At 47.2% G+C, this 71815-nt stretch overlaps 3 pseudogenes; all 3 read left to right on the forward strand.

Annotated features, from left to right (window-relative positions):
- Positions 1 to 22999: 22999 nt before the first annotated feature.
- LOC126008737 (crooked neck-like protein 1) lies at positions 23000 to 25167 on the forward strand (annotated as a pseudogene).
- A 3164-nt stretch (positions 25168 to 28331) lies between these two features.
- Positions 28332 to 28754, forward strand: LOC126009484 (M-phase phosphoprotein 6-like; annotated as a pseudogene).
- A 29457-nt stretch (positions 28755 to 58211) lies between these two features.
- On the forward strand, positions 58212 to 58891 carry LOC126009483 (S-phase kinase-associated protein 1-like; annotated as a pseudogene).
- The last annotated feature ends 12924 nt before the right edge of the window (positions 58892 to 71815 follow it).

The raw sequence follows: 71815 nt of genomic DNA on the forward strand, positions 1-71815 counted from the left end.
TCAGGGCTTACTCCTGGCTCTCTGCTCAGAAATTGCTCCTGGCAGGCTCGGGGGACCCTATGGGATGCCGGGATTTGAACCACCGTCCTTCTGTATGCAAGGTAAATGTCCTACCTCCACATTATCTCTCTGGCCCCATCATCATTCTATTTTTTGATCTCGACAGACACCACCTCCACCTGCTTCCAGATGGTTCCACAGAATCTCTGGTTAGTCATCAAATGAACAAACCATCTGCTCTCAAGGTCAATAGTGAGACCTGGTGATTAATTAGCTGGATCCAGGTCCCAGGCCTACAGAGTGACTGCATAGGGAGGAAGACATGTGGGAGGAGAGATGAGAAGCCTCAGGGCTGGTAAGAAAGCAGTAGGGGACCCCAGTGTGACCAGCAGAAGGACTCATTCAAATGCCAGTCACATGGAATTGCAGGAACTCCGCTTTTCCTGGACTGTCCTTAATGGGCGCTATGGTATCTGTTTTCAGGCCAGGGATGTTGAGATCAGATTCAGTGAAGGACCAGAGATGGCGAAGGAATGTTCAGAAGTCAGAGTGGAGTTGGGGGTAGCTAGAAATAGTCTCTTGGCTGGAGAGATAGTACAGTGAGTTCGATCTCTGACACCTCAGATGGGGTCCTGAGCACTACCAGGTTTGGCTCAAGAAGTAAAAAAGAACTTGTGGAATGGGGCAATAGCACCAAAGGGAGACATTTACCTTGCACGCAGCTGACTTGGGTCCCATGCTGGTGTTAGAAGAGAATGTAAGCTTGCATATTAGCAAGTACATTTAGAATTAATTGCTGCTATTGGGGCTGGAGAGATAGCACAGCAATAGGGCGTTTGCCTTGCAAGTGGCTGACCCGGGACCAAAGGTGGTTCGAATCCCATTATCCATATGGTCCCCGGGCCTGTCAGGAGCGATTTCTGAGCAGAGAGTCAGGAGTAACCACTGAACGCTGTCGGGTATGGCCCCAAAACAAAACAAAACAAAAAATTGCTGCTGTTTTTCTTCTGTAACCTTGCTTTGCATCAGGCAGCCATGACAGGCTTAAGTTGCAGAAGATAGGGACTAGGCCCAGAGAGACACCCAGTTTCAGAAACTTCTGAAAGGTAAAAGAAATAAAATAATTTTTCTCTGCAGCTTCCCCAGGACTCGCCCTGATGCCCTGGACCCCACCCCTTCCTAAATCCCAAGAACTTGCCCTTGACCAAAAGATACACTTTAAGTGTTGCAAACCTGTGACTTGTGGTTATCTAAACCTTGCAAAAATGGAACTGAGCAAATGTCAAGTGTCGTGTCCTTCCTGAAATGGACCACCCTACTGTAATTTTCCTCTATCTGAAAAGCTATATAAAGGCTTGTTAAATCTGTTTCCGGGCTCTCAGCCTCTAGCTTACAGCTATGCTGATTGTCCCTACATATGCTTGAACAATAAAGCCCTTGCTTTTGCATGAGTCTCAAGTCTTGGTGCCTTTCACTTCAAGGGCACGCACCAGGACAGTTGGATAAACTATGGAATATAATTGTACCTGGGGACCTTCCTGTACCCAAATGAAATGCAGGTGATAAATCTTACCCAAAGGTCAGCAGGCTCCCGAATTCCACGTCCACTACTCCAGCGGCTCTCAGGGGTTACTCCTGGCTCTGTGCTCAGAAATCACTCCTGGCAGATATGGAGGACCATATGGGATGCTGGGATTCGGCTTTGTGCAAGGCAAACGCCCTCCCGATCAGCCAACTAGTTTAAACCTGGCTGACACAACATGTCCCAAAAACCTATGGTTTTACCCCTAGCTTGAAGCCCCAGCAACCCTATAATAGGACTCGAAAATCCCTTCGTTGTCTCCACTTGCGATAGTTGTGGCCCCAGCATGCTGGGATAAGCTCCCTTGCTTTTGCATTACTGCCATCTCCCCTGGTCTTAGTGGGACGAATTTCAAACCTGGAGCTAATACTAGCATCCCATAGCTTCTCCTGAGCACTGCCAGGAGTGGATCCTATGTGCAGAGCCAGGAGGAAGCCCGGACCTTCTGCCAGTGTGGCCTCAGGCCAAAAGAACAAAACCAAATCCTTGTCACATTTATGCGAGAAGCCCATGGCTCCCTGTAAGAGCACGGTCACTCACAAACCACCAGGATGGGTATCACCCAGACAGAGAGGAGTGAGCACTGGTACGCCCTGTTTTGCCTCACACCCCCAGAGTCCCCCTGCCTGTGGCCTAGACTCTAGGGCTGGTCCTGCCGCCTGCTACATTTCTCTTTCCAAAGAGTGAAGGAAGCTCTGCCCGATCATGTCCAGCCCTCCCACATCAAGAGGCTCTTGCCTGCCTAAGAGACTGAACCAAAGCCTCTGGATCCACCCTGCCCTTCCTGATTGGTTCTCAGCCCCTCAGCAGGTATTTAGGTGAGCCACAGCCACAGCCCTGAACAGCCCCCCCCCCCCCACTCCCGATCTCAGGACCAGTCCATGATCTGTCTCTCTACAACAAGGCTCCCATCTCGACTGGGCAAAGTCTTGCCCCATCTAATGCCTCCTCATGCCTGGAGGCAGGAGAGCAAGAAATAAGGACAAATGTGGCAAAGGCATCTGGGGGCAAAGTCCTAAGAGACTGTGAGCTGAAAGGGCCAAGAGTGGGTTCAAGAGTATAAATCAGTGTTTATAAGAACTTGGTTATTCTATATCAGGGGTCTTCAAACTTTTTAAAGTGGGGGCCGGATTACGGTCCCTTAGAGAGCTGGAGGGCCGGACTATATGAGCTACTAATTCCTACTCGCACTGCACATATCTTATATAAATAAAATGAAAACCACTTATAAATAAACAGATCACGCACCAGTATTGCAATGGGAACTGTGGGCCTGCTTTTGGCTAAAGAGATGGTCAATGTCCGGTTCCATATTTGTCACTGCCAGCCGTAACAAGTGATGCAAGTGGGCATCAGTTAATCTTGATCTGGTTGGAGATTTCAGATGTTTCATTCTTGAAAAAGTCTGTTCACAGGCATAAGTGCTACCAAAGATGGTTACCATTTTGAGTGCATGGTTCCTGATATTTGGATATACACTGAGTATATATGCTGGCAGGTATCTTGGTAACCAAACAGCGTTCACTGCTGGCTGGCCGGATCAGACTCTCTGCAGGCTGCATGTGGCCCACGGGCCATAGTTTGAAGACCCCTGTTCTATATGGTCAAAGAGATTTTCGGTGTTGGAGGGCTGGACATCCCCGCAGTCCTATCAGGAAGCCTGCAAGGTCTGAAGGCCATCCAGAGGAGCAAGGCACGCACCGACAGGTCTTGTTGCCTTCTGTGGAAAATTCTAACCCTTGTAATTATCTCTTCGATGAGAAGAGAGGAAATCATTCAATATCAGAGGAAGATTTCTGAGTGTAATAAAGCATCGTGTGAGATGAGAGGTGATTCTGAGAGTGAAGAGGAAGATGAGGCTGCTGGGATGGAGAACCCTCTCCCTGATGGACTGAGAGAGGAGTCTAGTCCCAAACCCCAACACGGGGCAGTCCTTAGAAGGGAACCAGCTGCCTCCATGTGCTTAGCCTTGGCCTGACATTAGACATGTTTGGTACTGATGATGCTGTCATGGTGATGGAGACAGTAAAGGTGGTGGTGGGAGTGACAGTGGAGTTGTTGTGATGGGAATGGAGTTGGTGATATTGGTAGTGCCAGCGGTGAGTGACGGAGACACTCATGGTAGTGTTGTGTTGGTGGTATTGCTGATGGAGGTAATGGTGCTGGTGGAGGTGGTCACGTTAGTAACAGCTGCATTCTCTGAACCCATTACTGACCATTGGGCATCCAGAAGTGCTGGCCAGGTCAGTTTTGCCACGAGAAAGTTGTTTTTTGCTAACAATCAGCCTCTTTCTGTCACTTTGCTGTTCCTCTTTTAAAATTTTTACCTAACACAGGCCGGAGCAGTAGCACAGCAGTAGGGCGTTTGCCTTGCATGCGGCTGACCCAGGACAGACCTCCAGCATCCCATATGGTCCCCCAAGCCAGGAGCAATTTCTAAGCGCATAGCCAGGAGTAACCCCTGAGCGTTCCTGTGTGTTGGCCCAAAACAAAGCAAACAAAAATTTCTACCCAGCACAGTATCCGGACAAGTGTTTGCAATTTATCACAAGGCGGGTTTCCCGTCCACCCTGAGTAGCAGGGTGCTGAGTGGGGGCTTATTTTTCCAAGGCTACTGGCTGCCATGGAGAAACAACCAAGAACTGCGGCTCTTCCTGCCAGGGCCAGCGGACACAGTCGTAGGAGGGGCTGTAGCAGATAAAAAATCCCTTGTGCAGGAGCCTCTAATATGGGCCGTATGGTCTTTTGTTTCATTCTCATTCTCCATGCCCACACATGTCAAACATGATTATTTTCCACTGCTTAGAGGAGAAACCAGGTACTCTGGGGGAAACGTCAGGTGTCCTGATATAAACCCTGTTGTGTGCCAGAAGATGAAACCACCAGTGGCCCATGAGCCCAGTGATGCACTTACCATCTGGTAGGGCAAGAGAGAGGAAAAGAAAGGCTGGAAACAGAAAAGTAAAACAAATCCAACCCAGGCTGCTGCCAACCAGGACCGTCCATTTTTTCTTCTTGAATATCCTCGATGTCATGATGGACCTTGGCATTTCCAGGATCGTGGCCAGAGGTGAAGGAACGTGTGTTTGGATCATGGTAGAGCGCAGGCACCACTGTGTGATGGGGAGTCACATACATGTACACACATGCATCGCAGGTTCACTCACATACAAGCAAAGACAGGGAAGGGTTTGCAGGCAGCCACAGTGACTCGTGATCTACCCCAACATTTACTGTCTGTGAAGATGAGGCTGAAATCCGGCTTCTTCTTTTCACAACTGACTAAAGTGTTCACATCCCCCAAATTCTGTGGAATTAAGTGGGACACAGGAGTGTAGACAATGGTGCAGAGCCCCTGCACTCCAGCAATCCCCGCCCTCACTCTCCTGCCTTCCCTCGGTATCACTCAACAGTTGTGGTAGGCGTCTGTCTGTTGTACTGAGGGTGCAGAGACCCTTGGGCACACTGGGACACCTGAGATTCACTGCACCTGGAGGCAAAAAGGAAGCTGAACTTGCCAAATCCCCTTCGCTTCTCACCCAGGTGCCAGAAGAGGCCCTAGGAAAAGCTCCAAGGAAGAGAGAGACGGTGGCCTGAGCACAGGAGGAGCAGTGACAGGGCAGAGGGATACCCAGCAGGTCACCTCGTTTCCCGGTCATTCTGCCTGTCACTATCTGTCTTTCAGTCTGTGCTCCAAATTTAACAGGAAGCACTGAAGCCCTGCTCCAAAATGCTCATACCAGTCTGAGAACCACAAAGGCCAAAAGTTACCTCCTTCTTTTTTGGTGTTTTACTTATTTATTTTTGTCATACTCAGCGATGCTCAGGACTTACTCCTAGCTCAGCTCTTACGAATCACTCCTGGCAATGCTTGGGGAAACATACGATGTCGGAGTCTACACCCAGGTTTGGCATGTGCCAGGCAAGTGCCCTCCCAGCTTTGCTATTTTTTTCATCCCAGTTCTTTATTTGTACTTTTTTTTTTTTTTTTGATCATACGGGGTGAACTCAAGGCCAAATGTGGTGCCAAGTATTGAATTCAGGATGGCCTTGTGCCAGGTAAGTGCTGTACCCACTGTCTTATCTCTCCAGCCCCTCATTAATGAGAAACGTAAGTCCTGGGACATTGGAAGGGAGGTGATGACATGCTGGCAAAGTCCACCCTTTCCCTTCTATTTTGTCTCATTCTTTCCTCCATGGCTCCCTATTTCCAATAAGGTCTGGCTGGACTCAGCAGCCCCATATCTGTGCTCACAGCCCCACAGGGAATACACACAGGTCTGTGTTCAGGACCCGCGGCAGACCCCAGATTCATCTCTAAGCCCAGGACTCAGCTCAAGACCAGATGCTTAGCTAAGCAACTCTTGGATCTCATTCAAACAATCAGAGCCCTTCCTCTAGCAATTTCCTCTCCAGTCAAGCTCACGGGCTGTCCATCGCTTCCTCAGTGTGGCCTTTTCTGGGGCAATGAGGTGACGGATACTCCAAGAAATAGTAGTGGCCTGATTTGGAGACTGAGGTCAGGGACTGGTGTGTCCCTGCCCTCTGGATACACCAGGCTCCGGGGCATAGAGTCATGCTTTGTCAAAAGACAGGTCATTTATTTGAAATTTTACGTAAAATTTTACTTAAAATCTCCATGAGATACAGTTCCAAAGTTGTTCATAATTGAGTTTCAGTCCTACAAAGTCCAACACCCTTCACCAGTATACATTTCCTGTCACCAAAGTTTGCAATTTTCCTCCCACCTGGAACCCTGCCCCCAACTTTCTGTTGCCCTTACCTCTTCTTTTGAGATGTTGATCCCACCTAAATGAGGAAACTTGCTTATACTTGGGATTGGGGGTGGGGGCTGTTTTCTTTTCTTTCTTTCTTTCTTTCTTTTTTCCTTCGGTTGTACCCGGTGACGCTCAGGGGTTACTCCTGGTTATATGCTCAGAAATTGCTTCTGGCTTGGGGGACCATATGGGATGCAGAGGATCGAACCACAGTCTGTCGTAGGCTAGCGCGCAAGGCAGACTTCTTACAGCCTGTGCCATTGCTCTGGCAGGCTGTTTTGAATAAAGAATAAGAGAGTCTGCCTGTGGGGAGGCAAGGGAGAAGAAGCAAAAGGCAGAAAGCCAGAAGAGAAGCAGCGAGGAGCTGCTTGCAAAAGAACGCAGATAGCAGCAAGACTCATGGAATAAAGCAAGCTGACTCTGAAGAAACTTTAACTGATTGCTTGTGAATGATTTCTTCACCGCTCCTACCCTTCTCACCAGACCTGTCCACCTGAGGGGTTAGAAACACAGTGCCTAGGGTAGCCTCACCCAGCATGTGGACTTTATATTTTATATTTTATATGTAATCTTCACCACTGTCCACATGCCCTCTACCCTTCTTGTCTCTGGGGCTACATTTTTTTCTCTGTGTCTCTTTCTGTCTCTCTCTTCCTTTTCCCCTAAAACTCTGTGGTTGGCAATATTGTTCTAGAAGGGGTATCAAGCACATCACTTTCCCTTCCTCCAGCACCCAGGGTGCTCATTTCCAACTCTCATTTTCATAGTGCTCCTGCTCTGCTCTAACTGCATTCCACGCTCTCTGTAGCGAGTTGCTTCCCATGGGCCTCTTAGGCCACCCTTGCTCCCTGCTCCTGTGGAGGGGAAAGCTCTGTCCTATCCACCAGGATGTTTTCCTGACAGAAATTCCTGTTCTGTATCACCATTTCTTTTCTTTTCTTTTCCTTTCCTTTCCCTTTCCCTTTCCTTTCCGTTCCTTTCTTTTTCCTCTCCCTCTCCCTCTCCTTCTCCCCTCTCCCTCTCCCTTCCCTTAGAAATTGCTCCTGGCTCGGAGGACCATATGGGACACCTGGGATCGAACCAAAGTCTGTCCTGGGTCAGCCGTGTGCAAATGCCCTACCGCTTTCGCTCCAGCCCCGGGTTATTAGTATTTTAAGTGGAACAGGATACTGAGTGTGTTTTCAGTTGAGTTCGATTACTAATATGTGTGTGTGTGTGTGTGTATGTGTGTGTGTGTGTGTGTATGTGTGTGTGTGTGTGTGTGTGTGTGTGTGTGTGTGTGTGTGTATGGGGGGTGGTTTAGGACACACCCGGTGACTCACAGGGTATGCGCTCAGAAATAGCTTCTAGCTTGGGGGACCATATGGGATGCCAGGGGATCAAACCGAGGCCCATCCTAGGCTAGCACGGGCAAGGCAGAAGCCTTACCACTTGTGCCAACACTCCTCCCTCTCCCTCTCCCTCTCCTATTCTCTCTTTTCTTCTTCTTCTTCTTCTTCTTCTTCTTCTTCTTCTTCTTCTTCTTCTTCTTCTTCTTCTTCTTCTTCTTCTTCTTCTTCTTCTTCTTCCTTCTTCCTTCTTCTTTCTTCTTTCTTCTTTTGGTTTATGAGTGATACCTGGTGGTGCTCAGGGGTACTCCTGGCTCTAAGCTCAGAAATTACTCCTTGGGACCGGAGAGATTGCACACTGGTAGGGCATTTGCCTTTCATGCAGCTAACCCAGGAGAGACGGTTGTTCAATTCCTGGCATATTCCCATATGGTCCCCTGTGTCTGCCAGAAGATATTTCTGAGTGCAGAACCAGGAGTAACCCCTCAGTGCAGCCAGGTGTGACCCAAAAACCAAAAGAAAACAAAACAAAAACCCAAACAACAAAAATAGAAATTACTCCTGGCAGTTTCAGGGAACCATATGGGATTTGGGGGATCAAAACCTGGTTGACTGCGTGCAAAACAATCACCCTCCCCACTGTGTTATTGCTCAGGCCCCATTTCCTCTTTTTCAGTAAATCCACTCACAGCTTGAGAGCCAGCTCAGTAGGGCCAAGCATATGCTGAGGTTTGATCCTCGATGCTTCGGGGCCCCCAACATCCCTGAGCTACCCAGGAAGTGACTGAGCCTACTCAGAGTTTGGGCCTTTGCTTCTGATCACCCCAGACAGATGGGGCCTTGAGGAGTGTGTGAGGGAACCCGAGGGTTTATGTGGCCCTTTCCTGCCAGGGCCGCACTGTTGGGTTTGAGGCAATCAGCCCTCAAAGTTCAGGCAGCACTGATCTTTCAGGCAGCCTCAGGAGGCTCTTTGCCTTGCACATAGCCAAAAAACCAGCATCTTTCTGGCTTTGCCATCCTGCTCACCTGGATGTGGATAAAAAATTCAGAGTTGCTTTACTTGGGAGGAGGAGGAGAGTTTGCAGCCTCCTCTTGGCTCATGTATCTGGATGCAAAACGCTGTGTGCTGTTGCAGTCCAGAGTGCAGAATCCAGCTCACTCTCTTTTGCTTTTTCTCCCCTCTCTCTCTGAGATTGCTACATGCATACTCAAAATTTTCCATTCTCCGCACAATTCACAAGAGCTGGCGTCTCCTTTGGATGCCATTGGATGCATATTTTGGGAGTTGGCAGAAGCCTGGGCTAGGTCCTGCCAGGGACTCAGAGACAGAGCAATGGGCATGAGAGAGAGAGAGCACAGGGGTTCAGTGGCTTGTCTTGCACAGCACACCCCGGGTCAATACCCAGAATGGGGTCTCTCCTGAAAACTGCTAGGAGTGACCCGAGTGGAGAACTATCATCAAACCATGCAGATTGCCACGTGCAAGGCAAGAGCCTCATCGCTGTCTCTCTGGCCCCTGGAGTCTTTGTTTTTATGCAATCACTGTGACAGACTGTCAGAAAGTTGCTGACAATTGAGTTTTGGTCACACAATGTCCCAGAGTCCATTCCTTCCCCAGTGCATTTCTTGCACCAGGCCCCTAGAGTCTGGATTTCTGGTTTTGGTTTTGGCCAGACCTGGAGGTGCTGAGGGGCTACTCCAGACTCAGTACTCTGGGGTCTCTCCTCGTTGTGTGTGGGGAAGTGATGATGGAAACTGAGCCCAGATTGGCTGTATGCAAGGCCGGTGCCTACCCCTTCTCTCTTTTTTTTTGTTTCTCTTCTTTCTCTTTCACTCTTTCTTCTCTTCACTCTCTCCTTCAGTCTCTCCCTCTGGTTCCAGAAGTCTTGGTTACCTTTGTGCAGGCAGGCATAGCCTGATCCCAATTGGGACTTTGCACAAACATTTTCTACTAGAGAACAGCTCTGAATCCCCTTCCCATAGCACCTGCATCCAGACTGCCTAAAGACACCAGAGGCAGTGATTGGGCAGCCCTTTGCGGCAATGCATGACTCAGGCTATGATCTGTTTTTACTGCTAATTGTTTATTCTTTGATTTTGGGTCACACCCAGTGGTGCTTCTGACTCTGTACTCAGTGTTCACTCCTGGGGCTGCTCAGGGGACTTAATGGAATGCCAGAGACTGAACCTAGGTGGGCCGAGTGCCAGGCGTACATCCTCCCCCTATGCTGTGGCTCGGGCCCCTAAAGCATTTCTAAAGTTAATCAGTTCGCGTATAGGGTTGTACCACACAGGTTTAAGCTGTGAGGTTCTTTGCTGGAGAGCTGTCTACTAGAGGGTTAAGGTGCTCACTTTGCACGTAGCTGAACCAGGTTTGGTCTTCAGTACTGAATAAGAACCCCTCATCCCAGGGGCAGGAGCACTGCAGAGAGGGCTTTTGCCTTGCACGCGGCCAACTGGGTTCACTCCCCAGCATCCCACATGGTCCCCCGAGCCTGCCAAGAGGGATCCCTGAGTGCAGAGCCAGGGGTAGCCAAACAGTCAACAAACAAAAACCCCACCCCAAACTGCCATGAATGATTCCTGAGCAGAGGCAGGAATAAGCCCTGAGCATGGCCAGGTGTGAACTCTCCAAACCAAACACATAAGAATGAGGCGACTCAGGACAGTGACCTAGAAGCCCCGTCAAAGCGCAGATCCCTCAGGAAGAGTTGCCTCCGACTTGAGTATGAGAACTCGGTGTGTCTCTGCTGGCAGCCACGAATGGGTGGCTCCATTCTGACTACGACTAGTTCTGGCAGCCTCCGTCTTCTGTCCCTCAGTCTCTGGCTCATGGGCCTGGAGAGATAGCACAGTCGCATTTGCCTTGCAAGCAGCCGATCCAGGACCAAAGGTGGTTGGTTCGAATCCCGGTGTCCCATATGGTCCTCCGTGCCTGCCAGGAGCTATTTCTGAGCAGACAGCCAGGAGTGACCCCTGAGCACCGCCGGGTGTGGCCCCCCCCTCCAAAAAAGAAAACAAAACTGTCTCTGGCTTATGCCTACTGAGACCTCCAGAAAAGTTCTCAGAGCAAGGCGGCCTCTGCTTTTGGGGTCACAGGCAGCATTCTAGAGGGGCATCGGACAGGGTGGTTGGCAGTGCCCGTTGGCTGGGCAGCTGGACTGGCTGCCTCAAGAGCAGATGGAAAGTTCCTTATTGCTGACGGAAGAGACGCAGCAGTTTCTGTGCAATTAGCCACTGCTTGGTATCCCTTGGCCAGAGAGAAGGTGGGAGCCTGTGCTGGTATCAGGAATTTAGGTCACTATTTGGGCAGCTGGGAAAGTGGGGGTGCAGGTGGCATGAATGCCAGGCAGTGAAAACTGAGAAAACATCATCTGGGCTGAGGGTTTGGAGTTGTCCTGATCTCCTTTTCTCTTGCTGCTCTTTTTGTGGGTTGCAAATGGCCCCCAACTCTTTTTTTTTGGTTTTTGGGTCACACTCGGCAGCACTCAGGGGTTACTCCTGGCTGTATGCTCAGAAATTGCCCCCAACAGGCTCAGGGGGCTATATGGGATGCCGGGATTCGAACCAATGTCCTTTTGCATGCAAGGCAAACACCTTACCGCTGTGTTATCTCTCCAACCCCCAACTTTCTAATCATTAAAAGTAAATTGGGTCAGCAGGCCCTGAGTGATACCACAGCAGGGAGTGCATTTGCCTTGCACATGGCCAAGCGGGTTTGGTCCTCGGCATCCCATAGGGTCCTCTGAGCAGGGCCAGGAGTGAGTCCTGAGCATTGTGGGATATGGCCCCTTCCCCCAATAAAGTTAACACTTTATTATTATTATTATTATTATTATTATTATTATTATTATTATTATTATTATTATTATTATTATTTTGGTTTTTGGGCCACACCCGGCGGTGCTCAGGGGTGACTCCTGGCTGTCTGCTCAGAAATAGCTCCTGGCAGGCACGGGGGACCCTATGGGACACCGGGATTCAAACCAACCACCTTTGGTCCTGGATCGGCTGCTTGCAAGTCAAGCGCCGCTGTGCTATCTCTCCGGGCCAAGTTAACACTCTTAATGTCAAGAGTTTACAGATGAGGAAGGCTGGAGTTCCAGGCATTGGAGAAGTGCCCCAACATTGCCTGGAGCCGAGTGGCACCTTATTTGTTGAGCTTCTTGGTGAATCTCCTTTGCTCTATCCTGCAGGAGGCTATTGGAACCCCAATATGCCGACCTTCCATAAGGACATGAGTAGAGATTTTTTTTGGGGGGGGGCACACCTGGCTTACTCCTGGCTCTGAGTTCAGGAATCACTCCTGGCAGTGCTCAGGGAATCATCTGGGATGCTGTGGATTGAACCTGGGTTGACCATGTGCAAGGCAAACACCCTCACCCCTGTGCTATTGCTCTGGTCCTGAGTGGAGATTTTGAGAGCACAGCATCCTGGAGAGCTGTACCAGTTCCTATCCCCTCACATCCCTCTCTGACTAGAGTTTAAACGAGGGGATCTCTGCTTGGGCTTTCAGGGCAGCCAAGATGGAAGGAAACCAAAAGCTGATGATTGTTGGCTCACAGTCTGTCCTGGGCTCCGCCAATAAGCTGGTCACTTCAGCCACGCTCTTTACATTTTTTACATCATTTTCCCCAAACGAAAATTGAGGTTGGTTTTATTTGCTTTTAGGCGGATGGATATTCTTTCTTCTTCCTCTGGGCAGTGTGTTCCTCATAGTGCTCTGTGTCTACATGGGATCTGTGACCAGGAAGGAGCCTGACAGTGCTAGGAACCGAACCAGGGCCAGTCCTATGCAAGGCAGTGCCTGCCTCCTGCACTGTCTTGCCGCCTTTGCCACACGGATTTCTGCAAATATGCTTAAGAAAGGACCTGGGGTCTCCCCACCAGGTGCACATGCATGAGCTAAGCATGTTTTTTAATTTTGTTTGTTTGCTTGAGAACATATTCGGTGACACTCAGAAGTTTACTCCTGTCTCTGCACTCAGAAATTACTTCTGGGATCGGAGAGATAGCATGGAGGTAGGGTGTTTGCCTTACATGCAGAAGGACGGAGGTTCAAATCCCATATGGTATCTCATAGGGTCCCTTGGGCCTGCCAGGAGCGATTTCTGAGCACAGAGCCAGGAGGAACCCCAGAGCACTAACGGGTGTGACCCCAAAACAAAACAAAACAAAACAAAAAAAGGCAGTATAATGACAGTTTTGTTAATCACTGATGAAAATGAAAATAGAGGCCAGGGCCGGCGCAGTGGCGCTAGAGGTAAGGTGTCTGCCTTGCCAGCGCTAGCCTAGGACAGATCCCCCGGTGTCCCATATGGTCCCCCAAGCCAGGAGTGACTTCTGAGCGCATAGCCAGCAGTAACCCCTGAACGTCACCAGGTGTGGCCCACCCCCCCCCCCCAAATAAAAAGAAAAAAAAAAGAAAAATAGAGGCCGGAGAGTTAGCATGGAGGTAGAGTGTTTGCCTTGCCTGCAGGATGGTGGTTCGAATCCCGGCACCCCATGTGGTCCCCTGAGCCTGCCAGGAGCGATTTCTGAGCATAGAGCTAGGAGGAACCCCTGAGTGCTGCCGGGTGTGACCCAAAAACAAAACAAAACAACAACAAAAAGAAATTAGTCCTGGCAGTGCTCTGGGGGCTCTATGGGATGCTGGAGATCAAACCCTGGTTGGCCATGTGTATGGTCAATACCCTCCCTGCTGTGCTACCATTATGGCCCCACAAGCATGGCTCTTGGGGGTGTCATTGGGCCCCCGTTGTGTGCCCCGTAGATCTGAGAACACTGTGTATTAGGTATCCAGAGGAGGAGGGGCAGAAAATGCTCGCTCTGCTCTCCATCATATGCACTCCAGAAACTGAGCGTGCCCGTAACTGGCCCTGCTCCACCTCTAGACCGTGTTCTGTGTCTGTTCCTCTCAACCTACTCCTAGTCTTGACCCACTGTTATTCGCAGAGAAAACCAAGGTCCCCAGTAGGAACTGTTTGTGTCACACATTTGATCTGGCTCTGATCCGCCTGGTTGCCACTGGGCAAAGCCACCTCAAAGGATGCATTTCCTGGCTGGGTGTCTTGTTGTTGCCTTTCCTGGCTGTGTACTCAGGAATCAATCCTGGTGGCAGGCTCGGAGGACCCCATGAGATGTTTGGGATTGAAATTGGTCGGTTGTGTGCAAGGCAAGGACCCTCCCTGCTGTTCTATCGCTCTGGCCTCAGCATGTTTTTATAATTTTGTTTTGTTTTTAATTATTGTTTTTTTTTTTTTTTTTTATCGGCTTTGGCTTTGGACCCATTCAGCTCTGCTCAGGGTTTACTCCTGGCTCTATGCTCAGGGATCTCTCACAGCAGAGCTAAGGGGATTATGTATGGTGCTGGGAACTGAAACTGGGTTGGCCACAGGCAAGGTGAGAACCTTACCTGCTCTCCTCTCTCTGATCTCCTGTGCCTGCTTTAAAGTCAGTGTACCCCGCCCCCCACGTTGCTCTATGATGAACCTGTTTACCCTCCACCTTTCACATGAGGGCGTTATTATCAGGGTACAGAAAAAACAGGCTCAGGTTGCCAGTGCCTTCTCCAAGGTCTTACGTCTGGGCCAGATTCGTGCCAGGTTCCCAAAGCCTGACCTTCAACCAGGGTCACGTCCCACCATCCACCCATCCTGCCCAGGATGCAGCCAGGCCCTCCTGTCCTGTACTGGAGAGCAAAAGCCTCTTGTTATTGGATTTCACACATCAACAAGTCCAGAAACATGCTGTTTAGGAGGATTTTTGTTCTGTCATGATCTGGTCTTTGGTTAACTATCTACCGCAGGCTTCTCTCGGCAGGACACTAATGTTGTAGCAGCAGAAAGAGCAATGAACAAGATGCATGGAGGGGAATCCGCCCCCCTTCTCTGGGGGGATGCAGGGTGGCTGCTGTGTCCAGCACAGACACAGCCCTGCTGGGAGCACGTCTTGGTCTGTTCCCCACTGTGGGCCATCAATCTCCCCTAGCTCCACCTATGCCCCCCCATCCTGCTGATGGATAGTCCCTTCTCACTGGGTTGTTCCCTTGTTTGCTGTGCTTGGAGCCATCTGATTGTGGGTAAAGGGTGCCCAAGCCCATGACCAGGCTTTCCTCTGTGTCCCTTTTTGTTTGTTTGTTTTTGGACATACCTGGCCATGCTCAGGGGTTACTCCTGGCTCTGTGCTCAGGAATTATTCCTGGCCTTGCTCAGGGGACCATTGTACCTAGCAGGTCTCCTAGGTACAAAGCAGTGCTCTCCCCACTGTGCTATCAGTGTGGTCCTACCATCGTGGCCTTCTGATGGACTCTTGGAGCTGACACCCTTAGTATTCGAAGTTCTGTTTCCTCACCATCTCAGGGTGTCCAACATGGGGTGCTTAGAAAGCACTATGGTGCTCTGATGAGGGCACTCACGTGTCCACCCCAGCTTCCCAACAGCCCGGCTAGAGAAGGAGCAGCCTACTCAGCCCCCCAGCTTCCCTACAGTTTGGAAAGTGGTGAGCTAGTGTGCTTTCACTTCAACCCCCAAAGACTCTTTAGTCATTTTACTCTGTAGTCTTTCATCATCTCACTCTGAGTGAGATGACAGCTCACAGAGCTGTAGTAAAGCACACGCATGAAGACATATGTACACACATGCATTGAGTGTATGTGTTGAATCTTCTCTCATGTATTGACCTGTGGACTCTCCTTTGTATTCAGACTCTTGCATGAATGCCCCCGTGTCCTCCTCACATACACACACTGCTGCCTTCCCCACATGCATACCTTGTGCTTGACCACATGTATACAAAAGCATAACATGTGTAACTCCACCCTGGATTTAGGTGTATCTACCTGAGACCCGCCCATTTCTGGGAGGGGTCTTGGGAACCGGATATTACGTGTATCCTTACCTGCAAGACCCCTCCCATTCCGGGGAATGATCTTGAAAAGTTATATAAGGCCTTTGGCCTTTTGATCTTTGACCAGCATGAAGGTCAAAAGAAAGATGGCTGACAAGAGTTAAGATGCAGGGCTAGCTAAGAATCGCTGAATGCTTGAAAGGTTATTATATAGGCCACACATGTGGTGGACAGGGTATGAATAAAACTGATACTTCCTGATGCCTGTCTCTGGATGAGTCTGATTCCGCCGTTCACCTAAACCTGGGACCTGCCAGCTGAATGGGGATTGCGGAGCCAAGTGGTCTGGGATGGCAGAGAAAGATCCCTCCATCCATCCTTCACCATCCACCACCATCGTTAATTATTTAACACTACAACATGCACACACATGTAGGCATGGAAGTATACACAATCAGCACATGCGCACAGATACGCACACACATACACACATACTTGGCCTTTACCTCATGGGTGAAAGAAAGGGTAAGATGGACTGGAATGGTCCCCATGCCAGAGGCTTTTTCCCTAGCCTGGGGAGTGCTGGGAGGCTTGGCAAGCCCCACAGCCATCCGCCTTTTTCTCCCCTGGACTCCAGGCCCTCCATGGTGCCCGCTCAGATGGTTAGAAGTGGGTTCATATAAATTCTTAGGGGTCCTCAGGCTTCCACTCTCCTTCCATACTCCAGGGGGGGTGCATGGGGAGGAGGGCAAGCAGATATCTGGCTTCTGGTTTCCTCTTTGATTCTGGAGGCCAGCTCTTGCCAGGTATGGGGTTTGGGGAGGCCCCATGTCAGAGGCCTTCTCCCTAGCCTGGGGAGTGCTGGGAGGCTTGGCAGGCCCCCAGCCATACTCCTCTTTCTCCCCTGACTCCAGGCCTTCCCTTGGTGCCAGCTCAGATGGCCAGAAGTGGGTTCAGGTGGACTCTTAGGGGTCCTCAAGCTTCCCCCCTCCCTCCGTACTCCACGGGGGAGGTGCATGGGGAGGAGGGCGGGTAGATATCTGGCTTTCTTTTTGGCGCTTATAGTTTCATGTCTGATATCAAGGTCTTTAATCCATTTTGATTTGACCTTCATGCATGGTGTTAAAGAGAGATCTGAGTTCTTTTATTTATTTATTTATTTATTTATTTATTTTTTGCATATAGTTTACCAGTTTTTCCAATACCGCTTTTTGAAGAGGCTTTCCTTGCTCCAGTTTGTATTTCCCCTTTATCAAACATTCGTTGACAATATTCAAGTCTCTGCCACTGATCTGAGGGTCTGTCTTTATTTCAATATCTGTTCTCATGCATTTGGGTTGTTTCCAGATTTTGACTATTGTAAATAGTGATGTGATGAACATAGGAATGCAGAGGGCTTTTCTGCATAGTGTTTTTGGGTTCCTAGGTTATATTCCTAGGAGTAGTATTGCTAGATAGTATGGTAGCTCAATTTCTTTCTTTCTTTCTTTTTTTTTTTTTGGTAGCTCAATTTCTAGGGTTTTTTTTGTTTGTTTGTTTTTTCTGGTTTGGGGGCCATACCTGAGGGTGTTCAGGGGTTATTCTTGGTTCTGCACTCAGAAATTACTCCTGGTTGTGCTTGGGTGACCATATGGGATCCTGGTTAGAGCAGCCCTTTTCCGGAGAGGTGCTCGGACAGTGTGCTCCCAGATGCTCAGAATGGTCCGCTTGGACCCCAATTAGGCCAATCCAGGTGCTGAGGGGAGAGAGTAAGGAACAAATAGGGGCTCTGGGGTCAGACTAAATCCAGGATGGCAGCTGGAGTGATAGCACAGAGGTAGGGCATTTGCCTTGCATTTAGCCGACTCAGGATGGACCTGGGTTCAATTCCCAGCATCCCATATGGTCCCCTGAGTCTGCCAGGAGCAATCTCTGAGTGCAGAGCCAGGAGTAACCTGGAGCACCACTGGGTGTGGCCCAAAAACCAAAAAAAAAAAAAATTCAGGATGGGGTGAGGGGAAGCACCTGGCACTGGCTTCATCCCTGCAGCAGCTGAGTCCTCTCACTGCTCCAGTCTGTGCCCCAGACTTCAGAAGCACTGCAGAATGAGCCCTGTCCAGCACTGACGGAGCACTGTGCACAGCACTGCATACAGAGTGAGCACTTGTCTTCACTGAAGAGAGAGCAACAGTACCCAGCACTAGTTGGAAGCTGAGTGCCTTCCTGAATCGGCACATGGAAGCCTCACGAAGTCACCCTGTTTCTGAGGGCCTCAGCAATGTTCTGCTCTGCTGGGGCGAGAGAGAGGCTCACTGTGGGGTCAGCTTCCATCACCTGAAGGAATGAGAAGTTCCCCCATAGGCGGGAAGCATACGCACCACACCTGCTGTGGGTTCCAGGTGGGGGTGGGCTACTGGTTTTATTTATTTATTTATTTTTTGGTTTTTGGGCCACACCCAGCGGTGCTCAGGGGATAGCTCCTGGCAGGCACGGGGACCCTATGGGACACCGGGATTCGAACCAACCACCTCTGGTCCTGGATCGGCTGCTTGCAAGGCAAACGCCGCTGTGCTATCTCTCTGGGCCCAGGGCTCCTGGTTTTAGATACTGCCATTGTTGGGGGTTTCTTGGAGTCTGGGACCCCAGTTTCCTCCACGCCAGAATGAAGGGCTTTATATACCACTGTTGCTGCGAGGAGTGGGGAGCCACCCTCTCCTCTCTTAGTGGGGAGACCTTTTTGTTCTTCCCTCTTGGCCAGCTCAACCGGAGACAATTTCTTGCTCTTTGTGCATCTGTTTGGTCCTTGAGATTCTTATCTAAGAGCAACCCCACTTCTGCATATTTCATTCCCCCTGTACGTCCCTTCCAAAGGGTGTTTGTCATGGTTAATGCCAAGATCCAGGCAAGGGAAAACAGTTTATAGATTTCTCCGTGATTCATTCCATTAAAAATGTGCCAAGGGATGGGGGGAGGCGGAGCAGTACCGCAGCAGGGAGTGTTTGCCTTGCAAGAAGCTGACTCGGGTTTGATCTCTGGCATCCCATAGGGTCTCCTGAGCCCACCAAAGAGTAATTTCTGAGTGCAGAGGCAGGAACCCTGAGTGTCCCTGGGTGTGGCCCCAAAACAAAATTAAACTTTAAAAAATGTGCCAATGACTCAGGTTCTGAGTGCCTGAACCTGCTCTCTGGGGATCGGCCACAACCTGGGAGACAGGAAAGACACAGGCCAGGGCTGGGTAGGCAGAGATGGGTGCTTAGAGGGATGCCTGGGGCCAGAGGAACAGGCTGGGAGATGGATAATTCGCAAGGTAGGTTTGAGGGTCCAGCAGTGGGTGAGTGACCATCAGGTAGAGCCAAGGGTCTGCAGGGGAAGGAATACCCCAGGGTGTAGCAGTGGAGGATGGCTTGTCACAGGTAAGTGGAAGCTAAGAAGGTAAGATGAGATGCTCCCCTCCACAGGTGGCCCCAAAACACACCTCAGAAATAAAATTATTGGAGGCCAGAACAATAGCACAAAACAATAGCACAGCCTTGCATGTAGCTGAACCAGGTTCAATCCTCAGCATCCCCTAAGATCCCCTAAGGGGACCCTTATGGTCCCCTAAGCAGCATCAGGAATGATTCCTGAGCACAGAGCCAGGAGAAAGCCCTGAGCATCACAGACCGTGGCCCCCAAACAAACAAACAAAAACTACAATAGGAAACAAAGAAATAAGGTAGAAATTTGGACAATGAAGGGGCCACGTGTGAAATGCTTCATCTGGGCTCCACCTGTGGTCCTGAGGTCTCCAGCAAGGACCACCTGGGCCCCTAAAACAGAACAAGAGGCCCCTCCTTCAGCGAGCACGTTCTACTGCTGTGGGCCAGGGCAAGTCTTTAAGGAGTTCATACCCCTTCTGCTACCCTTTACTGCTCATTGTAGGCTTAACTTGATGCAACATGAGCCTCCCCACAAAAATCACATTAGAATTGTTTGCACTTGCTGCCAATCACAGAGTGCCAACTCTCTCACCACCCCCTCCGCCATGCAAAGGTAGTGATTAGCACTCTTGCAGTGCTGTTAATCGTGGGTTAGGAGAATTACTTTATTATAATAGCATAAACCCCTTATTATTGGAAAACTTAGCATGGCAGGCGGCTGGAGTCCTGGTGAAATTGTGTGTTGGGACTGTACATGTAACTGACAGCGTCTGACACCTACTTGTTTGCTGAGTTTTCTTTCTGAGCTATGGGCGTAGTTGAGTGAGGAGAAATGATCACGACAGAGCTGAGAATAACAGCTCCTCCAGTTTGTGCGAATGAACGATATCATTAGATGCTACTCTATCAAAACCAGAGGAAAATCCGGTTTCAGTGGCAGCTCAGCAGAGGAGCTGGCTCTGGGGATCTTGACTCTTGGTTCTTTTGGGTCAGCTGTTGTCATAGGCCAATTTCCTGGAGGAATCAGCAGGGCTGGAACTTGGGGCTGCCTCCTTTCTAATAACCGGGGGCTAGTTCATTAGTCCCTGTACACAAAATCGGGAAATTGGGAAAGAGGAGACCGATGTGGCCAGGATGTGGTGAAAGCCAGAGATGCGTGCAAACGCCAGGTACATTCTCCAGATTCAAGACATCACATCCTGCACCAATACTGAAGGTGTGCTGGGCCATGGCCTACAACCACGTGGCCTTGGGAGCTTCATGATTTCAAATATTCTTGAAAATCAATGAGTCCCTTCCTCGCAGCAGACTTTGCCTGAGCTCCTGCTGCACCTCTCCCCAGTGCAGACTCTGGAGGGCTGCTGCTAGGCACTGGAGGGGGAAAAACACTAAAATTAGAAACTCAGTCCTTGAAGTTCGTAGCAACAGTGCTGCATATTCCGCAGTACTGTTTGCTGGGACTAGCTGACCACGACAGCAGAAGTGGAGGCAGAAGTGAAAATCAAAGAGTCGGGCCCGGAGAGATAGCACAGCGGCGTTTGCCTTGCAAGCAGCCGATCCAGGACCTAAGGTGGTTGGTTCGAATCCCGGTGTCCCATAGGGTCCCCCGTGCCTGCCAGGAGCTATTTCTGAGCAGAGAGCCAGGAGTAACCCCTGAGCACCGCCGGGTGTGGCTCAAAAACAAACAAACAAAAAAAATCAAAGAGTCTTGCTTTTCAGTGCTGAAAGGCTGATTGGAGAGAATGCCTTCTGGAGAGAGCAGTGCCAGCTCTGGTTCCAGGCAGCCTGGTTTATCAGGGACACCCTCCTTTCGGGGGGCACTGCCTGGACAGGGCATTCCTAGGCAACCTGAGCACGTGCATAAGCGGTTTGGGATGTGATGATCGTACCTACCTGTCCACTACAACCCTGCACAGGTAAGGAGCTGATCCCTACTGACCCCAGCTACCTCCTCTATTCAAAGGTCGTTTACCTGTGTCAAATTGCCTTCTACTCAAACAGACCTTCTGAGTTGACCCATCAGGTCAAGGGACAGACTCCCATGTTCACAGGCATCAAGCTAACCCAGGGGTTTCGCATCAAGGTTCACCTAACTAACACTTTGCAAAGTCTTTCTTTTGTTGGAGCACACCTGACATCCCTCAGAAATCACTCCTGGCAGGCTTAGGGGACACAGTGGGCTGCTGGGGATCAAACCCGGGTTGGCCGCATGCAAGGCAAGCACCCTGCCCCCTGAGCTATCTCACCAGCCCCACTTTGTATGTGTGTATGTGTGTATGTGTGTGCGTGCATGCGTGGGATGTCTTTGTAAAGTTGTGGAGCTGGGGGTGGTGGTGGGCGCTACAGCACTGGGTTGGGAGGCTGTTGTTGCATAGAAGATACGCTGTGAGTACAGAAAACCACTAACCTGCCCACAACTACTGAATCAAAATATTAGCATAATTCAGGAAGGCGTGAAGGAGTGTCCAGCAGAATTACATGCACCTACCCCTTCAGACCATGCAAATATAGGACCCTAGGAATAGGCCAATGATGTGTCTAAAACCCCACCAAGAATCACTAGCAAATACGCTCCCACCTGCTGTCCCTGACTTCTGGAAGACGCTTGATGAGTGGCAGAGCACAGTCCCAGCTTATTTCTTTGGGAATCAGTTCAAATCCCTGTGTGGTTCTCTAAGAAAAACAGAGGCCTGAGTGATAGCACAGTGGGGAGGGTGTTTTGCCTTGCTGCGACCAACTTGGGTTCAATCCTAGGCATCCCACAGGGTCCACCGAGCACCACCAGGAGTGATTCCAGAGTGCAGAGCCAGGAGGAACCCCTGAGTACCCCTGGGTGTGTCTCCCCACAAAAATCAGAAGAGCAAGGTGAGGCAGATTCAGAGGATTGTAGTTTTTCTAGCAACTCTCCTCCTGGGACTCAGGGAGAATCAAACAAATGTACGCCATTTAACTGAATCAGAAACAGCGACAGATGGAAATAAATGAGTGCCAAGGGGCCATGGTCCAGATGACTGGGTTCTGCCAACAAGGGCCCCGTGATGAGGCTGAAGGACCCTCCCACATCTTCTCGGAGACTCATCTCACTTCCTCTTCCTAGAGGCCCTACAGGCAGCTCAGGTCCTTGTGTAGCAGCCCGCTGGAGATGAGACAGCTCCACCCATTCTCCTTCCTCCTGCCAAGTCAGTGGGGGCCACCTTGGCCAGACTAGTTATTCTCAGAAAGAAGAAAATGCGATCTGGACATGGACCACGGTGGAGGGGGCCCTAAGCCAGCAGAAGCCGTCTAAGACAAGAATCAGGAATCACTTGGGTTATCATTTTCCTGGTTCAGACAGGGTGTAGCTGGTCCATTCCAGACTCCCCACACCAGCACAGACCTCATCCAAAACCACACTAGTCCAGACCATGCCATCCGAATGAAAGGACCGGAGAGCTGTTCAACGACACCAAGACTCGAAGTTCATGCAAAGGCAAGGGGTTTATTGTTCAAGCATATATGCATGGGCACCCAGCATGGCCATTGTGGGCTAGAGTCTGGGAGCCCCGATCACAAATCCAGCAATTTTTTTTTTATAACACTCCAGTACAATGGAAAATTTACAGAACACAGCATGATGGTTGATTTAAGGAAGTTTAGTGACTTTTACATTTCAGGGAACATTTGGAACATTTATCACAGGTACAATAACAGGTTGTACAGGTTCAGTGAATTTTCAGATGTGGTCACTTTAACTTTTGGGGCTTTCTGGGCGTATGCAGAGACTTTCTAAACTTTTTAACTCATTCATGTCCCTTTTCATGAGCCACACAACTCCTGATGTATCTGGACAGTCCTGCTGTCCCACCTTATTGGCCAGCAAATGCCCTGCCCGCACCATCATGGCTCTGCCCCAAGACACATCCTAGTACTACAATAATCGGAGTGCATAAAACTCTTCCACTCCTGACATTCCTACTTGGGAGGAAAGTTTGGGTCAGGGAGGGACAGGCCATGAGGAAGGACCTGCTTCTTAGGAAACTTAGCTTTTAAGATCCAGTGGGCCCTTAGCAGGCAGCCACTGTCCCCATGGCCATGTCTGTTCCAATTCGAGGATCTGGTGAGACGAAGGTGTGGGAGCAAGCACTGATGCAGGAAATAATCCACACCACAAAAAGGTACAAGAATGAGTTTAGGAAATACAGCACTCAAGCAAGGAATCCAACCACACAAGCTTTTTGCTCCTAAGAAGGAATGCAGCTTAGTGGAGAAAGACCAAAGAATGAGCGCCTGCCTTCCTTAGACCCCTAATTATTTATTTATTTATTTATTTATTTTTGTTTTGGGGCCACACCTGGTGACGCTCAGGGATTACTCCTGGCTATACACTCAGAAATCGCTCCTGGCTTAGGGGACCATATGGGATGCCAGGATTCAAACCACCGTCCATCCTGGATTGGCTGTGTCAAGGCAAATGCCCTACCACTGTACCCCAGACCCCTGCTTTATTGACAAGAACCAAGCCACACCCGAGGTTGGGAGAGGAATACCAAGTAGGGAATAATCCAACATCCCATCACCAGATCACAGCCTAGGGTGGAGTACGAATATTGATTAGGGTAGGATCAGTCATACAGCACATGTCAACTGCAGCTGGACAGCAGCAGATTTACAAAGTGGCCATGTCAATAACAAAGCCCCAGTGGAGATGCAGATCACTGCTGAACAGCTCTTAAGGGAAGCTAAACAGGGGCCGGTGCAGTGGCTCAAGTGGTAGGGCATTTGCCTTGCACGTGCTAACCTAGGATGGACCTTGGTTTGATCCCCAGCATCCCATATGGTACCCCAAGCTAGGAGCAATTTCTGAGCACATATCCAGGAGTAACCCCTGAGCGTCACCAAGTATGGCCCAAAAAAAAAAAAAAAGCTAAAGAGAGTTGAACTTCTTTCACCTCGAACTCAACAAAAATTACAATAATTATAAATAACTACAAATTACGAAAAAGGAAGACTTTTGAAGATAACATGAAAAAACAGAAGTGTGGGCCCGGAGAGATAGCCCAGCGGTATTTGCCTTGCAAGCAGCCGATCCAGGACCTAAGGTGGTTGGTTCGAATCCCGGTGTCCCATATGGTCCCCCGTGCCAGCCAGGAGCTATTTCTGAGCAGACAGCCAGGAGTAACCCCTGAGCACTGCCGGGTGTGACCCAAAAACCAAACACACACACACAAAAAAAAGACTAAACCATACAATTATGATGCTTGGTTTGATTATTTACACTTGGTGGAAAGTGATGCAGAAGCAGAAAGTGTCCGTAAGGTCTATGAAAGAGCCATTGTGCATGTCCTGCCTATCCAGGAGAAAAGACGTTGGGAGTGCTACATCTATCTTTGGGTCAACTATGCACTTTTTGAGGAATTGGAAGCAAAGGATCCCAAGAAGACAAGACAGGTGTATCAAGCATCTTTGGAACTAATTTCACACAAAAAATTTATATTTGCTGAAATATGGTTATTCTACACACAATTTGAAATTAGACAGAAAAATTTGCCCTTTGCCAGAAGAGCTTTGGCAACATCAATAGGCAATTTCCAAAGAACAAGTTATTTAAAGGTTACGTAGAATTGGAGCTACAGCTTTGAGAATTTTACCAATGCTGAAAGCTTTATGAAAAGTGCCCGGAATTTGGACCGAAAACTGTACCTTATGGTACCTCATTAATGTGCAGAATTAGAGACAATTCTTGGTGATATTGAGAGAGCCCAGGAAAGCTACAAGTTAGCCATCAGTCAGCCATGCTTAGATATGCGTGAGGTGCTTTGGAAATCCTATTATTGATTTTGAAATCGAACAGGAAGATACTGAAAGAACATGAAATCTTTGCCAGTGATTGCTTCAGTGGACACAACATGTCAAGGGATGGATCAGCTCTGCTCAGTTTGAGTTGTCTTCAGCAAAGGGAGGAGGTTTGGCTAAATGTAGACAAATCTATGAAGAAGTTAACACAAGTCTGTGGAAAGGTGAAGAAAAGGAAGAGAGACTGACGCTGCTGGAATCAAGGAGAAGCTTTGAAGATGAGTTTGGAACAGGAGCAGATAAAGAGAGCAGACAAGCTCACCATGCCAGAGAAAATCAAGAAGAGGAGAAAGGTCCTGGCTGATGGGTCTGATGCGATTTGGGAAGAATATTACTTTTACATATCTTGAGAAGATGCTGCCAGCCCAACCTTAAGAAGCTGCCAGGGGCTGGAGAGATAGCATGGAGGTAAGGTCTTTGCTTTGCATGCAGAAGGTCATTGGCTCAAATCCCGGCATACCATATGGTCCTCCGAGCCTGCCAGGAGCAATTTCTGAGCACAGAGCCAGGAGTAACCCCTGAGTGCTACCAGGTGTGACCGAAAAAAAAAAAAAAAAAACAAGAAAAAAAAATAATAAAAGAAGAAGCTACTGGCCATCGCAAAACTTTGGAAGATATAGCAACAGAAAAAATTAGGCAGCTGAGCAAGATCCAGATAAAGAGAACAATGAGAATGAATCCTGATCTTTTTGTTCAGATTGAGAATATATATTTTGGTTTTTGGGTCATACCCGGCAGTGCTCAGGGTTACTCCTGGCTCTGTGCTCAGAAATCCCTCTTGGCAGGCTCGGGGGACCATATGGGATGCTGGGATTCGAACCGCTGTCCATCCTGGATCAGCTGTTTGCAAGGCAAATAATGCCCAACCGCTGTGCTATCTCTCCGATCTGAGAAAAAAAATCTTTTTATTTATATAAGTGGTTTGGAACTCTTAGGATTCCTGTACAGTTTTTGTATATATTGCCAATAAAAATGGATTGAAATCTTTGGCAACTACTTTTCATATTATTTTTTTATTTTTTATTAAATTTTTTATTTTTAATTATGAGAACAAAGATGCAAAGAAAGAGGACAAGGTAAAGTTACAGTGGAAGGACAATCACCCATAAACAGAATTCACAGAAGTCCCCTTGTTGATATCTTAACATTGAACTTTCAGTCAAAGAACATTAAGAAAAATAAAACAGAACCCATGTACAATTACTTTGTCCCTCAAGTCCCCAGATTGTAATACATATTTCTTAGCAGCACATCAAGCAATCTAAAGCCATAAAACTTATGTAACTCCTTAAACATTCAAGGCATAGTACTTTTTTACATTTCCATGCACATGTATATTACTTTAATTAACCTCAAAAGTGGGTTTTTCTTTTTAAGGATAAAAGTCAAAGGAGCACAGTAAAAACTGTGTTAGAGTGGCAATAATTGTTTGCATAGGCCCACCAAAATATGGGGGACATGGAAAAGGAAAAGCCTTGGCCTAAATACAAGGAGACCCTACCCCTGAAGTTTCCTGGCATAAGACCAACTCTAGGCTCCAGGCAAACTAGTTCATTCAATCCAAGTCGTTGTCTGTAGTGCCAATACACTTTTAGTTTTCACGCAGTCTCTGTTGTTGGTATCATGTTTCTGTATTAAAGATCCTGGAATCTGCATATCCTACTTTGAAGTCAGGATGTGGAGCATCCTCTCGTTTCACCTCACAATTAAAGGGCAATGCAGAAAGCCCTGTCCAGTACGCAGGTTGTTGATGTTCTTAAGTCTTCTCAGTGTTAAGGGAAGTCTCTTTTGAATAGATCGATGTCAGAGCAGCGGTAGGGTCTTCCCTGGTAGAGGATTGCTTCCAGATGTTGTTATAAAAAACCTTGGATGTTTCATAGATAGCTTCCCTGGTTCAGGGGTGAATGGAGAATGCCCATTCTTCTGAGGCCTGTGCCTGGTCATTATGTCAATGTTCAGGGTGTAAGGTCCCATTGCACTACAAGATTTGTGTGTTCCAATCTCTATTAGATAAGAATTTATTTGTGGGCCTGGAGAGATAGCACAGCAGTGTTTGCCTTGCAAGCAGCCAATCTAGGACCAAAGGTGGTTGGTTTGAATCCCGGTGTCCCATATGGTCCCCCGTGCCTGCCAGGAGCTATTTCTGAGCAGACAGCCAGGAGTAACCCCTGAGCACCGCTGGGTGTGGCCCAAAAAACAAAAAACAAACAAACAAAAAAAGAATTTATTTGTGTGTATAGTATTTCCCATTTTAATGTGCCTATGCAAACAAGGAACAATGCCACATGGCGTTATAGGCCCATATGGGGGATGCAAGGACAAGTGCAAAACTCCCCATGACATGGTTAAACATAAGCATTAAACTGAGGGACTATTTCAACGACTATTTCTTATTGAAAAGTTCACAGAGAGAAGAAAAGATAAAAAGTGGGGAAAATCTTCACTGTTTAAGAGAATATTTAGTTATTAATATATACTGTGCGCGCAGGGGCTATTGCCCCCATGTGGTTTTGAACATGTAGACCGGTAAGAAATTGCCAGAGACTGCCTTAGTAAAAATGAGCAGCTCTCAGCACCCCCAAATTTGGACCCACCTTTTCTGGCCGCATGGGCTCGGTCCCAGGGAAGGCCTGGAGGCTGGGGGGGGGGGGGCAGAAGAGGGGACGGCTGGGGGCCTACCAAGGCTCCCAGCATGCCCAAGCTAGGGAGAAAGCTTTCGACATTGGGGTCTCCCCAGACCCCATGCCGGGTAGAGCCAGAGTCCAGATCAAGAACGGATTCGGTAGAGCTACTTTTTATATTATTTTTGAAAATCTTTTGGTCTGTTTTAGGCATGGCAAGAAGAGAAAATTTCATTAAAAAGGGGGGGGCAGAGAGATAGCATGGAGGTAGGACATTTGCCTTGCAAGCAGAAGGACGATGGTTCAAATCCCGGCATCTCATATGGTCTCCTGAGCCTGCCAGGAGCGATTTCTGAGCATAGAGTAAGGAGTAACCCCTGAGTGCTGCCGGGTGTGGACCCCCCTCCCCAAAAAAAACCAAGGAAAAAAAAAGCTCTTCCACACCTGGAAGCAAAACTGTCTGTCTAAGGCTGAGAGGTTACTGCATCATTAGAACTCACCTGATCTATGGAAGCATTTTCCCGAACTTGGCAATGATCCACTCTAACCAAGATTTTGCCAAGAGCACCAGTGGCAGAGCAGGGTTGAGCAAAACGGTGAGAGCACTCTTTCTCAAGTCTGTCTCCCTCAGTCCCTACCTGATGCAGCTGCTGGCCACACAAGCTGGACCAGGAAGACCCTGCAGTGAAGAACTTCTCCGGTTAGGAGGGAACCCCTGAAATTTGAAATTTAGTTAGATACTGATCCTCAGCAGGTTTCCTGTGCTCGGGGTCAGTACAGGAGGGAGGCACAGGAAACTTGCTGAGGATCAGTATCTAACTAAATTTCAAATTTCAGGGGTTCCCTCCTAACCGGAGCAGTTCTTCACTGCAGGGTCTTCCTGGTCCAGCTTGTGTGGCCAGCAGCTGCATCAGGTAGGGACTGATGTCCAAGAACCTGCTGACATGAAGATTATGCAAAGAGGATTGGATCTAGAAACCAAAAAAACAACTAGAAGAGAAGAATATAATTAGTGAAGAACTGGATTTGCCAGGGCTGAAAGAGAATGAGAGTTGCATAATTGAGGAGCAGAGTTTCTTGTTTCGTGAGGATCTTCTCTGGAAAAATGCCATTCAGAGGATTTAATCCTGAGGTTGAGAAACTAATGTCATCAATGAACTCTAAGAACAAAGAAAAAGTTGAAGATTCTGAAACTGTGAAACTCATTGTGTCCAGTGAAGAAATGGCTAGAAGATAAGAGGCCTTGATGAGGACTATTGGGAAAAAAATTTGCCAAAAAGAGAGACCACACCAATGATAAGGAAGCTGAAAATGGAGACATAAAACCAATAAAAGCCAAGAAAATGTTCTTAAAACCTCAAGACTAAAGCAGTGCCTTAATATATGGCCCAAAGATGCCTTGTGAAAATGAGCTGCCTTTTGGAGAGAACTTACTGCCATTTTTCTTACAAGTTATGTGTGTGTGTGTGTGTGTGTGTGTGTGTATACATACATACATACACACACACATATATATATATATATATATATATATATATATATATATATATATATATATATATATATACTGGAAACATACTATTTCTGAAATACATGTGAAATGGATGTCATACATCCTTGGTCTAAGAGTGTTCATGGAGAAATGACTTTTCTAGAATCTTCCACTTTCTGAGGTGCGTGATTGCTTCCTCAACACTCTGAGCTCTTTTTTGTTGATACAGCACTCTGACCTGGAATGGACTCATCATAGCAGGATTTAAATTTACCCTATTAAATTCCACTTTATTTGAGTCCAATTTATACCTGCAGTTAGAAATCAGTCATAGAATTTATTCTATCAAAACTCACCCAAGCAGGAGCCTGAAGGATTTGCATGTTCCCAAGTCACAGTCAGTCAATTCATACCACTAGGTTTTAGGTTTTAGATGGTTAAGAAAACAAAAAGCTATTTAATAAAAATCTTTTTTAATAAAAAAAAAGAACTGGAAGGCAAGTTCTGAACAGTCTGGGATCATAGGGATAGCACAGTGGGGAGGACCTTTGCCTTGCACTTGACTGACCGTAGTTTGATCCTCAGAATCCCAGATGGTTTCCTGAGCAGGCCAGATTACTCAGAGCCAAGAGTAACCCGATACCACAATTCTCAGTTGTTGAGAGTCCCGATGGGCCTGGGGACTGGTAGGTGGAGTCAAGTTCTGGTCCCAATACACAGCAGAGAAAAAAATTCTAGAAACGCTCTTCATGTGTTGACCTAGTCTGCGAGCCAGGTTCAGCTTCTTTCCTCCCAGTATTTGAGACTGAGGACATCCCCCTCAACTGATGACCAGGAAAGAAAGGGTCCCAGGCTAATGACTAAGAGACACTCTATTCTTTTTTTTTTTTTTTTTATTCTATTCCAACAAAATGCATATATAGGACAAGAGGAACTGGAATACATGAAGAGTGACAACAGAGATGGACAGCCAAAGATGTGAGGCACCAGGGAGAAGTTAGATATGAATATTGGGGATTAGGAATGTTTTGGGAGTAATACAACGAGTTGTAAACGTAACCTTATCTCTCTCAGCTAGAGCTCTCTGTGAGGGAGGAGGGAGGGCCCATAGTCAGCCAATGAGTGACCTCAGATTATGGGGGGATAGCACCCCTCTTTTTTTAATTCTTAAATATCATTTATTGAGTATGAAAATTCAATGCATGTATATATTTCATTGGTTTCTTATAAAGGTACTCAATGCTAAACCACAGGGTTGTAAGAATGAGAAATAAATATAGGCTCACCATAATTAGGTAAAATACACATGTTGAGTGGTACCATCAGCAGAACTATGCATCCCAGAGTAATAAAAGGCACCTCATAACTAAAGGACTGATATAAGAAGCCACCTATAGGAGGCCCGAGCACTAGTCCCAATCCAGAGAAAATCTCAAGACTTCCATATTTTCCAAATAATAGAGATGCCAGAAAGTCAAACAAAGCATAGCATCCAAAGATCATGCCAATAATTGTATTGCTGACTCCTTTCTTTTCAGCCTCTTTGGGGAAAAAGGGTCCTAGAATTGAATAGCACATCATGGAACCCAAATTAATAGAAGCTGCAGAGATCAGTACAAAAGGCTGTTCTTTCGACTCCCGCCACCTGGGTGTCTCTCCTGCACATCCTGGAGACCCATCACCTCCAGGGCGGCTCCCGGCGCGTCCATGGGCAGCGCGCGGAGCCCCGCGCCGGGGATCGCGGCTCCCGGGGATCGGCCTCGGCCTGCTCCTGGCACCCGGGCCGCGTCCTCGGCCACGGCCACGGCCCCGGCCACGGCGGAGACAGCCCGGCCCTCGCCCGCATCCGTCCCAGCACCCCTCTTTTTGATGTCCTTCCTTGTAATGGCCTCAAGCACTGTATTCCCACTCAGAGAACGAGGGTCTGGAACAAGGGTCACAGCAGGAAATAATCCAAACAAAGATGTGAGTGAAATACACATGGCCGAGTGAGTCGCAATCTGTCGAGAGAGAGAGAGAGAGAGAGAGAGAGAGAGAGAGAGAGAGAGAGGGAGAGAGAGAGAGAGAGAGAGAGAATGAAAGAGAGAGAATGAAAGAGAGAGAATGAGAGAGAATGAAAGAGAGAATGAAAGAGAGAGAATGAAAGAGAGAGAATGAAAGAGAGAATGAGAGAGAATGAAAGACAGAGAATGAAAGAGAGAGAGAATGAGAGAGAATGAAAGAGAGAGAATGAAAGAGAGAATGAAAGAGAGAATGAAAGAGAGAGAATGAAAGAGAGAGAATGAAAGAGAGAGAATGAAAGAGAGAATGAAAGAGAGAATGAAAGAGAGAGAATGAAAGAGAGAGAGAGGAGAGAGAGAAGAGAGAGAATGAGAGAGAGAATGAGAGAGAATGAAAGAGAGAGGAGAGAGAGAATGAAAGAGAGAGAGAATGAAAGAGAGAGAGAATGAGAGAGAATGAAAGAGAGAGAGAGAGAGGAGAATGAAAAATGCCATAGAGGCAGGCAGGGGAGAGGGCAGGAGGGAAACTGGACACTGGTGGTGGAAAATGTGCACTGTTGAAGGGTGTTAGACATTATATGACTGAACCTCAATCAGAAACAACTTTGCAGTTATGAAAAAAACACTGTATGATGGACAATCTTGTAACTGCTGTTTTTAAATACTGTAATTTTTTTTCTTGTTTTTGGTTTTTGGGCCACACCCGTTTGACGCTCAGGGGTTACTCCTGGCTATGCGCTCAGAAATCGCCCCTGGCTTGGGGGGACCATATGGGACACCGGGGGATCGAACCGCGGTCCGTCCTACGCTAGCGCTTGTAAGGCAGACACCTTAACTCTAGCGCCACCTTCCCGGCCCCAATACTGTAATTTTTTTAAACAAAGACAATAAAACACTATTAAAAAGGCTGGAGTAATAGCACAGCTGTAGGGCATTTGCCTTGCACGTGGCCGACTCAGACCCAGGATGGGCCTGGGATGGATCCCTGGCATCCCAGATCATCCCCTGAGCCTGCCAGGAGTGATTTCTGAGCACAGAGGCAGGAGTAACTCCTGAGTGCCACTGGGTGTGGCCCAAAACAAAACAAAAGCAAACAAAAACACTACTAAAAAAGAATACCAGTAAGTTTTTCTGGTTTTGACTAAGTGGAAGAGAAAGTTGGAGTAGTCCTCTGAGCCTGCCAGGAGTGACTCCTGAGAGCAGAGGAGCCAGGAGGATCTCCTGAGCACGGCCAGGTATGAACTCAAAACAAACAGAATAAGAGCAACAACATCCTCACTGCTATGATGGAATAACCCATCTCAACTCTGTCATGCAAAAGATGCACCTACTTGATAACATGCCTACCTGAAAGGTCATTTCAAAATATCTACATGAAAACAGATTCGACAAACAAAATTTTTTTTTTTTTTTTTGGTTTTTGGGCCACACCCGATAATGCTCAGGGGTTACTCCTGGCTATGTGCTCAGAAGTTGCTCCTGGCTTGGGGGACCATATGGGACACCGGGGGATCGAACCGCGGTCCGTCCAAGGTTAGCGCAGGCAAGGCAGGCACCTTACCTTTAGCGCCACCGCCCGGCCCTCGACAAACAAAATTTAACCTGCAAAATTTTGCTTTCTGAACTAAAACATTTTTTGTGAGTGTGTTTGGGTCATACCCAGCAGTGCTTACTCTTGGTGGCTCAGATATCAAGACCAGGTCTACCATGTTAAAGGCAAGTGCCTTCCCTACTGTGCTATCTCTCTGGTCCCAGGATTTTCTAATTTTTAATCAGCAGTATATTATGTTTTCTTGTTTTTTTTTTTTTTTTGCATAGAATTGTCATACACTTTTTTTCTTTTACTTTACTCTAATTTTACATCCTGGGCTTAGATTTCTTCCTAGGTATTATTAAATACTTTACACTATTTCATGAATTTATTCCTGTGTACTTGATATTTTTCTATGAGATCATCAATACATCAATAGTATTTTCATTTGTTTTTCTATTTTTATTTTATTTAGTCCTGCTAGAATATATAATGATTTTTTGGGGGGGTTTTCGGCCACACCTGGCTATGCTCAGGGGTTACTCCTGGATATCTGCTCAGAAATAGCTCCTGGTAGGCACAGGGGACCATGTGGGATACCGGGATTTGAACCAACCACCTTAGGTCCTGGATCAACTGCTTGCAAGGCAAATACTGCTGTGCTATTTCTCTGGCCCCTTTAATGATTTTTTTGGGGGGGGCCACACCGGGCATTGCTCAGGGGTTACTCCTGGCTGTCTGCTCAGAAATAGCTCCTGGCAGGCACGGGGGACCCTATGGGACACCGGGACTTGAACCAACTACCTTTGGTCCTGGATCGGCTGCTTGCAAGGCAAACGCCTCTGTGCTATCTCTCCGGGCCCTTAATGATTACTTTTAATGTAAACTTTATATATTTGGGGCCCGGAGAGATAGCACAGCGGCGTTTGCCTTGCAAGCAGCCGATCCAGGACCAAAGGTGGTTGGTTCGAATCCCGGTGTCCCATATGGTCCCCCGTGCCTGCCAGGAGCTATTTCTGAGCAGACAGCCAGGAGTAACCCCTGAGCACCGCCGGGTGTGGCCCAAAAACCAAAAAAAAAAACAAAAAAAAAACAAAAAAAACTTTATATATTTGCCTTGTATCTAGCATCTTTCTTAAACTTACTTATTAATTCGAGTCTAAGAAATTTATTCATTTATAATAATCACTTACAAAGAAAGAAGATGGCTTCATTTATTATTATTAATTATTTTAATTATTTATATTTTCATTTATTATTATGAATTATTTTGGTTTTTGGGCCACACACTGCAGTGCTCAGGGGTTACTCCTGGTTCTGCACTCAGAAATTGCTCCTGGCAGGCTTGGGGGACCATATAGGATACTGGGAATTGAACCTGGGTTTGTCCCAGGTTTGCTGCATGCAAGGCAAATGCTCTACCACTGTGCTATTTTTCAGGTCCCTATTATTATGAATATTTATTTGCAGCTCTTTTAATACTTTTTGCCTTTTTAGTATTTTTGTTTGTTTTGGGACCACCTCCAGATGTATTCAAGGCTTAATCTTTACTCTGTGCTCAGTGATCACTCCTGGCTCAGCTTGGGGGAACCATATGGAATGCTGGAATTGGTTGCATTAAGTCAAGCATCTTACCTCTCCAGCTCCTACCTCTCCAGCCCCTATCTTTGTAGCTTTTATTTATTTATTTATTTATTTTTTTATTTTTTGGTTTTTCTGGCCACACCCGTTTGATGCTCAGGGGTTACTCCTGGCTACGCTCTCAGAAATTGCCCCTAACTTGGGGGGATCATATGGGATGCCAGGGGATCGAACTGCGGTCCTTCCTTGGCTAGCGCTTGCAAAGCAAATACCTTACCTCTAGCGCTACCTCACCAGCCCCTGTAGCTTTTATTTTTGTATACATTTATTTTTTATCTAGTGTCTAATGCAAAGTTAACAGTTGGTGATGACAATAGGCATATCTATTTCTGTTCCTATCCTTACAGAAAAAGCATTAATTTTCTTTTGGGGGGGGCCACACCTAGTGATGCTCAGGGGTTATTCCTGGTTCTGTGCTCAGAAATTGCCCCTGGCAGACTCAGGGAATTATATGGGGCGTCGCGGATAGAACCTACGTCCATCCTGGGTCAGTCACATGCAAAGCGAACACCCTAAAGCTGTGCTATTGTTCCAGCCCCTGCAATAAATATTTCTACTGAATATGAAGTTAGCAAAAGGTTTGTAGCTGATTTCATGTCTTAGATTAAGGTAATTCACTTTAACTCAGTTTGCTGATTCTTTTCTAATCATTAGAAGAGTAGCAAATTTTACAAAAGGCTTGTAATACAAATGTTGGGAAGATTATGGTTTTTTCTCCTATATTCTGAAAATACAATAAGGGGTTTCTAATTTTAATTTGAAACCAAACTTTCAGAAGTGGAATAAATTCCACCTGGCTGGGCCGGAGAGAGCACAGCGATAGGGAGTTTGCCTTGCAAGCGCTGACCCAGGACCAATGGTGGTTCGAATCCCTGCATCCCATATGGTCCCCCTTGCCTGCCAGGAGAGATTTCTGAGCAGAGAGCCAGGAATAAACCCTGAGCGCTGCCGGGTGTGGCCCAACCCCCTCCCCCCCAAATTTCACTTGGTTATATTTCATTACCCTTTATATATATTGCTGGGACATGGGAGGATTTCAGTAGATATTTGCATTAATGTAGCTCACACCCCTCCTAACAGAATCAAGGAACTCTCTCTTATATAATTCTATACTTTATTAATTATTTTCAAAACATATTGTGTATATATAATCTGCAATATAGACAATTTGAAAGTTAATGGGAATCATATTGCGTGTACATGTACCCATACTCAGAAAACCCTAAAAGGGACCGCCAGTTTGTGTCAAGAATTGCTAAAAGTAGGAGTCCAGAGCGATAATACAGTGGGGAGGGCATTTACCTTGTACGTGGCCAACCTGGATTTGATCCCTGGCATCTCATTGGTCCCCTGAGCCCACCTGAAGTGATTGCTGAGCACAGAGTCAAGAGTACGAGTAACTCTTGAGCACCACCAGGTGTGCCCCCCAAACAAAAAAATAACATTAATAAAAAACATAAAGAATTTATTAAAAAGTCATTTGAAAAATTATTGAATTATGATTTTAAAAAATGACTAGAATTGGGGCTGGAAAGATAGTACAGTGGGGAGGGTGTTTGCCTTGCACTAGGCTTGTCGGGAGAGAGCCAGAGGAGAAGCTGCTTAGAAGAAGCTGCTTGGAGTAAGCTGAGCATAGAAGCCGTGTGAGGAAATGCACATGGCAGATAGGGCCATAAATTAAACCAAGCTGTCTCCGGTGAAACTTTAACTGACTGCTTGTGATTATTTTTCCGCCATTAACCTGCAACCTTCAGACCTGCCAGCCAAGAGCCTACAGGTGTCGTGCTGTGCCAGGCCGGGTCAGGGAGGCCTCACTCCACCACGCGGACTCTTTAGACTTTACATATTGATAAAACAACACAGGCTGACTTGGGTTCGATCTCCAGCGTCTCTTCTGATCCCCTGAGTACTGGGTGTAATTTTTTTGTTTTGTTTTGTTTTTTTGTGCCACACCCGGAGGAGGTGTTCAGGGCTTGGTTACTCCTGGCTCTTCACTCAGAAATCGCTCCTGACAGGCTCGGGGTACCATATGGGATGCTGGGAATTAAACCCAGGTTTGTGCAAGGCAAATGCCCTACCACTGTGCTAAATCTCTGGCTCTGGGTGCAATTTCTAAGTGCAGAACCAGAAGTCAGCCCTGGGCGTCCTGGCTATGGCTCCAAAACAAACAAACAAAATAAATAAATAAAATAAAATAAAAAAAAACTCCAAGCCAAACAAGCACCAAGCTCCCTCGCATCCAACCCCCCTAGGATTTCAGCACACCAGAAAGTATACAAAGCCAAACAGACTTGTTTATTAACGCACTGGAGTCTCTTTCAAGCTCCTGCTAAGGAGGCTGCTCCATGCACTGTTGGATAAATAACTGTAAGAACTAATGGGACCAAACAAGCAGTCAGGCTTCCATTAGGCAACAAGGGAGCTCTCTTGAAAGAACAAAATGACAAAATAGTCCGTCATTTTAAAAATAGGCTGTAATTTGTCAAATGATTTGAAAGAGGCCCCTAAATGTCTGAAATCTTTTAATGCAGTCTCAGAAGTTTCCCAAAGGATTTTGCTTCTCAGTTTGCCAGAAAAAAAAATCCTTGTAGTAGGGCCAGAGCCAAACCAAAGTCGTTTTTCACTTCTTCCATCCATGAGCTCAGTGATGAGAGAAGCAAAGAGTGCGAAAGACCCCGGTGGGTTGGAGAGATGGAGGGTGCTTGCTTTGCACATAGCCAACCTGGGTTCAATCCCACCATCCCAAATAGTCCTCCAAGCCCGCAGCAGTGATCCCTGAGAACAGAGCCTGTATTAACTCTCAAGCATGTCAGGTGAGGATGCACGCCCCGCAAGTGCGAAGGATTCTTTTTTTTTTTTTTTTTTTGGTTTTTGGGTCACACCCTGTGACGCTCAGGGGTTACTCCTGGCTATGTGCTCAGAAGTTGCTCCTGGCTTCTTGGGGGAACCATATGGGACGCCGGGGGATCGAACCGCGGTCCGTCCTAGGCTAGCGCAGGCAAGGCAGGCACCTTACCTCCAGCGCCACCGCCCGGCCCCAAAGTGTTTTTTTTTTTTTTTTTTTTTTGGTAAGTGCGAAGGATTCTAATGGCAACGTTTTTAAATCCCACTTTATAGGGAACTCTTAGAATTCTTTAGTGTAAGAGGACTCCATCCCTTAGGGCCGGAGCAATAGCACAGCATGCAGCTGACCCAGCTTCAATCCCCGGCATTCTATAGTATCCCTCGAGTCTGCGAGGCATAATTTCTGAGCTCACAGCCAGGAGTAACCTCTGAGCACTACTGGGTGTGCCCCCCCCAAAAGAGGGCTCCACCTCATCTCATCAGAATAACCTCGCTCTTATTGGAACTTTATTTTGGAAGACATAGTTGGTATCTAGCATATAATGTTCCATGAATTCTTAAAATTAATAAACACAGGGGCCCGGAGAGATAGCACAGCGGTGTTTGCCTTGCAAGCAGCCGATCCAGGACCAAAGGTGGTTGGTTCGAATCCCGGTGTCCCATAGGGTCCCCCGTGCCTGCCAGGAGCTATTTCTGAGCAGACAGCCAGGAGTAATCCCTGAGCACCGCTGGGTGTGGCCCCCCCCCAAAAAACAAAAACAAACAAACAAACAAAAAACACAGAATAAATGGTTGGCGAGATGGGGAATTGTTTGCCATTTTTAGAATTCCCAAAATTTCATGTCTGCTTGGAGCCAGTAACCCCTGACACGTAACCAACTCTCCTAGGTACTGTCGCTTGAGTTTCCATAATTTGGAACTACTCCCTGGGATCATCCCAGCTATACTCATCGCTGCTGCTGATGTCTTTAGCTTTTTATGTTGGGGAAAGGCACCCATATTCTTGTGGGTCATTGTTCTGGATACTATTGCTATTGGCCTGACAGATGAACACAGAGCAGTGTCATTGTCCTGACAAAATTAGGAGTTTGTTTGTTTGTTTGTTTTTAGTTTTTGGGCCACACCCGGCGGTGCTCAGGGGTTACTCCTGGCTGTCTGCTCAGAAATAGCTCCTGGCAGGCACGGGGGACCACATGGGACACCGGGATTCGAACCAACCACCTTTGGTCCTGGATCGGCTGCTTGCAAGGCAACCGCCGCTCTGCTATCTCTCCGGGCCCTAAAATTAGGAGTTTGGACAGCACTGGGTGTTGGGCTCTCCAAAAGCCCTGGGTATCCAGATCTTACTGGCAGATTCAGTTACTTCTGCCTTGGCTTACCTGGTTATTGATTCTGCTTCCTCACTGAGACTTAGAGGCTCTCTCTGTGGGAGAAAGTTGTCAGAAAGGGACAACTGAGTTTCATGATGAGAGCAAGGCAGCAGGAGCGGCTCCTTTGACTCCCACATTTCCAAGTTGGAAGCCACAGGCATCTCTTTGGCTGCTTTGTATCAGGCCAGGGAAGTATAGAACATTGCCTGGAGCCTTAGAAAGGTGAGAGGAGATATGTCCTTAGTTGGAGCAGAGAATTGGGATGGAGACTTGGAGGGATGAGAGAGTTTGGGTTTTGTAGGATGGTGCCTGCTGGGCAGTCATCAGAGATGAAGAATGGGGGGCTGGAGAGATTGCACAGTTGGCAGAGAGCATTTGTCTTGCATGTGGCTGATTCAGGCTAGATCCCCAGCATTACATAGGGTACTTAAAACCCTCCAAGAGTGACTTTTGAGTGCAGAATGAGGAGTAATCCTTGAGATCTGGCAGGTGTGGCATCCCCCAAAGAAGGACAGAACAAGGGTTGGAATATGAATTCCCAATTTCTGCAAAATAATTATCTATTAAAAATGACATTCAGGTGCCAGAGAGATAGCATGGAGGTAAGGCATTTTCCTTGCATGCAGATGGTCTGTGGTTCGAATCCCAGCATCCCATATGGTCCTCCGAGCCTGCCAGAAGTGATTTCTGAGTGTAGAGCCAGGAGTAACCCCTGAGCGCTGCTGGGTGTGACCCAAAAACAAAAAACAAAAACAAAAACAAAAGGCATTCAATTAATGACAGGCCAGGAAATAATTTTTCCAGATGCTGAAACAGACCCATAATTTATATCAATAATAAAAAATTATGCTCATGAAAATAAAATAAAATAAAATAAGGGCATCCAATGGAGCATAATTCTGAGCTGAGCCTCTAAGTAGTCCAAGGGCAGATGGGAAAGCCTCAATTACTAATATGTTTCTGCAAAGTATTTAAGCTCAGAGATGAAAACAACATGCTTGAGGACAGCATTTGCTTTTGCTTTTCACATGGCTGACCCGGGTTTGATCTCCAGCATTCCGTAGGGTTACCCAAGCCTGCCAGGAATGATCCCTGAGTGCAAAGCCAGGAGTCAGCCCTGAGCACTGCTGGGTGTAGCCCTAAAAAAATGCATGGAGAGAGAGAGAGAGAGAGAGAGAGAGAGAGAGAGAGAGGGGGGGGGGCAATTTCTTGGTGCAGAGAAGATGCCAATGCATTACTGCATTACCATGGGCACACATGGGGCACAGAATAGGGAGTAGAGCATGTTAAGATGTGCGGCTGAGATCATGCGAGAAGGACCATGGCTCAGTGTCTGGCATTCTGCAGGAAGAATGACGTGTCTGAGAGATAGGTCCCAGGGCGATTGGGGCTCAAGGAGTTGTGAATCCCCATCAGTGCTGGGAACTCAGAGGGACGAGTGTAGGGTGGGGGCTGCCCTAGAAACAGAGACAACCCTTCAGCGGGATTGAAGGGATTCTTCTCTGGAAAAGAAAGCTGGCAGCATTTCAGAGCATCAAAGAGTCTGTGAGGAGGGCTGGAGAGATAGCACGGAGGTAAGGCGTTCTGTGGGAATTGGGGACCGATCCCCACTAGAGGGCAGCAGCATGCAGGCAGAAGGTTGGGGGTGACCCTCCTCTGTGGGTTCCCTCACTTTCCAGAACAGAAAAATCCTGCATGAGCCCCACGGGGAGTTAAAAATCTCCTGTGGCCACAGTGAAGGGGAGGCCAATTGGCCGAAGGCGTGAACGGCATGTGAGCAAAGTGTCCTGCGCTTCAACTTGTCATGAATAGATCGATGTTCATCCACAGGCTGGTGATGTTTTTGCTTTATTCCGTTCTGTTTTTGCTTGGGGACACACACCCAACACTCAGGGGTTTCTGCTGGCTCTGTGTTCAGAAAGGATTCCTGGCAGGCTCAGGGAACCCTCAGCTCAGGGAATGCTGGGGATCGAATCCGGGTTGGCCACAAAAGTGCCAACGCACTCCACACAGTGCTATTGCTACATTCCCTGGATGATGTTTTTAACTGGGTCTTTAAAGTCTGGTGTGTGTGTGTGTGTGTGTGTGTGTGTGTGTGTGTGTGTACATATATGTCAGCTACACACTGTGGTTCTCATGGGCCTATTTCTGGTGCTCTATGACCTCGTTCGTGGAGGGAACTTCATGAGGAAGAGGCTCTCTTGACTTCTTGGCTTTGGTCCCCAACCTTCATGCCTGGGGCTCTGAGGAAGCAGTGTTGGGGATAGCCTCAGAGTGCCCAGGAGACAAATCTATCAACTTCTTCCTTCCTTCCTTCCTTCCTTCCTTCCTTCCTTCCTTCCGTCCTTCCTTCCTTCCTTCCTTCCTGACTTCATTCCATCCGTCCCTCCCTCCTTCCTTCCTCCCTTCCTTCCTCCCTCCCTTCCTCCCTCCCTTCCTTCCCTCCCTCCCTTCTCTCCCTTCCTTCCTTCCTTCCTTCCTTCCTTCCTTCCTTCCTTCCTTCCTTCCTTCCTTCCTTCCTTCCTTCCTTCCTTTCCTTCCTTCCTTTCAGTTTTTGGGCCACACCCTGCAGTGCTCAGGGGTTACTACTAGCTCATGAGCTCAGAAATAACTTCTGCCAGGCGTGGGGAAGCCATGGTATGCTGGAGATTGAATCCGGGTCAGCTGTGCGCAAGGCAAGTGCCCTCTCTCCTATATTATCTCTCCAGCCCCCAAGCCTGATTTTTTCTACATTTGAGAACAGTGATTTACAAAGTTGTTGATAGTCAAGTTCCTAAGCATACAGAGTTCCGGCACTCATGGCCATTTCTGGTTAATGTCAGATGTAGGCAGGTGTCCCCCCAGTCCTGGTGGTTCTGAATGAACCTCCCTCAGCAGGGCTCAGTTGGCATCATACTCACTGTGGGTTTGTCACGTCTTGTTTGTGTGCCCCGTTGTTTATTCCTTCCTCCACTGGAGAACAGATCTTGCTTGTGTTGCATGATTTATCACGAGAATGGACTGGAGAGAAAGTACAGTGGGCAGGGCACTTGTCTTGCATATGGCCGCTTGAATTCTGTCCCTGGCACTCCCCCACCCCATCCAGAAGTGATCCCTGAGCGCAAAGCCAGGAGTAAGTCCTGAGCAATGTACGGTGTTACATCTCCCCCAAATTAAAATAAAAATAAGATGTGAGAGACTGGAGTGATAACACAAAGGAAAGGGCATTAACCTTGTACGTGGCCAACCCTGGTTCGATCCCTTGTTTCCCATTATGGTTCCTGAGCCTTCTAGGAGTGACTCCTGAGAGCAGAGTTAAGAGTAACCCCTGAGGGGCCGGAGAGATAGCATGGAGGTAAGGCATTTGCCTTTCATGCAGGAGGTCATCGGTTCGAATCCCGGTGCCCCATATGGTCCCCCCCCCCTCCGTGCCTGCCAGGAGCAATTTCTGAGCATGGAGCCAGGAGTAACCCCTGAGCACTGCCGGGTGTAACCCAAAAACCACAAAAAAAAAAAAAGAGTAACCCCTGAGCAACAGAAGTAACCTACCCAATGTGGCCCCAAAATGAAACAAAACAAAACAAAAGGTTGAAGTGGCAAATTTCCTTCTACATGCTTCAGCATCCCAAATGCTTTTCCTTTCTATGTTTTCCTCAACTCTCCACCTGAGCACCAGGCTAATGTGGAAAGGCTATCTCTCCTCTGAGGCACTGGTGAATTTGGGGTATCAGTTCCCCCTTGGGGCCTCAATCTCCTCATCTACAAATCAGAATGAAGGTTTGGTATCTTTACCTCCCTCCAGTTCCAGTGAAAGAACAATTTTGTTTCTGGCTTGGGAATTTTATGTCACTGTAGACATCCAGGTGAATGAAACTTGGACCTGCTTTTTTTGTATTTTTGCTTGTCTGTTTTGGGGTCACACCTGATCAGGACTTACTCCTGTCTCTGCATTCAGGAATCACTGCTGGTGGGCTCAGGAACCATATGGGATTCTGGGACTCAAACTCAGGTCATCCGTGTGCAAGGTAACTGTTCTCCACTGTGCTATTGCTCTGGCCCCTTAACCTACTTTTAAGGAACAAACTATGGCAGTGTTGAGACTGGTCTGGGGCTATGATGGGGGTGTGATGAAGACAGTTCTGGTGGTTTCAATGCTGGGACTAACAGTGAGGATGTAATGGGATGGTGGCCATGGTGACCATACTGATGATGTAATGAAGATGGCAGGAGATGATATTGAGTGATCATATTGAGCATGTATTGAGGATGACAGGGGTGATAAGGTAGTGAAGGAGGTGAAGATGTAATGAACGTGCATAGTATTGGTAGCGCTGAGGGTGCTAATGATGATGAGAATGTTGTTAATGGAGCTGTTGGCGCTGTTAGCAGGGCAGCTAATATCTTAATGATGAGGATTCTGCTAGTGGATAGAAATTGAGTTTAGCTTATGTGCTGGTACCGAAGAGATTCCCACTCTTGGAGGAACCACTGTGATCATCTCTGTGTTTATGAAGAGGGGACGGAGCCTTTGAGAGCTTCAATGGCTCAAGTTGTAAATTTTTGTGGCTGGAGCCATAGCACAGCAAGTAGGGCATTTGTCTTGCACATAGTTAACACAGGTTTCATCTCAGCATCCATAGGGTCCCTTGAGCCTTCCAGGAGTGATTTCTGAGCACAGACTCAGGAGAACCCCCCCCCCCCAGCACTGCTGGGCATGGACCCAAAACCAAAGGAGGGAAAAAAAAGATCGTGGACTCTGGGTGTTGAAGATAGTACTTTTGCCTCTCTACAGATTCTACTAACCACTTTATTCCATTTACCAGTTTGTCAAGCTCATGAGGTGCTGTTTCAGAATGTGCAAATTGGGGTCTGGGGAAACATCACTTGCCTGAAAAATCCTGATGGAGACAGAGGATGGGATGGTCCTTCTCGGGAGCCAGTAAGAGATTTACAAGGTGGGGCTGTATTCCTAATGGGCAGATGGGAATACAGTGCGCCTGGGATGGGAAATAAAATGAGAAGATGGTTGGCAGTGGGTCCCCTAAAGCAGGATGTGTGTGAAGGGACCTGGGGTTGGCAGTGACTCTGGCTGCAGTTTTGGAGTAGAGTTGTTGATGAACAAGATCAGTGCCCAGATGTATGAATGGAGACTCCGGTTCTGGGGGGTGCCGGTCTGCTTCCTTCTTTGGCCCCATCTTCTAGTCTTGGCATTTTTTGGGGCCCTCTCAGATCTCTCCTTGTGGCTGCCTTTGTGAGATCTATGTGCATTTCTGCGCACACACAGGACTGGAGGTCCACCCCTTCACCTTGTTGCTCTGCTGAAGCAACAAATGATTGTTGAGTCTTTTCTTCTATGTCCAGTGCTGCTCAGAATATTCCTACGTGCATTTTAGAAAACTCAATTCACTCAAAAAAAAAAAAAAAAAAAAAGAAAAAGAAAAAAGAAAAGAAAAGAAAAAGAAAACTCAATTCACAACACTGAACTGAATTAAACCAGCATTTGCCCCCAGACATGAGGATTAAAATGAAAAGATCAAGAATTTCCTACATGAGTACTATCAAGCAATGAGATTTTTAGAATAAAGTTTAGCCAGCCCTAAAAATGGTCCATCTGCCTAGCTCCAAGAGTGCAGAAATGACTGCCAGCTTCCAAAGAACAGTTTCTGGCCATCAGCATTCTCGAATCAGGTGGAAGTTGGGGCATCATGCGCTAGGAATAACCTTGAACCAGGTTGGAAGAGAATGAGGCAGATTCATACACTCCCAATGAGCCCCACCATGTTGGTTTGCTTCAGTAATGAGAATTATGTGGAAAAGCAACTACAGGGGCCGGAGCGGTGGCACAGCGGTAGGGCGTTTGCCTTGTACGCGGCTGACCTAGGATGGATTGCTATTCGATCTCCTGGCGTCCCATATGGTCCCCCAAGCCAGGAGTGATTTCTGAGTGCATAGCCAGAAGTAACCCCTGAGCATCACCGGGTGTGGCCCAAAAACAAAACACAAAAAGCAACTACAAACAGGTGCCATTGTCCGCATACATCTATATTTTGTCTTATTAAATTCTGGCTCTCCCCTGTCCCCCTTGTGATGATGCCTGGAATAGACGCCTGGAATTGAACCCAGGACCCCTTACAGGCAGGGTGAGTGCTCTGCCTCTGGGTTCATGCAGGCCCCTTATTCAAATCTTCTCTAAAACCTTTAGTTTCCTTTTGCTTGGTTTTGGTTTTGGGGCCACACCTAGTGGTGCTCAGGGTTTACTCTGGCTCTATACTCAAGAATCACTCCTGCTCAGAGGACCATATGGGATGCCTGGGGTCCAACCCAGATTGCCTACATGCAAGGCAAATGCCTTATGTCCTGCTATTGCTCCAGTCCCTCTAAAATTTTTTTGAATCCCATACAATGACACTCAGGGATTACTTCCTGGCTCTGTGCTCCTGGATATGCTCAGTAGACCCTCTGGGATGTCAGGGGTTGAACCTGGGCCAGCTGCATGCAAGGTAAGTGCCCTCTCTGCTGTACTATTTCCCTAGACCCTCTAAAATCTTTTGAGGGCTTTATAATGACATCCAACTTACATCTGAGGAGGGCACCATAGTGTGTTTCCAAAAAAGGAACCACTACAATGCCTAGGATAACCATGCATGCTCAAACTAGCATCATCGTTATCATCTGCCACAAAGCTCACCAGTGATCAGACGGTGCCTTTCCCAAATGCTCATTTCCGAGGGGCCAGCAGCAACTGTCCAACTAACTCCAGACAAACTCCAGGGCACACATCAACTCCAAACTTGCCTGAAATTAGGAGGCGGAGTGATAGTACAGCAGGGAGGGTGCTTGCTTTGCACATGGCCAAACGGTCTCCTGAGCCCATCAGGAATAATTCCTGAGCATGTCTTGAGCAATGCGTGGTATAGCCCCCCCCCAACAAAATAATAAACTTGCTTGAATTTTGGATCTGGGGCAGTAGAACAGTAGCATAGAGTGTTTGCCTTGCACATGGTTGACCATAATGACTCCTGAGCCCACTTGGACAACACAGAGCCAGGAGTAAGCCTTAAGCACTGAAAGTGTAGTCCGCCCCTTGAAATAAAATAATTGGGCCCGGAGAGATAGCACAGCGGTGTTTGCCTTGCAAGCAGCCGATCCAGGACCAAAGGTGGTTGGTTCAAATCCCGGTGTCCCATATGGTCCCCCGTGCCTGCCAGGAGCTATTTCTGAGCAGACAGCCAGGAGTAACCCCTGTGCACTGCCGGGTGTGGCCCAAAAACCAAAAAAAAAAAAAAAAAAAAAAAAAAAAAAAAAGAAATAAAATAATAAACTTGCCTGAAAGTTGGGGCTGGAGCAATAGTAGAGTGGGGAGGGCGTTTGCCTTGCACACAGTTAACTGGGGTTTGATCACCAGCATCCCATATGGTCACCCAAGCCCTCCGGGAGTACTTTCTGAACTGAGAGCAAAGAGTAAGCTTTGTGGATGGAACCCCACCCCCAAATCATAAACTTGCCTGAAAGTTGAAGTCAAGGAGGTGTGGTTAAGGTTTGGGATTCTAGGATCTTCCCTTTTGGGGTTTCTAACAGCAGACCCTCTGCCTCTCTTCCCAGCTCCCAAAGGTCACTGTGGCCAGCAGGGGGCAGCAAAGAGCTTTGGCATCTAGGCCCAAACCTTATACATGCAACTGGTCGCCCAAGGGCTTCTGTGGGTGTAGAAGGAGCTTAGCCCTGAGGCCAGGTTGTGCCAGGTATGCAGGGGCCACACCCTAGTCTGCAGAGCATGGAAAGCCCCTCAAAATGTCATGAACAGCAGCAGCCCCCTAGGTGTCTCTTTTTGGGTGCTGCAGGTCATGACCTGGCCATGAACATGGGGGCGCTGCAGGCGAGGCCCAGCCCCCTTAGGCATTTGCTGCAGCTGGTGGAGCCACTGAGTCATGTACCTTGTGCCTCTGCTGGGCAGTTGCAGAACCTGGACCGTGAGGCTTCATGACAAGTTCTGCTGTGGGCACAGATCTCACCAATAGGGTGCGGTGGGTGCAGGGCTGTCTGAAGGGAGAGACACTGACCCCTGGGATGGAGGGATGGGGTCTCAGTGAGTAGGGGGCACAGCGATGATCAAAGGGTATCAGAGTATCCAAGAAATAAGACCTAACACCCTGTTGTCTGGCAAGCCGGAGGAGGACATTTAGGGACAGAATGAGAAATGCCACCTAAGAACACCCCTCACCCACTGCATCCTTTTGAGGCTCATCCCTGCTGTGTCTATGCCAATTCCCAGTTCTTGGCCCATCCTGGCTCCTGGGCCATGCATGAGCAGACAAATTGCACCCATCCTAGTTGTGTTACAAAGTGTTAATCTAACACTTTTTTTTGTTTTGTTTTGTTTTTTTTTGGGCCACACCCAGTGACACTCAGGGGTTACTCCTGGCTATGAGCTCAGAAATTGCGCCTGGCTTGGGGGACCATATGGGACGCCCGGGGAACGAACCTAGGTTCGTCCTAGGCTAGTGCAGTCAAGGCAGGCACCTTACCTCTAGCGCCACCATGCTGGCCCCAATCTAACACTTTTTATTTGGGTTTTTGGGGGCACATCCAGCAGCACTTGAGCTCCTCCCTGCCAGTGTTCAGGGGACCCTATGGGTTGGCAGTGATTGAACAGGGGTCGACCGCATGCTTGGCAAATGCCCTCCCTACTGTAGTATTGCTCTGGTCCCATGTGCTGTACTTTTTTTTTTTTTTCAGGGTGACTCAATTAAAATTTTCTTTTTTTTTTTTTTTTATTTAAACACCTTGATTACATACATGATTGTGTTTGGGTTTCAGTCATAAAAGGAACACCACCCATCACCAGTGCAACATTCCCATCACCCATGTCCCAAATCTCCCTCCTCCCCACCCGACCCCTGCCTGTACTCTAAACAGGCTCTGCATTTCCCTCATACATTCTCAATTTTACCGAGGGGCTATAGGGCACTTATTGGGGCTCATTGTACTTTAAGTTTATATCTGAATAAGATTTATTTTATTATTATTATTATTTTTTTGTGGTTTTTGGGTCACACCCGGCAGTGCTCAGGGGTTATTCCTGGCTCCAGGCTCAGAAACTGCTCCTGGTAGGCACGGGGGACCATATGGGACGCTGGGATTCAAACCGATGACCTCCTGCATGAAAGGCAAACACCTTACCTCCATGCTATCTCTCCGCCCCTGAATACGATTTTATTGACAAATGAATGCTTTATTTACAAGAATGAATTTGTATTTGAAAAATGACTTGGCTTTTTGGGGGGTGGGGATGAGCATGCCCAGAAGTTCTTAGGGGGTTACACCTGGATCTCTAGCAGGAATTGCTTCTGGAGGACTTGAAGGCCTTATGGGGTGCTGTGGAGTAAACCTGGGTAAGCTCCATGCAAGGCAAACACGTCCTTGCTGGACTATCACCCCAGCCCCTATGTTGGGCTTTTTGGACGTAACTTTGCAAAGTGCTCAGTCTCAAGGTGCCCATTTTGGAGTAAGTTTTCTTTTTCCTACTGATGTAATAGATTTTTTTGTCCCAGTTCTGAGTCCTTTGTCCCATCTAATCATCTTCTCCTACCGGTAGTTTGCTCAATTCCTCTGCTAATGGTGTGTTTTGATGAATAGAAATTCTTAATTATATCCTAGACAAATTATCTTTAAAAATTACTTGATGGTTGGTGCATATTTTTCCTTTTTCAAAAGCTTTTGCCTACGCCATGGCATTAAGCCACTTTCCAATATTGCTTTTTAGAATTTATATCAATATTCTTATTACATTTAGACCTCTAATCTATCTGCAAAGAATTTTATGTATGCAATGAAGAAAGAATCAATGTTCATATTTTTAATGTGGCTATTCAATTGATTCCAAATAATTCACTTGCTTATTGTGGCTGTGAGGGTAGTGAGAGGAAATTTTATTCTATTCTGTGCCCAAGTTGCCTTTTCTATACACATGATTGTGCTGTTTTAATTATGTAATTTTATAGAAACCTTACTATCTGGCCATTAAAATCTCTGTGTTTATTCTACATCCTGAAGCTTATTTGCTCCTTTTTGGTTGTTTATATTTGCAAAAAAATGACTCTAAGAAAGAAGCAATACCTAACCCAATTTTGAACTCATTATATTTTATTTATTTATTAATTTATTGGGTTTGGGGCCACACCCTGCAGTGCTCAGGGGTTACTCCTGGCTCTGCACTCAGAAATCGCCCCTGGCAGGCTAGGGGACTGCATGGGATGTTGGGAATCGAACCGAGTCCCTCCCGGGTCGGCCACATGCAAGGCAAACACCCTACTGCTGTGCTATCTCTTCAGCCCTTCATTTTATTTTATTTTTTATTTTGTCTAAAAGTTCTGATCTCCAATTCTTTTTTTTTTTTTTTTTTTTGGTTTTTCAGGTCACACCCATTTGATGCTCAGGGGTTACTCCTGGCTAACCACTCAGAAATTGCCCCTGGTTTGGGGGGACCATATGGGATGCCGGGGGATCGAATCACGCTCGCTATTTTTCCTTGGCTAACGCTTGCAAGGCAGACACACCTTACCTCTAGTGCCACCTCGCCGGCCCCTCTGATCCCCAATTCTAACTTCCCTGGCAGGTCATCTCCGCCAATAGAGAAGTACAAACATACATACTCAATCTCTCTCTCTCTCTCTCTCTCTCTCTCTCTCTCTCTCTCTCTCTCTCTCTCTCTCTCTCTCTCACACACACACACACACAAACACACACTTCAAGCAACTGCTCTTCCCTGAGATTGGCTGTGCAAGTGATCTTTGACTCAGGAGATGTTGGTGATGCTCCCAGCCCTGAGAATTATCCTGGGGGGTGGCGGTGGTGGTGGGAATGCTCCCACCTCTCAGAATTTAGATACCCAACTTGTGAAGTCTGGCTGGGTCCTAGAAGCAGTTCAAGAACAGAAGGCAGGAGCCAGAGCAAGACCAGAGCAGGGAGGGCATTTGCCTTGGAGGTGGGTTCAATCCTCAGCATCCTATAGGGTCCCCTGAACAACTTAGGAGTGATTTCTAAGATCAGAGCCAGGAATTTACCTTGATTACCTCTCGGTGGCCCAACTCCCCCTAAATCTTCACATAAAAGAAATAAAAGAAGATAGTTTACTTCCATGATGTCTTTGCTTTTGGGAGTTATTCATCCTACTTCTGTGGCACACATGCTAAACACGTCTGTGTCCATGGAGGTAGGAGGATAGTTGATCACATGTCTAAAGACTTAGATTGTGCAAGGAGAATTTGATGTTCTAGAATGAACTTTAGCTCTTGTAGCTAGTCTTGGAAGGACAGTTGGTGGCACATGCTTTCCTGTCCCTGTCAAGAGGTGAGCCTCCAATCGAAGAGGCATTTTCCATAGGGAGTAGGGGAGATGAATGGCCCGATTGAAACCTCGTGAATAATTGGACACTTTGCCCTATTAATCTGAGCCTGCAGATCAAGAGGGCGCACTGATAGGAATTCATCACCATTACGGCGGCTTTGCTTCTAATACAAGGGCTCTGATTGCTCCCCGGGGCTCAGCTAGCTGGTGGGTAACAAGCCCTGGGAGTATTGAATTGTGAAGTGTGTAAGTACTTGTGATAGATCATTTAAAAAATTCCTTGATGGGAGCAGAAGATATTCCTAATGAATTTGCTTTATAGTACTGTTCGAATGGACACTTTCACACCTTAGAAATGGTCTGTGTCAGGAACAGAGTAGATCAGATAGGTCCCAGGTAAAGCACTTTTCTGACTCTTCCCTGAGGCTGGTGGGTCCCACACTGGGAAGATTCTTTGTGGCTCTGATGATGTAGAAAAGCAGTCAGGAAATTCAGGCCATCGGATGCTAAGGTGCTGAAGTTTGCAAAGCCCAGTCCTTCTAAATAATGGGCCAGTCCTGGGCTCTGCACCATCCTTCATTGCAAGCTGATGTCTTCTAAAAACTGTGTGCCACAAATTTTCTCTCCTCCATCATGCATGCCCCAGACACAACACACACACACACACACACACACACACACACACACACACACACACACACACTCTACCCTCCTTTCTCACCTAACTCTGAGCTTGTAGATGCTAACTGCCCATATCAGAGCTGACCCAGGGAATCCAGACCCTCTGCTCCCAGGATGAATTTACCTATTGTGGAGCTCTGGCTTCACAATAGTGAAGGAAGGTGGTAGGACCAGTTTGATTTTATTTCTTGAACCACACCTGGTGTTGCTCAGGGTTACTCCTGGCTCTGCACTCAGGAATCACTCCTGGCAATCTTGGGGGACTCTATGGGATGACAGGGATAGAACTCCAGTCAGAGGTGTGCAAGGCAAAGGCTCTCCCCACTGTGCTCTCATTCTGGCCCTAGGACCAGTTTTTTATTCTTTGGACATTCCTTGTCCAATAATTAGATTCTTGTTTCTTGGTGGGGACATATTTAAGCCAATACCTGACTGTGCTTAGGGCTTTACTCCCAGTTTTGTGAGCAGGGGTAACTTCTGGCAGTGCTGGGAGCTCTTTGTGGAGTTGAGAATCGAACCTGGGTTAGTTGTATGCAAGGCAAGAGCCTGACCCGCCAAACTACCTCTCCATGCCCAGATAAGGTTCCTTGATGACATGACAAGTCATATTAGATGACGCTCTCCACTTGGCCCTGCCAGCAGTTCAGGCTCCTTATTATTAGTGACTTATTTATTGCCTCGTTGCCTAAAAGGTGAAATGTAAGGTTCCTCTATCCAAAGGTTCCTATGCAAATTTTCCTTAAATATACATACACGTTCTTTTTCCTGCCAGGGTTTTAGTAAAATCCGAGATGATTTCTTTCTCAGCCTATTTTGTTGAAGAATAAAAACCATCTGGAGTTCATTTGTGGGCTCAGCATCTCAACTTGACTTAATCCACCCCGTGTTAAATACTAGTCTGAGAGATTAAGCCCAATTCCTCAGTGGTGTCCCCCATGGCCCAGCAGAAGCCATGTCTTTTGCAGTGCCATTTGTCTCCCTGAAAAGAGTAAACCCTGGGATTCTTGGGGTCCTCACCGGAAAGCCACCCAGAGCCCTATGCTAGCTCATATTTTTTTCTTCTTTTTTTGGGTGGGGGGAAACTGGACTCCAGAAGGCAGCAGCTATATCCCCTTGTCCCTGAATGAGTGACTCTGAGTGGTCCCCACTGAACCAGAACCCCAAGTTTGGCTCCCACTGATAGATCTAGCCAACAGTCTTCACACTAGACCAATGCCAGGCATCATTCTAGAAGGGAATGAAGCAGTTGAGAACAGAGAGAAGGGGGAGGTGTGGAAATTGGAGTGTATGGCCTGGGAGGATCAGGACAAAGTCTGGCAGAGGAGTGCAAGGTTCTTTGGAGGCTGAGGCTGGGGCTCCTTAGGGAGGGCTGTGGTGGCCAGGTTGCTCAGCCCTCTGATAGCTTAGCTGTGTGTGTGTGTGTTGCATTTGTGTGTGTCTCTGTGTGTTTCTGTGCCTGTTTATGTGAATGGGGGGGTTTCTATGTCTATTTGTAAGTATCCCTTTCTGTGTATTTCTGTGTCTGTATGTGTGTGGTTATATGAATGTGGACATGAATGTGGGAGCTTGGGTATATGTTTGTATGTCTCTGTTTAGATTTATCTGAGTACCTGCACCTATACAATGTGTCTGCATGTATCATTTACATATATGTGGATATGTGTGTTGTGAGGAGGCATATGTTTTATAACTAACCATGAGTACTTGAGTATGCATTTGTGTCTGGTGTGTATACATGTACTTGTCCATATATCTCAGTGTGCATATAACTGTGTCTCGTGTGTGTGCATAGATTTTGATTGTGTAGAATGGCTGAATGAGGACGCTGCCCAAGACCAAGGGAAAAAGAGTGGGTAGATTGTTGAATTACGTGCATAAGGGCTCTGAGGCTAGAAGCTTTTTTACACATACACTGAGCTGAAGGGGAGAAACAGAAGTGGAGGGGGTGCAGGAGTGAGGGAGAGGGCTGGGGTTGAAGGCTGGCGTAGGACAGGCTCTGCCCTTGCTCTGCTGGCAGTACCACACATGTATGCATATGTAGGTGTATATACATCCTCTTCTTCATCATTCAGTCACGTGGACCAAGAGCTCTGGGCTTCTCAGTTCCTGTGCCTGAGATACAGAGTGCAGGTCCCCACTGAGGATGTGTCCAGAGATCCGACAAGGTCCCATTCTCGGTGACAATGTCCTCTTCACCCCCAGTACCCTGCACGGGTCTATTTCCTGTGTACTAAGCCAATATGAAGCCCTTCAGGGACTGCAGGGTCATGTGGCTTCTGAGGCCTCAGCTTGGCCTGCGGCTGTACTTGACCTCTATCACTTCACGCCTTATCTGCCAGGGACACCCTGGGCACTCCTGTCCCTGTTTGCATCAGGTACTCACTCAGGTGGACGGATATTTCGAACCCCTGCGCAAGACGCCCTCTATTGGCTCCTTGGATGCCAAACTTTCTGCTGGCCATTCCCATCCCTGTCATGCTCCGGGGCCTGCATATCTTATGATCTGGGGTCAGTGCTGCTGCTGGCTGCCACTCCAGTGTCGGGCCCTGTTCGCTCCCTCCCTCCCTCGGCTCCTAATCAAATTATATTCGCTGCCAGATGCGCCAGGCTCTTTCTTGAGCCCATTTCAGCTGCTCCTCAGGGCCGGCCTTTGATCATTTGCCAGGCCCTGACCCAGGAAGCCTCATGCTAATTAGCAATGAAGTGTCCTTTGGTCAGACCAGCCCTGTTGGGGCCCTGGAGCAGTCGTGGGTGGTATGAGTCTGTCAGGGCTGGGAGGGAGCTCCTGCATTGCCACAGCCCTTACCTCCCTCTCTCTGACCCTCTTCTGTGATGCACTGGCCCTTTCTGCTGTTAGGAAAGTGAGGCAGGAGGCAATGGTGTCAGCTCACTTATGACAGGGGATTGAATACACATAGGTAGATGGATTTATCCCAATTTTCAGCCTGGGACCCAGAGGTGGCACCTGCTTCTCACCCCTACTTGTGCTTTCCAAGTTGCCCACACAACCTGGGAACCTCCTCATTCCCTGGCTGTTCTCATGGCACTATTCATGGCTGCATTCCTTCTGAATCTCCTTGTCATGAGCTTTTTCCTTCTGGGTCTTCCTGGCAAGGGCATTTCCTTTTGGGCCTCCCAATTATAAATATTTCCTTCCGAGTATCCCTCTCATGAGCTATTCCTTCCAGGTCTTCCTGTCATGAGTGATTCTTTCTGTGTCTCCCTGTCATGCGTATTTCCCTCTAGACTCTTGAGCTTCTCTCCTACAGCCCCACACCTCTCTGGAATGAGTGGTTGACTGAATGTCAGATATAAACTCTCTTTTCAGCCCTTCTTGCCAGCTCTCTATACCTGGAAATTGTTTTTCTCTGAGACCCGGGGCCCTGCCAATTACCAGGGTAACTAGATATGGTAGCAGAGAGAAATTCTTGGCTTCAGAAAGACTGGTTTGGGAAAAAGCTCAGGCATTTCCTGGTGCTGCTATAGCCATGTGGGCAGAATGACCTGTGAACATTCACAGATTCTGTGTGCATTCCCACACTTGAAACGTGCAGGTAATCTGGTCTCACAATATCTCTGTAAGTAGGTGGAAAACCCAAGGAGGAATTTGTAACTCTCGTGGTGGAGAAAGCTGCCTAGAATGGCCTGTCATTGCTTACAATTTTCACTCATCTTGTTCTTATGAATCTGTCTGTCTCCTTGCAAAAAGAGTCATGATTTTTTGGGAAAAGGAACACAAAGCAGTGCCCAGGGATCAAATGTGGGGTCCCCATGCCTGGCATGTGCTCCAACCCTTTGAACCACTTCCCTGACTCGAACAGCCAGCCAGGATTTGTATCTGACTTCTGTCTTGGCTGACTTATACCTTAGAACCAGGCCATGTGTGATATTTCACTTGTGAACGAAGGAAACATTAGAAATTCTGAAACATCCCTGCCCCCCCCCCCCGCCATGGTGTAGCATAAGGGCCCCAAGACTTGCAGGAATTAGGTTGGTTGTGAAGTTGTTAAAACCAACACAAAGATGATTAAAGTGGCTAAGTGAAGGGGATTCTAAGGGAGCCCAGGACGGTCTGACACTGTAGCCCCTTTGGCTCCCACTCAACGGTGCATTTAAAATTGATCTAAGGCATTGAAGGGAACTTGACTGATGTGTGCCCATATGTTCTCCTCGGCTCTGAGCTCTACAGACTAGCATCTAAAGTGGCTCTTTCTTATCATGTATTTCTCCAGAAGTAGGCAGGTTTTACTTTAATTTTTTTTTAAACCTATGGAACAGGGACTGGCACGGTGGTGCTAGAGGTAAGGTGTCTGCCTGTCCCAAGAGTGGTAACTCCAGAGCATCAACGGTAGTGCCCCCCACTACCACCAAATAAAACAACTCCAAGGATCACTTGGTTTGGAATTCGGGAACTTCTTAGGTGTTGGATCTCTGTGATGCTGTTCAAGAAGCACCTGGCAGACAGAACCCCATAGAACAACTGTTATTTTATAGTCAGTGTCTGAGGATTGATTGGGCTGTGGTGGGTGCTAGCAAGACTTTGGGTTACTGTTTAGGCTCCTGGAGCTTTGTGGGTTTTTATCAAACTTTCCCATCAATTTCCTGTGGTATTACTGGGATGAAACTCTACAAAATATCAAAGTTTCCGGTCCAGGATTTTTAGATCTGGAACAAATTTGGTGGCTTGGGAATTTGATAAGGTTCAATTGCGGAGGTAGGCTGTTTCTGTGAGAAGGTGTAGGGAGAGTTGGTGCTGGCCTACTGGGGTTCATGTAGAAAGGGAAGTTGGCACCCAACCCCTTCCGAGAAGGCCACAGAGGGATCAGACTGGACGAGGCTACCTGGGAAGTATTGGAGGGAAGGCCCCCCTCTCACCAAGTTCTGACAAGGTGAGGTGAGAAAGAAATTTGGCTCAGCTTCACTGAACCTACTGATCCTCCAAGGCTGCCACTCGAAGTGGGGGGAGAAGTTCAGAGGGTGGAGTAAATAAGGAGGGCTGACCTCTCCCTATTGAACTCAGCCTTCCCTCAAGACGTTCATGTGGGCACTCATGTGGTGTGTTTGGAAATATGTTTGGAAATACCTCATTGTCCTCCTCTATCTTCTCAGTAGTACATAGGATGGGGACTACGCTGCTAAGATTGCAAGCCCACACCAGGGCATCTTTTTATGAAGAGAATGAGGGGGCACTGTTGTGACTCAGAGGGTCCAACCTGAGGAAAGCTTTCTCAGGAGTAAGGGGCAGCATGACCGAGGAGAGACATCCCTGAGCCCCCAGGGTACAGTGCAAGAAGATACCCCATTAACCTGTGGACTTGGATAGAAGGCATCTGACGCACAGAGATAGTGACAGGAACAGTCTGTGCTGATGTGCACTGGTATCCTGCCTAGGGTCACAGGGAATCACATGGGGCTGCAGCTGTGAGGGACAGCTGGAGAGAAAAGGGAAACTGAGGCAACACATGCATCTATCCTCCCCCTGTTCCTCTCAGTCTCTGCTCTCTGCTTTTCTTTCTGCTTTTTCTTTCTGACAACTAGTTTGGTGACTCTGTGTGGTAGTAGCGGAGCAAGCCCTCCCCACTTGGAAGTTTTTAGAAGTCTGGCAGTATTCTCTGAAGCTTTGGCTTCTTCAGCGAAAAGAAGGGCATGTTTTTGCATCCAGGGTAGCTGAGACGGCCCAGATCACTACAGCTTCATCTGGGTGGTGCTTCTCAAAGCTGAATGCAGCCCTGCCTGGCTTGGGCATGAATGACCCAGATCCCTCCACAGTATCTCTGACAGGGCAGGCACTGCTGACACAGCTGAAAAATGACGAAAGAGATGCATGACAAGCATGTGCTGTCTAGAAGCTCTTGGCTGGAAACCTGAATGTCCTGGTCTTCAAGGAGCCAGCAGGGCTGGTCAGAACCCCTTGGAAATGAAAATAGACACCTGGCAATGACTTAACTCCCTGAGTTTTGATTCCATGTCTTGAGGCAACTCTGCCAGACCCTCTTTCCACAACACTCAGAAAGTCCTTCTGACTCGCAGCCATGGCTTCACAGTGAGACCTAACCTTGGCTGTATGCATGTGAGGAGGGGGTGAAGGTTTCCATGGCCACAGCTTCATGGCTTCCTTTGGAGGTGCCTGGGCCCAGTGAGGCCAACCAAGCGTTTCCTGGAAAGAGCAGGCAAGGAGGGATGCAGTGGTGTGAGGGATGTTGACCCTGTGCTATCACTCTGGCCCCCGCTTCGTAGAAGTTGGGTGCAGATTTTCATGGAGCTTTCAGTTACCTTTATGATGTCCCATTTAAGAGAGGAAACAAATTCAAAATACCAGCTTAAGTTGGTCTACCGATTGGCTTCTCCTTGCCCAATTGTTTGCAGGTAGTCAGAGAAGTACAGTATGCCTATGCCTTGTTCTTGAAAAAGCAGACCAGTGAGTAGGCTGATGATATTAAGAAGATCCATGGGGCCGGCGAGTTGGCGCTAGAGGTAAGGTGTCTGCCTTGCAAGCGCTAGCCAAGGAAGGACTGTGGTTCGATCACCGGGCGTCCCATAGGGTCCCTCCAAGCCAGGGGCGATTTCTGAGCGCTTAGCCAGGAGTAACCCCTGAGCGTCAAACGGGTGTGGCCTGAAAAACAAAAAAAAAAAACCAAAAAAAAGAAGATCCACGAAGCTCAGCAGGAAGCAGAACGACGCAGGGCTGAGGAAGCAGAGGCTACAGTGAACTCCAAGAGTGGCTCAGAGGGCAGCAGCAACTTCTCCAAGAACCCAGTACAGTCACGCCTCCCACTAAACCAATCCTTGCCTAATTTTGGAGGTGATGATTCTTCTGTGCATTGTGACAAGATGGGAAGGGAAGGCATCTTGGAGATGAGCTAGAGGGAGGCAGGGTCAGCACCTCGATACCACTGTCTGAATTCAAAGAGGAAAGCCCCAGGTGTGATACCCATTGAGCTCACTGGCACTGCTTTGGGTAGAAGGTTTCCGGGAACTCTGGAATAGATCATCGTGGAGGCAGGATGTGCTGAGGAAAGTGCTCTCCAGCTTTGGCTGTCTTCTGGCCTCTGTCCTCAGAATCCAGTTTGGGAAAGGACAGGGATTTTATATTGCTCACTGTGGGGATGGGGGCACGGGATCCCTGGACCTGTGTGACCTCGGGTACCCTAGATCTGTTTGACCTTAGGGACTGGGAGTTGTGTGACCTCAGGGACTTAGATTTGTGTGACCTCAGGGTCCCTGGGCATGTATGACCCCAGGGACCTGGACCTGTGTGGACTCGGGGACCCTGAATTTGTTTGACTTTAGGGACCGGGAGTTGTGTCATCTCAGGGACCCTAGATATGTTTGACCCTAGGGACCCAGATTTGTGTGACCTCTGGGACCTGGATGTGTGTGACCTCAGGGTCCCTGGACATGTATGATCCCAGGGATCTGGACCTGTGTGACCTCAGGACCTGGACATGTATGACTCCAAGGACCTGGGTCTGTGTGAACTCAGGGACTCTGGATTTGTGTGCCCTTAGGGCCCTGGAGCTGTGTGACTTTGGAGACCTAGATCTGTGGGAACTTGGGGGGCCTGAACTGTGTGACCTGAGGGGTCTGGAACTGTGTGTCACCTGACCTCAGAGACCCTATCTCGACCCATATGACTTCCTTCAAGTATCATTTTTGGCTTTGTGACCTTTCCTCAGGGGCCTTGTCCCTGATATGAGGACCCCACTTTAGGACACTTTCTTTCTTGTGTGACTCATCCCAGCACCCACTCTCCCTTCTGTGTGGCCACCACTGAGCTGCCCGTCCCCTTCCGGGGAACCACATTGAGCCCATGTTTGTTCCTGTGGTTCCACCTCAGAAACCCATGTTCCTACTGGCCTCGTTCTCTGCTCTGCTCTTTGGTTTGCTAATGCGACCCTACTCTCATCAGCCTTCAGCCTGCCATCTCCTCCTGATGGAACATCATGCCTTCTATTAAGTTGCAGAGTTCTGATGGAGAGATACTTGAAGTTGATGTGGAAATTGCCGAACAGTCTGTAACTATCAAAACCATGTTGGAAGGGCTGGAGAGATAGCACAGAAGTAGGGCATTTGCCTTTTAAGTAGTCAACCCAGGACCAATAGTGGTTCAATCCCGGCATCCCATATGGTCCCCCATGCCTGCCAGGAGTGATTTCTGAGCACAGAGCCAGGAGTAATCCCTGAGCGCCGCTGGGTATGACCCAAAAATCAAAAACTAAACAAACAAAACCATGTTGGAAGATTTGGAAATGGATGATGAAGGAGACGACGACCCAGTTCCTCTCCCAAATGTTAATGCAGCAATATTAAAAAAGGTTATTCAGTGGTGCACCCACCACAAGGATGACCCCCCCCCTTCTCCTGAGGATGATGAGAACAGAGAAAAGTGAGCAGATGATATTCCTATTTGGGACCAAGAATTTCTGAGAGTGAGTCAAGGAACACTTTTTTGAGCTGATTCTAGCTGCAAAGTACTTAGATATCAAAGGTTTGCTTGATGTTACATGCAAGACTGTTGCCAATATGATCAAGGGGAAAACACCTGAGGAGATTTGTAAATGACTTTACTAAAGAAGAGGAAGCCCAGGTATGCAAAGAGAACCAGTGGGGTGAAGAAAAGTGAAAGACTCTGCTGGCACTGTAACACAGTAAGGATTGTGCCAAATACAGATTGCCCTGCTCTGTTTATAATGGTTAATATTAGACAAACTGCAGACAAATGCAGCAGCAAATCAGTTGTATTAGCAAACTATTGTCCTCATTGCATGTTTAATTTGAGTAGATTCCATATCTATGGAAGGAAAGAAAAAGAAAGAAAGAAAGAAAGAAAGGAAGAAGAAAGAAGGAAAGAAAGAAGAAAGAAAAAAATGGCAGCTGAAAGAGATATGAACAAGGCTCAAACTCAGAGCTACTTATATAAAGAAAAAACTTATGAGGGCCGGAGAGATAGCATGAGGTAGGGCATTTATCTTGCATGCAGAAGGACAGTGGTTTGAAACCCAGCATTCCAGAGGGTCCCCGGAGCCTGCCAGGAGCAATTTCTGAGCAGAGAGCCAGGAGTAACCCTTGACCGCTGCCGGGTGTGACCCCCCCCCCAAAAAAACCCAAAAACTTAGAAAGCAGCTGCGGGCAATGACCAGAGTTCGGAAGTTAAAGAGGCATCAAGAAACCCTGTGGAGTGAGCTCAGACATTTCTGGGGGGTCCTGCTGGCTGGTGTTCCTGGACGTGACCACTGTCTCTGGATGGGCCCTGAGATTTGGTGTGTGCTGGGCTGTATTTGCCCATGACCATCGCAAGCATCTTACTGCACCAAGAAAAAAAAGGATGCGCCAATCCACAAAGGCAGTCATCAGAAACTCTGGGTATTATATTTTGCACCTCTCTTTCATCTATCATAAAGACATATACATACACACACCATCGATCTAACATACTTCCATTTGTCCATTTATCCATCCATCTATTCATCTCTCCATCTATGAATCTGTTCACCCATCTGTTCATCCATCCATCTACCTATTTACTCGTCCACTCATCCACCCACCCACCCATCCATCTATCCACCCATCCATCCGTCCTCCATCCATCTGCTCATTCATCTGTCCATTCATCCATTCAACCACATATCTGTCAACCTTCCTGGTTGGTAATTATTTCATGGGTGTCCTGAGGAGAAGAAAGTACCCCCAAATAACTCCCTGGTAGAGGTTCAGGAGACGCCTATCCTTGACTTCACCCAGACTGCCTCTGCTACTTTTACTGTTCCCTTTGCTATATTAACCAGGAGCAAAGGGCTTTTTTGAGTCCTAGTGAACCATCAAGCCCAAGCATGGTCTGGGACATCCCTGACTCAAGAGCCCTTTCATGGGGGGAAGGGGTGGTGGTGGTGGTGGTGGTGGTGTGTCCTGGACCACTGTCCCTTGTGCCCTAGAGAGGTGAGGGGACAAGAATGTCTGCCTTGGTGAGCTCAGCAGCCATGAGCTCTGTTGGCATTATTTGGGCAAAAGACTGTTGGGCCCCAAAGTCTAACCACTGAGCTACCAGGGGGCAGCCTGGGAATGAGGAAACTTTGACAGATCTTCCTGCCCTTCTTATAATTTCTAGACAAAACACAACCAAAGATTTGAGAGGCTTACGAAAGAAATGGAACAGCTGATGGAGACCTCCTCACGCAGAAATAAAGGGCTGCTTTCTGGAACCTGTTCTGAGGCACCACCAAATACAGAAGCTTCTGTATTGGATGGTGGTGGGGAGAAGAGGTTGGGGAACGTTGTCTTCAGGAACTTTCTCAGCCCCCGTGGACAGGGAACCAGCCTGGGGCCAAACCCAGGTGGAGCCTCCTTTGAGGCTGGGCAGGCAGCAGGAAAATGTGCCGAGGCCCGTTTCTCCCCTCCTGTTGGCCTTCTCTGCCAGAAGTGAAGGAGCCCCTTGGCAATCCTCCTCAAAGTCAGAGCCTCAACCCTCCTTGGCCTTCTGGGGAGCGCACACTGTACCCCCATGCCGTGCCCATCCCCTCTTCCCGTCCGTTGTCTACAGCTATGCTGTGTATCTATTTAAAATGTGTTTTTTGAAGACCACACCCAGAGGCAAAAATAAGCTCTCATTTGTAGCTGGGCAGGATTTGACATCAAATGAAAACGAAATAGTGACCAACGTGTCTGAGATCCAGACAAATGAGGCCGGCGCCATGTGAGCCAGCTCAGGACCCCAGGAGCAAAATCGGGTGTCATGCCCTCCTATTACTCTCCGTGCTCCTGCTGCAGGTAGGGTTTGAGTGGAGCAGGCCTGGGTTCTAGTGGAAAGCTGGTCCCCAAAGGAAAGGACTAGAACAGGAACCTGGAACAGGGCACAGAAGCCTCGTTCTTATTGGAAATTCAAAGTAAAAAAGAAAAATTACTCAGAGCCTCCCCCCAAATTTCTCTTCTTTAGGAACAAAGAGAAAAGTGTCCCCAATGCACCCCGGAGTACTCCCACCTGTGGCTGGGTCCAGCTCCGCTACTTGGGAAAAGACCATCCTGAACGAGTGATGTTTGGAAGAGGAGCAGAGATGGAGGCAGCTGTGATGAAGGAAAGTCCATGGAAAAATTCCAGCTGCCTTTTCCTGGGTTGATGGGACTCGCGCTGCTTGTCCTGATCACAGACAAATAGTCCATTAATTGACTAACTGCTAAAAGGATGAAGTTTTTTTTTTTAAAACACACAAACACACACACACACACACATTTGCTACAACTTTAAAGTGTAACCTTATAGCATCCAGTGAGAGGGAACCAAAGGGGAGACAAGAGAGCTGAACACAGAAATATTTATGAATTCCCAAATAAAACCCACAAGTTATTTAAGAGTCAGGGAAGGAACGTGCTTTAAATTTTTAATGCATGTACCTCATTTTATTTTTATCTATCTAATTTATGTATCGATCTATCCAGTTTTTAGGCCTCTCTCAGGGGTTACTCCTTTACTCTGTGGTGCTTAGAGGTTACTCCTGGCTCTGTGCTCAGGAATTACTCCTGGCAGGCCTGAAGGACCCTATGGGGATCAAACTTGGGTCAGCAGTGTCCTAACACTCCTGCCTGGAGTATGCTTTTGTAAAATGATTTGTTCATTTATTTAAACAGCATGGTTACAAGGTTGTGTATAGTAGTTTTTTTTTCACAGATAAAATTGTTCATGACTGAGTCAGTAAATGATGTATAACAACCTTCGCCAACGTGCATTTCCCACCAACAGCATCAGCAGTTTCCCTCTCATCATCCCTGATGCCCTCTTCCCCTCTGCCATCTGCTTCTAGACTATCATGACTTTAACTACAATGGTAGTGAGTAAGAGAAGTAGAATGCCAGTTTTGAATACAGCCAGGGAGTGGGGAAGGAGGGAGAAGGGGGGAGGTGTCATTGGTGGTGGGAATGTTGCACTGGTGAAGGGTCTTGTTTTTTTTTATGACTGAAATCCAACTACAAACATGTTTGTAAACATGGTGCTTAAATAAAGATATTATTATAAAAATATCATGATTTTAGATTTTTGTAAAGAAAGGAACCCGGATGCTCAAGACCCGCTTTGATATTTCATGGTGTGGACTAGTGTGGCTTGGGGTGAGGCCTGTGCTGGGGGTGGTGGGGTCTGGGATGGACCAGCCAAACCCTGTCTGTGGTCCAGGAAGAGCCTTGTTTCAGGAAAGCCTTGCTCTGCAGATGGCCTTCTAAGAACCCCATCCCTGACCCTGCTAATGGTCTCCTCCAAAGTCCCACATTCCTATGAATCTCCCCTTCTCTGGGTGAGACCTCAGATTTCTGCATTTGGGTGAGGCTTAGTTTCAGGTCCCAGAAGAACTTGAGGTATGCTAAAGAAATGTGTTTCCAGGGCAAATAGATCTTAGTTTTCTTCCTTCCCAACAGTATATCTCAGGGACATTCCTACCTGGCCCCTGGCAACAGTCTCCATCCACAGAGCAGGGGTCCTTTCCAGTCCTCCCTCCCTGTCCCAGTCCAGTGTGTTTGGTCACAGCCCCCCATCTCCAGCCCCATGCCCTATATCAAAGTCAGGAGCCTGTCACCTGACAACCCAGCAGCCCCTAGCAGAAACTTCGTGACTGAGAAGATACCCAGATCCACAACTGACCCCTTTCCAGTTGCTAAGACATCAAATATTTCTTTCTGCCTTCATAGTTCCTGGATTGGGTGTCCATGTGACAACTCAAATTTCAAAGTAATGTCAGTCCCCTAGCATCACAGCCAATTGAATGGGAAAGTTGTCTAGAGGCCCCCAAGCTCAATGAGTGAAGATAACACAGAATGCTTAACAAGCCCAGTAAATCCTCCGACACAGACTAACAAGATCCCTAGGGAACTTTTATTGGTCTAAGTTTTAAGAATCCCATGTGCATTGGTATTATCACAAACATAGGAAAGAAAGGTTTTGTGCCTATTGGGGTTAGGCTGGGGTTGTGGATGAAAAACTGGGTTTTTCCCACTGGTGGAGGGGAGGTCACACAGGTGGTAGGGTAAAGTATTGCAATGCCTGAAATGACCGTATTTGTAAAAAAAAAAGAAAAAGATGTTAGGAGGTAATGATGTCAGAGCCAACAGTTTTTTAAACAGGATTTATTGGGTGAGGAAGGGTTCCAGTCTTCTTTCTGTCGTGCAGCGCTCCCTGCTTGGACTGAATAATAATGAACCAACACTTGAGAACTGATGCTGAACGATTTTCTCCTCCTTGGATAGTTCCAACAGCTTAGGATCGCCTCTCTCTCTCTCTCTCTCTCTCTCTCTCTCTCTCTCTCTCTCTCTCTCTCCCCCCCTCTCCTTTCCTCTCCCTCTCCCTCTCTCTCTCTCTCTCTCTCTCTCTCTGGTGGAGAACATTTATTCATGAAACACTGAAAGATCAGTGGGAAATAACTGTAATTAAAGAATAATACATTCTTCCCACATATCTTGTTTTGTATTAGGAAATGACATTGCAACTCATTTCAGTACAATACTGCAACATATTTACAAAAAATATTAACAACTCATATGTGAAAGGCTACATGGGGTGAAAATAAGCTTTTTTTTGTTTGTTGGTTTTCTTCAGAAATCTCTACTAGTGACCTTGGCATACCAGAAGAACCCAAGCAAGTTAAATAACAAAGATCCCTGATCATACATTTCCAAAGATTTATTAAGGGAGGAAAATGATAGCATGAACAGGCATGGATGTTAACAGCACCTGGTTCAACAACCGGTGAATCCAAATGAAATACCCCACATATGATGGAGCAAACTGGGAACAATGCTAAACTTTCAGATATTCTTGGAACTGAAAATGAGAAGATATCATCCATGATGGTGAAAGTAGCTCTTTACTAATGTTTCCTAAAAGCCTCTTATTTTCACGAACCACTGATAAGAACCAATCAAGTTATCAGCCACCATAATAGCCCTTCCATCCCCTTCATGAAAGTGTCATAAATACCAGCCTTCATTTGTTCTGAAATGGGAACCAGATTGAGGTTCTCCACCAGACGACTCATCCTCTGCCTTTTTTTGAGGAGCAGTAGCGGTAGATTCTTTCTTCTCCCAATGTACCCTCAATGTGGTGGGCACAAAGAAACTGATCTTCACCTGTGCTTAGTGATCTGTAACTTGACACTGCTGGGTGCTGTTGCTTCCTTCTCAAGGGTGGCTGCCTCATGTCCTCCGCCTTGGGCCAGTCAAGTTTGGAGTCAAGTTTGGAGGAGTGGTTGAAACTCCTGGGTTTGGCAAGGGAGCTGGTGGGAAAGGCCTGGGTGAATAAGGCCAACTGAAAGCACCCATGGTGGGTACATCCCACCAGGATGAGTGGGAGGAAGAGCTGGAGGCACAGCAGAAGATCGCTTTGATGGAGGCGGTCCTAAGAGAGGGCCAGGTGGTTGATCTGGAGATGGTCCTGGAGAAACTAGATCCCTTCTGAGACACCAAAGGAGGCTCATGATCTATCAGCTCTTGAGCAGCTTTACTGGGAGTGGTGAAGGAAGAATCCGACCATCCAGATGACTTAGAATCAAGCCTGAAATCTGGCCTGAAATCTATCTTCTTCTTTTTTCTATATCTTTACTTAAACACCGAGATTACAAACACCATTAGTTGTGTTTTAGTCACAACAAAGAACACCCCCTTCACCAGGGCAACATTCCCACTACCAATTCCCTCCATCTCCCTCCTCCCACACCCCCGCCTGTATTTGAGACAGGAATTCTACTTCTCTCACTCATTAACATTGTCATGGTTGTTGTTAGTGGGTTTTTTTTTCTTTTCTTTTTTTAGTTGTTAGTGTTTTAACTGCACTCACCCTCCTTGAGGTGAACTTTAATATTATGAGCTGGTCTTTCCAGCCCTCATCTCTGGGCATTATTACAATAATGTATTTTATTTTTCTTAAAGAGACTATTCTATGTGTTTCTCTCTGACTTATTTCACTCAGCATAATAGTTTTCATGTACATCCATGTATAGGAAAATTTCATGACTTTATCTCTCCTGATGGCTGCATAATATTCCTTATGTATATGTACCAGTTTCTTTAGCCTCTTCTTCTTTCCTTCCTTTCTTCTTCCTTCCTTCCTTTCTCCTTCCTTCTTTCCTTCCTTCCTTCCTTCCTTCCTTCCTTCCTTCCTTCCTTCCTTCCTTCCTTCCTTCCTTCCTTCCTTCCTTCCTTCCTCCTTCCTTCCTTCCTTCCTTCCTTCCTTCCTTCCTTCCTTCCTTCCTTCCTTCCTTTCTTTCTTTCTTTTTTTTTTGTTTTTTGGGCCACACCCGGTAACGCTCAGGGGTTACTCCTGGCTATGCGCTCAGAAGTTGCTCCTGGCTTGGGGGACCATATGGGACACCGGGGGATCGAACCGCGGTCTGTCCAAGGCTAGCGCAGGCAAGGCAGGCACCTTACCTTTAGCGCCACCGCCCGGCCCCTCTTTCTTTCTTTCTTTCTTTCTTTCTTTCTTTCTTTCTTTCTTTCTTTTCTTTCTTTCTTCTTTCTTTCTTTCTTTCTTTCTTTCTTTCTTTCTTTCTTTCGTTCTTTCTTTCTTACTTTCTTTCTTTTTTCTTTCTTTTCTTTCTTTCTTTCTTTCTTTCTTCTTTCTTTCTTTCTTTCTTTCTTTCTTCTTTCTTTCTTTCTTTCTCTTTCTTCTTTTCTTTCTTCTTCTTCTTTCTTTCTTCTTTCTTTCTTTCTTTCTTTCTTTCTTTCTTCTTTCTTTCTTTCTTTTTTCTCTTTCTTTCTTTCTCTTTCTTTCTTTCTTTCTCTCTTCTTTCTTTCTCTTTTCTTTTTCTTTCTTTCTTTCTTTCTTTCTTTCTTTCTTTCTTTCTTTCTTTCTTTCTTTCTTCTTTCTTTTCTTTCTTTCTCTCTTCTCTTTCTTTCTTTCTCTTTCTTTCTTTCTTTCTTTCTTTTCTTTCTTTCTTTTCTTTCTTTCTTTCTTTCTTTCTTTCTTTCTTCCTTCCTTCCTTCCTTCCTTCCTTCCTTCCTTCCTTTCTTTCCTTTTCTTTCTTTCTTTCCTTTTCTTTCTTTCTTTCCTTTTCTTTCTCCCTTTAAGTACTCAGAGGTTACTCCTGGCTCTGCACTCAGAAATTACTCCTGGCAAGCTCAAGGGCCCTATGTCCTATGTGATGCTGGGTGTACAAGGCAAACACCCTACCTGCTGTGCTATCACTCTGGCTCTTAAATCCATTATTCTTGATCTTACTGGCTAAAGCTCACTGAAAAAACATTCAATTCCCAGGTATATAATTCTTTTTCATTGTTGTTGATTTTTGGGCTACTCCTAGTGCTCAGAGGTTGCTCCTGGCTGTGTACTCAGGGTTTATTCCTGGCGGTGCTTGGGAGACAAAATGGAATTCCAGGAATTGAACCCAGGTCAGCTGTGTGCAAGGCAAATGCCCTACCTACTGTACTATTGCTCCAGCCTCCTGTGCAGAATTCTTACCACTATGAGATTCTTATAGATAATGAAGATGCTAAATCATAAAAATCTGAATCACTTAGAAATTTGTAATTGGATTGGGGCTGGAATGATAGCACCATCGGCAGGGCGCTTGCCTTGGTGCATGCGGCTGATCCAGGTTTAATTCCTGGCATCCTGGGAATGCGGTCCCTGAGCCTTGCAGGCATAATTCTTGAGAACACCCAGGAATCATTTTTGCATATGCTGGGTGTGGCCCACAAACAGACAAATAAAAAACTGTAATGGAAATATTTAGTCTTTTAGGATGATACCTTTTAAATTGTAAAAGAACTTCTTGACTGAGTTGAATGAATTTAGCCAATTTGTAAATAATTTTGACATGTAGTAAAAACTCTTGGACTATAACATTGGTCTTACTTAGGCTTGGGAAATGGACATGGAGGATATCTCTGACCTGAGCTACCTGGATAGGGTGGCCAACTTCCTTGGTGTTGGGGAAGTGAGTTCCCGAGAGAGTAGGTATCTGAAGAGAATCCTATGCTAGCATCTACAACAGCTTCCACTACAATGTGTGTGCTGTGCTGATAATACTGCAAAGGCAGATCTTTGCAGGCTTGAATGTGGCTGTAGTACTGAATCTGCCTGCCATTGAGTTCTTGGGTTCTTGTGAAGATGACCACCATGACCCCATCATACCTCCTTGTTTCCAGAAGTCTCATTCAGAAACCCCAGCCTTTGATTCTGTTTCCTTTGTTTATTTGTTTTCCTTGTTTCCTTGACTGCAGTCTTCCAATTCCAATGGAAGTGCTCAGACCATCAGATATTAGAGACATGAACTTCTTGTCACCTGCGTAAGTAGGTGGCAGCAGGACTAACAGGGCCAACAAAACCTAAAGATCCAAGTCAAATGCTTTGAACTTGTAGCATCAGAAGTGATGGGTTGGTCTGGGCACCATAATCACATCAATATGCTGCCAAGAGTGTTTTGTACCACTCAGAACCATAAACAACTTGGGCATAATGATAAAAAGGGTGGGGAATGGGAGGTAGTATAAAGGGTATGGCAGATAGTCCTAGACTTTCCTGTTAATATGTCTCCATTCTCTTTTTGGGAGCTGTCTAGTTTGTTTTTATTTTTAACGTGGCCATTTCCTGGTCATGCAGCTAACACCAAAGATCATCTTTAGATTCACATCTGGTGAAGACTGGGAGATGGGGTGGGCTCAATGTCTCAGTGTTTTTGGCTTCATGAGTAAACAGTGACTCAAAATGGTGATGCCTCAGGGAGCTTCTTCAGCCTTCTAGCTGCTAGTTTTCCCAGTTGGTGGGCACTGTGCCTAGGGTTACTAATTCTAGCTCCTAGAACCCATGTAGGCCATGGATTCACCAAACCATACACTTTCTTCTTGCTCACTTCCCAATGTGTAAATTCTTTCAGGCATGGAAGAAAGGAGTCAGAAGCAAGACTTGTCTACACGGGGCAATAAAGATACTTCTTCAGAACATGAGCACACACAACTAGCCAATTGGAAAGAAACCTTAAAATGTTAAGAGTTACAGGCAAATGAGTTACTAATGACAAAGGACCAACTTTGGAAATGGAATTATCAGGTCTCTGTTTAGATAAGAGACCTGGAACCAGAACTCTGGAGGCAGGAGGGAAGCTGAGGGTTGGGTGCAATCTAAGTACCTAGGGCCTTAGGTCTAAAATATCAACGTGAACAGGTGGATTTATGGTGCCTTAATTCCATCTGCCTTCAGGATACAGAGGCACAACTGGGTTTCCCAAAGCCAGAGGAGAAATGGATAGTTCTACAAGGCTAAGTTTTTCTAGGTCATGCTTTTTTCTATAATTTGGAACTATTCTTAGCTTTTAATTATAATGAGGAGATCCTAGAAATCAGGAGAATGCAAGGGCTGATGTAGCCTAAAGGTTGGGACAGGACCTGTGAGGAAAGGAAGGATTGATAAGATTTCCATCTTAAGCCAAGAGCAAATTCTTTAAGTAGATGTTCTCTAATTGATTTGCCTAGAGAAGAAAACAAGAATCTCCGGTACCATGGAAAAACCCTAGAAAACTAGGTATGGGTGGCAGCTGACTCATCAATGTCTAAAAACCTTCAGATAGGCAAATTTGAGTGTTAAAGTGACCATGAGTGAGATGTGGATGATCTGAATTCTGATAAAGATGGCAGAAGAGTCAGTTACTTTCAGAAGCTTAGCGGCCACAGCAATCAATGCCACTGAGTATAAATGGCATGGTGGAGAATGGAAGGATCTTAGGGTCTTCTTGCCACAGAGCTGAGGACTTCCCCAAAAGAGGAAATGGTAAGAAAATAGGATTTCTGCAAGAACAAGGAGGTCACTGAGTGCCTTCATTTTTTCCAGGAAGAGGCTCAAAGGTCATAGTTACATTTCCAAGACAACCTGAAATTGAGGTGCATCTTGGTTCCAGAAGTTTGTCTAAATTTGGATGGCTTGACTGTCAAGGTATCAGTGAATCTGGGTTTTCAGTGTCCAGCTCTGTTTGCCTTTGGAAAATTTCCAATGTGGGCTGCTAAGAGGGTTCCTTTTAGGTGCCAGTAGATACTGCTCTAGCACTGGAGACCTCGACCTGACCAGTAAGAGCTGCCTTTATCCAGGTCCATGAAAACCTGAAGTGACTCACTGAAGCAGCCACACTAATTCAGACTCCACTGGGCCTGACTCTAGTTTCCACTGATGGGGAAGACTGAAGACTTGGCTCTTCAAAACAAATTCATTCTAGTTTCATTACCAATGGAAAGCCAAAAATCTCCTTGTCTTTACTGATACAGGATGATGACAGCCCCCTTCCCCCCAAAAAAAGAAATAATACAAATAAAAACAGCACAGACCTGTGTGATTACTTGACATTAATGAAATGACATGAACTGTGTAGTACTGGCCTTTTTCTAGACTTTCCATTTGGCCTTGGCATAAATAATCCACAGAGCAAGCACTATGAGGGTTTACAAATTCGCGGCCCGCTGGCCGTTTGCGGCCCTCCGTACAACATTTTGTGGCCCTGCCCTAGAGGAATCTTTTTTTGTTTTGTTTTGCTTTAGTTGTTTGGGTCACACCCCCCAACGTTCAAGGCTTACTACTGACTTTTCACTCATGGATCACCCCGACTTTGCCTCCTGCGGCCCCCAGGTAAATTGAGTTTGAGACCCCTGGTTTACATGGAGCTAATAAATTATTGGTCCGGACTTTCCCCTCAGATTATCTACTGGCAGACTTGAGAGTCTAAGGCAGTGTTTCATCTTTGTTCTGGAAAATGCTGTGAGCTAGAAAAAATCAGCCATGTACACATAGGAAACAAAACAGAACTCCTCTCTGCCTGAATGAGAAGCTACTGAAAATTTTATACCTACTAAAACCAAGAAATATCATGATACCTCATTGGTGTATTGGTGACCTAACTCTCAGACACAGTTGGGATTTGGATTCATTGAGGCTAGTAATCCCGATGGCTTGAAAGTGGCCATTTTCCTGGGGCCAGCGCGGTGGTGCTAGAGGTAAGGTGTCTGCCTTGCAAGCGCTAGCATAGGATGGACCGCAGTTCGATTCCCCGGCGTCCCATATGGTCCCCCAAGCCAGGAACGACTTCTGAGCACATAGCCAGGAGTAACCCCTGGGCGTCACTGGGTGTGGCCCCAAAACCAAACAAACAAACAAAAAAAAAGTGGCCATTTTTCATCCTTAGAACAAGGACAAGGGTCTTCTGTATTCTTTGTAGTTACCCTGAGATGGCCTAGTGAAGGACTTGTGAGTTGAACCTGGACTACTTGTGGGAGAAAATTCTAGACTACCTAGTGTCTTTCCAGAGGCCACAGGCCTAGGTGGAACTTGGTAATGAACTAAGTCTGCACCGTCAGAAGTGACAGCTCTGACTTCAGCATTCTTTGTGGCTGCAGAGTCCAATCTTCCCAATAGTGGCCAGTGCAGGAGCATCATGTAGGGAGGGACTCTCCACAGGACATGAGCAAATGTGTTCATGTGCATGTGCTTGAGTTTCACACTCCATCGGAGCCACCATTGTATCTCCTGAGCTATCTCAGGAAGTGTGAGAACATGATGGGCTGAAGCCGAGCTTAGAACCAAGACTTTATCAGCCACATGGATGCTGAAAGTTACAGGCACAGGGCACGACAAGAGCTCTTGGTCCCTTCAGGCATGGGTCTCATCCAAACATAAGAGTTGGCTTTTGCTCCTCACTGTTTCTCTCTGCTCTGAACATAACACAGATTTTTGCTTTCTTCAGGGGGGAGGAAACTGGGGAGTTATAGGGTCTGCAATCTGTCCCCAGCTTCTCAGGCATGAGGCTGTATTGCTCAATGCAACAGGTGACAGAGAAAACAACCATCCCTCTCAATGCCTGTGGTGGTTTTATGGAGGACGCAGGCATCTGATGGAGACTGTGATCCAGGGCTGAGATGACCCACCTCCCCCCATACGAGGCAGTGCCAAGAAACTGAATGAGTGTCTAGACAGATGCAGTTCTCTATCCTAGGAGCTTCCTCTGGAGGCAGCCCTCAGGATGTAAAATCAATCTGTCTCTTAGAATCCCCTAGCAATCCTCAGGGCATCTTCAATAGCTGTTGGCACACTACCATCTGGCATTTTCCAGACTTTTAGAACTGGGCTATAGAAAGATTCTGGCAAAAGAGGCTCAACAGCAGTGTTCAGATGCAAAGGAGCTGAGGGGAAGCCAGTGGCCAGCACGCCAGTTTCCTTTCCAATTCCACTGAAGGGCCTACTTCTGTGGAAATTGCCGTCTGAATAAGTTTCTGCAATGATCCCAGGCCTTGGAGTGAATGGTGGTCTACTGTCTCCTGAGGCGACTCCAAGGCATGACAGTGCCAAGAAGCAGCACAAGGAGGGTAGCAAGAGCTCAGGAGATGGGAGTGATGAGAGTGCTAGCTCCTTCTAGCTTCAGAACTGTAGGGAGAGAGGCTGTGCCTTAAACTGGGATCAGCCCTGACATAGCCACATTCTCAAGGTGTTTGAGGGAATCACCTGCAAAAGCCAGAATGAATCAAGTCATGTTTGGAGGGGTGACCCCAGAGCTCTCAGGTTCTGTGGGGTCAGAGACAATTGCAGCCTGAATAACAACAG

Source organism: Suncus etruscus, chromosome 5, assembly GCF_024139225.1.
Source record: "Suncus etruscus isolate mSunEtr1 chromosome 5, mSunEtr1.pri.cur, whole genome shotgun sequence".
NCBI lineage: Eukaryota > Metazoa > Chordata > Mammalia > Eulipotyphla > Soricidae > Suncus > Suncus etruscus.